The following is a 72,089-nucleotide window of genomic DNA, read 5'->3' as shown; positions in this document are numbered from 1 at the left end:
TTTATTAACTTTATTACATGGATTTTTAAGCCAAGGTTGTTACAGACCTCTCCCCCTTGGGGGAACACTGTCCTCAATGTTATATGACACCTACAACCAGAAAAATAGCTGAAAATAAAAACATACTTCCCATGGAGATTTAAAACCAAGCTCGTTGCAATATTTACAATGAACAACCTTCTCAAAACCAAATCCATCATGACAAACATGAAAACATGCCTACCATACCGCTTATTGCAACTTTATAACTCAACTCATTATGACATTCATAATAATTTCAACCACAAATAATTATGCACATTTTCTTCAATGAGCAAATAACCATACTGTACATGGAGCTTTATAAATCCAAATCGATATAGTATTAACAATGATATACAAATATACTCATATGCACATTTGCTTTAACTAGAAAATAAAAGGATATGATACCTGAATCTATGTTATAGCACCATTTACCACTCTTGGTAGATTTGATGCTCTAGTTATGGCCTAGGGCAACCCTTCCTTTCCAGACTTGGTCCAAAATCTAAAAAACAGTTTTTTATTTCATATACTCTACTTTTCCCTGTGTTAAAAGTGTGTACATGTGGGTCAGTATATACCCAACCTGCGTATATGTGTTAAAACACTTAAAAATAATAAGTCTCCTTAATTTCAGGTGAAGTTTACGGGTTTTACCTATTACTCACCTACTATAGCTCATGGCCCAACAATTTCCTAAATGAAAAAAAAACTAATTTGGAGAAGTATAAATAAAACTTCATGGGAAGGCCTAAGGGGAGAAGAGATGAGATATTGATATTATAGTTGATTGATCCCTGATCGAGTCGGAAGAAATCCCTGTGCTTCCTGCACTCCCCAAGCTTTAGAAAATTCTTGTTTCCTCTTTCGATATATCCTTGACCCCTCTTGTGATATCCTTGTGTATGTTGATGGAGGAAGATTGTTGAGGTCAGGACATGATGGATCCGGAGGATAGTTCCACTTGGACCTAGAGGAAGACTTAGGTTGTAGTTCTCCACCTTTCATTTAGCTTACATCAATAAAGAAATGTTATTTTGTTCCTGATATTTATCGTGTTTATGCATTGATCCATGTTGTGATTTGTTTATAAATCTTATATTAATGTGTAATCGTTCATTTTCTTATATGATTTAACATATATATCATGAATATGATTTCTGTTACTGCTGTTGTATATGCTTTGCTTGAATAATTTACAGGTTTCCATGGCATCAAAAGAAACAAAGGGTTTGAACTTTGCGGGATCTACCCAAATGTAGGACCTCCAGGTAAGGACACTTCTTTCTAGTTCAATAGTTAAAGCATTTAGATTGTTTGTATGTGCATTTCTTGTTGTTGTATGCCCTCCGCTCTGTTGGGGTTTTCAACCCAAGACCCTAGGGTGTTCCCACCCGCAACAGAATTGGTGACTCCATTGGGGAAAACATTCTTGTTTTTCCTAGCTTGGGTTGTTTGTTCTTGATCAGGGTTTGTTTTCTTGATTGCTTGTTTTTATAGTGTTATTTGACTTATTAGCTTCCTAGGCATCAAGTCTGATCTTCTCAATCGGACATTTTTTTTCTTAATTGAGCATTGTATACACTTTTTTCTTGGGATACAGTCACGTATACACGCAAGTTTCCTCAAATAGACTCATGTATATGCGAGTTTCCTTCGTTTTAAACGTGTGTGCATGCCTCTATATCTTTACACAGTCGCATATACATAATTTTGAATTGTTTTTCGAAACCTTTCGCCCAGTTAGGTCTGTTGCTTGGTGAATTCTGTTATTTTCTAGTCATCCACTATCTGTACAACTCTGTTCTCTTGCAAGTTCTCGTTTTCAAATCTCCTTCTCAGTGAAAAGCCTAGTTGGCCTAAGATTGCTTGTTGAGCAAGTTTTTGGTTTGTGTCTTGGGTTCAAGGCTTCTGTCTGAAGTTCTTGGATTTTTTGGTTTTTGAGAACAAGAAATTGGTTTTGATTTTGTTTATAACCCAAATTTCAAATTGCTTTGCTTTGCTTTCCCTTTTAGTTAGCCTTGCTGCTTTTTGAAGGTCTCTTTGGCAATCTTGAGAGTTTTTCTTTCTTGACATTTTGTCAGTTTGTTGAAGTCTTTTACTACTGTTCGGATCATTTTGTGTGAGTTTGTAGTCCTTCTTGTTTCAAGTTTCATTTATTAATGAGTTTTATAACTTGCAAGGTATAAGGACTCCTTGTGCTTGTTTCTTGATCTTTGAAATTTAGTAGTTCTTTTTTAGCTTGAAAATTTCTTTAGTTTACTAAAAAGAAAAAGACAAAAAACATAGCTTTTACTTTTCTTTTTTCCAAGCTTTTGGTTTTTTGTTTTCATTTTTTTTTTTTTTGAGCAATTGTGATATTTTTCAATTTGTTTTGCTTGCTTTTGAGAGAAAATTGTTTTGTAAATTTTTTTCTCTCTTCATTGTTAAGTTGGCTTATTGACCTTATCAAGAAGCACATTTGCTTATGGTATGAGTATTCATAGGATATTGCATCATCATTTAAATTTGCATTAGGTTAGTTTGCATCATAAGCATTCTTTGTCTTTTTAGATTTTGAGTGTGTGTGGAGTGTTTTTGAAAAGAAAAGAAAAGATATATTTTGATCATATAAGTCTTTCGTAGAACCAAGTAGAAATCCCCCTTCATCGAAAGAAAATAACTGCACGCATATAGTTAAGTTTCTATTGGTTTCTTTTGTGTCAAAAACATCATCAGTTTCACTCTCGTTATACCCTTGACTTAAGGAACAACCCTCTAAAATCAAGCGATTTAATAAAAAGAACTAGAACTTTTTAATTTTTCATTAACAAACACCAACAAGTTTAAGTTCTTTAGGGCCCTGGAATAAGTGAGTGGAGAGTTAACTCTCCAAGGCCACTCAAATTATTAAACATAGAAGTTGAATAACAAGCAAAATCTAGTGTCGTTAGAAAGACCAGGAAAGCTCCATGACTGGGAGTTAAGCACGAGGGAGAGTGAAGACAAGGAAGAAAGATACCCCCTCTCCTACTTGTTGGATCCCGCCTCACAACTGTTTCGCCCACCTTTTGATACGAACTGGTGCCCATAGTTTCCTTTCCTAGGGATCACATAGGTGGTTGTGAAGGGGAATCTCGTGGCACCTGAGGCAGACATTGCATCACATTCATCAATACTTCTAAACGGTACTCTTGAGAAGCTTGGGTGCCTACACTGGCAAAGGCTGTTGTCTGGAGGTTAGCGTAACTATTTCTATTACCTTCACTAGTAGGCCCGGGCCATCATCACCCCAAACTATTTTTGGAAGGTCCTTGATTTTAGCTTTCTTGTATTTTGGTCTCCATTCCTCATCACCCAAAGCAGAAATACTTGGAAGTAGTTTGATTGACTGTATCTTTAGGGATTTTTAGAGAGTGCTCTTTGCTCCTAGTTTTCCTAGCTTTACAAATTTTTTGAGTCTTTAATTAGATCTCTTTAAAATAATTAAAAGTAGCTAATCGACCAGCTTGTCGGTCTAGGAGGCTTCATGGGATTTCACCTACGAGTGTTGAGCCTTCTCCTCGAAGGCGTAGGAGAAATTCTGTCAGTGATTTTCAATTAGTGGCAGCAGATGCAGTAGAGATTGATCCTCTAGTTGGAGTTATTGATTTACAAGATAGACCTAGTACAAGTAGAGAGTTGGAGAGGAACACTCCAATTCTTTCTAGAGTCCTTTTTTAGTTGGAAGACATTATTGAGGTTGAAGATCTTCATGAGTCTCTTTTGTCTCCAAATTCTCCTCGTCATCCCGATCACTCGGATGTTTTATTATACGTCGGGACTCCGACCAACAGGCCTTCAAGCCCATGCTTCTTTCAATATTTTCCTTTGATGACCACTGCTGGAAGTATGGAATCCACCAGGAGTGCTACTAGTATGCAAACTTCTGTATCCATACAAGGAGGAGGAATGATTTCCATACCTTCCATTATTCCTAGCACTAATATCTTTGGCTCTACTTCCATTCCATCTTCGAGTGGGTGTGCTCAAGCTTTTGCCTCTAGCATTGGACTTTTCCTTTTTGGAATGCCGATCAACACTATTCCTTCGGTTCCGTTAAGTATTCCATCAGCTACCTCCACGATGACTTCCATGGAAAGTGGGTTAGTTTCTTTTCAGGGTTTCCCTTTTGGGAATGGTCATATACCACATTCCAACCCATCTTTAGGATCAGTACCTTTTCCCTCTATGAGTCAAAGTTAAAATCCTTTTCAAGGTTGGACAAACCCTGCGGTTAGTGGACTTGGAGCTGGGAATCAATCTTACTTTGGCCAACAGGAGAATATGTTGTATTCTTCTGTCAGTTCATTCCATAAATTTTCTCCCTACGCTTATGCATGGAACCCTTACCAAGAGCTCTCTAATCCTTTTAACACCTCTGTAGGGGCAATTTCACTCACTACGAAATTTTTCCAGCAGGAGTTGGTAAAACTACGGTTTTTTCTGGACAACAAGGAGCTCCTTATGGTTCAGGTGGGTCTACAAATTACTTTAGGAAATCTAGTGCCTTCACAAATCCAAGGCATTCTTTTCAAAACGTTGGGAATTCCACCCACACCGGGTGGAATCCTCAAGGTCCACCGTTACTACCTTTTTCGGCAACGTTAAAATTGCCAGATATTTCTAAATTGACTAATGATTCGATTAGATATAACCCAGTTTGGCCTCCGGTCCCAAACAAAATTCCCTCAGATATACCTAAATTTGAAGGGAAGACTAGTGAAGATCCAGGTGACCATGTAACCACTTTTCACTTATGGTGTTCGTCAAATTCCCTGATAGATGATTCAGTCAGGTTGAGATTATTCCAACGTACCCTAACTGGAAATGTGGCTAAGTGGTACATTGAACACGTAGGGGGCGCCTTCGCTTCTTTCGGTGATTTGGCTACAATATTTTTGAACCATTTTCAATTGTCTATCTACTATGATGCTGCAACTGAGCTATTGGCTAATTTTCACCAGGACCAGACAACCCACATTTCGGATCACATCCAGGAATGGAGGAGAAGGAAGAGGCTCATTAAATCTAATATTCCACAAGAATTCCTTCTTGAATGGTTTCTTAAATCTTTACAACCCAAGATCTCTAAGGATGTGTCACTCTCCGGTGTGTTCACCGAAGAACAAGCTATTTTTAGGGCCCAACAGTTAGAACTTATATATTCTCAATCTGGGGTTCTTCAAAAAATTATGCCTGATGCTCCTAGGTCCAAGGTTGATATAGCCAAGCCAAAACCAAGTCCCCATCCTGACGGGCTAGTTAGATCGCTCAATGCTAACATGGCTAACCTGCTAGGTCAATTGCAGCAATTATCTTTACAAACTTCTTCTTCTATGCAGGCATCACCATTAGCATCTATTCCTTCTCAACCTACATCTATAAACGTTGTCCAAAATTATAACCCCAAAGGAAACCAACAATCCTATGGGAAGGGTAATGCAAACAAACCCGACAATGATGCTGGAGGGGGTAGAAAAGAGTCTAAGAAAAAAGTAAAATTTCCATGCAAGTTGTACAATGGAGATCATTTGACTCATCTTTGCCCTAAGATCCAAGATGCTCAGATCTTTTTGGTTCACCAAGGGTCTTCTAGCTCCGAGGCTATCCTAACTAACCCTTTTCCCCAAGGGCAGTAGTTACTTGCTGGCGCGAACTCTATTACTGGTACCCCCACAGGGGGCAACCAAGAAGGGGATAATACATCAGAAGTTTACATGATGAGTTCACATATTGACGTTGTTACACGATCACGTGATTCTGGTGAATTAGAATCATCTAAGGCTAAGTCTGCTTTTGATGCTTCAAAGCCACTCCATATCGAGAGACCCTTTGTTGAGTCTATACCTCGGATGCTGAAAGGCTCCGCAAAACACTCGACCATTAACCGTAATGCTAAGGCATCCCAGAACTACTCGACTGTAGAAGATCTGGCTCAGAGTCCTTGTGCTATTGATCTAGATCTTGGGGGGAGGCCCCCAAGATCTAAAAGATTGAAATGGATTTTGGGGGAGAGGCCCCCAAGATCTAAAAAATTGAAATTCCAGAAGAAAAATAGGAAAATGCCCAATAAACAAAACCACAAATATTTTTCTTATTAAAATGGAGAATAACTGTAAAAGCTACATTGTGGCAGACAAAACCATCCTTTTACAAAATGCGACTTGTTACTTATAGTATTTTTCAGTTACAATACCACAGTTCAATTCCATGGGTGAATGAATACCATGGGTGGATGTCACGTGCAATACCATGGGTGGATGCCACTTACAATACCATTGGTAAATTACATGGGTGGATGAATAACATGGGTGGATGAATAACATGGGTGGATGAATACCATGGGTTGATGCCATTTTCAATTTGGATCATTTCTCCCTCAAGAAGAAATGGTCCCCATTGCGTGAAGTTCCCTCCTACGAAGCCTTTGTTGAATATAAAGAGCCACTGAAGAGAAGGATTTTATGTGGTTAACCCATAACCATGATGAACGAAGATCTAAGGATAGAGATATCTTGTAATTCTTGTGACCGACTATGATACTGATATTCTGCGGCCTAGCAAATGGAATTCGATCAAGTGTAGGTTTGTGGATGACCCATAACCATAATGAATGAAGATCCAAGGATAGAGATAACCTGTAATGCTTGTGACCAGCTGTGATACTGATAGTGTGCAGCCTAGAAAATGGACTTCGATGAAGTGTGGGTTTGTGGATGACCCATAACGATGAAAAACAAAGATCCGAGGAGAGAGATACCCTGTAATGCTTGTAACCAACTGTGATACTAACAGTGTGCAGCCTAGCAAATGGACTTCGATGACAAGGATTTTGTGTGGTTGACCCATAACTGTGATGTTGGTTATTGATGAAGTAGCAAGTGCCTACATAGCCCAGGGTGGGAGGAAACATCTCCAAAGAACCCAAGCCGAATGTTGCTATGCTAAAATTGATGAATGTGAAGTAGGTGCCTACTAAAGCAGGGTGGGAGGGCATGTCTCCAAAGGCAACCTGCTCCGAACATTGCTCCAGAATTAAAATGGACATAACTCGGTCAATATAACTCAGAATATTTATTATAACATGTTTTTGGAAACAGAAGGATCATTTTTCATCTTCCCATGTGTTGGAAATCCTTACCTAGACACCCTAGAATCTCAGATTCACACTGCAACTTTTTCTCCATCACAAAAGTTCTGAAAAAATAGCTAATTTTAAACCAGCGATATGTCCCACATCCGAACTCCGATTTGACCCATTTTTTTTTCAAATTGAGAAATTTTTCGAGAGAATCTAATATTTACAATCACATTTATGAAATTCTCCACTAAAAGTGCAAAAAAAAAAGATAGGAGAGCCTCCATCCACGAATTGTCGTCAGAAACATTTTTGAAATATAACTGATTTTAAATCAGCGATATCTCCCTCATCCGGACTCTAATTCAGTCGATTTGTTTTTTGAATTTGGGTATTTTTTCACAAGGAATCCAGATATGTTATTTTTTTGGTAAACTTTGCACCAAAAATTTCAGATCTGATCTACAAACTCGTCGCCCAAAAACATTCCTACAAAAAAATGAAAAAATAAAAATTCTTTCTGCTTGGCCTAAGAAAATTCTCTGTGGAGGACGTAGCACATGCCTGAAGTTTGCTGAATATTTTTGAAAAATTTGAAACTGAAATATGCATCAAACCCTCATTTCCGTGGAATCATAACCTGCTCTGATACCACTGATCCATATCTTGGGGGGAGGCCCCCAAGATCTAAAAGATTGAAATGGATTTTGGGGGAGAGGCCCCCAATATCTAAAAGATTGAAATGGATTTTGGAGGAGATGCCCCCAAGATTTGAAAAATTGAAATTCCAGAAGAAAAAAAATAGGAGAATGCCCAATAAACAAAACCACAAAGAATTTTTTTATTAAAACAGAGAATAACTGTAAAAGCTACATTGTGGCAGGCAAAGCTGTCCTTTTACAAAATAATACTTGTTACTTATAGTGTTTTTTAGTTACAATACCATGAGTAAATTCCATGGGTGAATGAATACCATGGGTGGATGTCACATACAATACCATGGGTGGATGTCACTTACAATACCATGGGTAAATTCCATGGGTGGATGAATACCATGGGTTGATTCCATTTTCCATAAGGATCAACTATGTCGATGCTAGAGGTACTCCAATTGTGCCCTGTGCAAAGGAGTGCATTACTCACTACAATCAGAGCCGTTGATCCAAAAAATTCTCTTGTGCTTACATTCGATATGTCAAATATAAAGAAGAGACTCACGCATCATATGGCTTTCCAGATAAAGTCTACATATCGAAAGACCAATATCTTTCAAACTGTTATCAATGAGGGAGCTTCCACATGTCTAATGTCCATATCATATTGGAAAGCCATTGGATCACCTCAAGTTGTTCCTTCACCTACTCTATTGACAACATTTCATGGTTATTCTCATAGGCCGCACGATATTATTCCAGACTTGCCCATCTGCGTTGGGGGAAAGGTGGTGAATATTGAAGTAGAAATAGTCGATGTGAATCTGGATTACAACCTCCTTTTAGGGAGGAATTGGATTTATGAGCTGGATTTTATTGTATCATTGTTATTTTGCATCCTTTGTTTTCCTCATGAAGGGAAAATTGTAAAGGTTGATCAGATGGTTTATTCTCTGAGTGACTCCCATGCATCTTTTGAGTCTACTGTTCCATTAGTGGATAATCCCAAGTAGCCTATAGATAATTTATGAGTTATAATGTACTCTTCCTTAATGGGTACCTTTGATCTTCTTGCTCCTTCAGCTAGAATTAATGCTATTTCATCCTCCAAGGCACCTTCTCAAAGAGAGTTCTTTAGAACTCATTATTTTTCAGACCCTTGGCCCTTACCCTCATCTACCACCACATTAGATGAGGGGTAGGTAGGTGGAATGGCATGTCCTATGTCTACAACAAAAATTTCTTATTAGTCTATTGTTAACTCTACAGACTCCGACCCTACTCCTTTTTCACGAGAGGAGATGGATGGATATGTGGCTCCGTCTTGGACTCTCAATTCAACTTTTGCTCAGGATTGCTTAGATAATACCTTTCCATCTAAGGAAGCAATTCTTGAAGCAATGACAGGTGTAGAAATACCATGGAATGATTTGCATCATCGTTCATATTTTCTCCCTCATTTGCGGGAAGTAGAATCAAGTTTTTCCAGTCCTTATACTAGTGATGTTCATGCAGTTTTAAACCCTTTGGCCCCAGCACAGTTTTTTTGCTGAAGGTAACATGTCTATTATCTCACATACTGTACTGGTGAACATCTCTAGGAATCCCAACATTATTAAAAATGTCTTCATTGGAGCTGATTGTTCCCCTTAAGAAATTCAAACTTTTACCGATCTCTTTAAAGAGTTTTGTGATGTGTTCGCTTGGTGTTATGAGGAAATTCCCAGAATAGATCCATCTATAGTCCAGCATGAGATCAATACATACAAAAATACCAAACCTATTTGTCTGACAAAAACTTCGATCGGTAAACCCTAGAAAAGCAACAGCTATCAAAGCTGAAGTCAAGAAGTTTCTTAAGGCGGCTTTCATATACCCCATTCCTTTAACTGAGTGGGTCTCTAATCTAGTCCCGTAGACAAAAAGCAAGGAACAATTTGCGTATGCATTGACTTTAGGGACCTAAATAAGTATTTTCCTAAGGACAATTACCCCATGCCTTTTATTGACCAGATTATTGATGAATGTGCAGGTAATGAGATTTTTTTCATTTATGGATGGATTCTCTGGTTATAGTAAAATTACCATCCATCCAGAAGATCAGCACAAGACAACTTCTATTTGTCCCTGGGGTACATTTGTGTACAAAAAGATTCCTTTTGGCCTCAAAAATGCTAGAGCTACTTTTCAGCGGGCCATGTCATATGCTTTTCATGACATCAAGCACATTATCGAAGCATATCTAGATGATTTAGTTGCTCATTCTCGAAAGAGAAATGATCATCCTAAACATCTTAGATTGATTTTTTAATGATGTCATTTTTATAAAATTTGGTTGAATCCAAATAAGTGTGTTTTCACCATCACATCTGGTCGGTTGTTGGGATTCATCATTTGAACAAATGGGATTCGTGTAGATCCCTTCAAGGTTGAGGCAATACTTCAGTTGCCTCCCCCGTCTTCTATATGTCAACTTCAAAGTCTCCAAGGAAGAGCAAATTTCTTGAGGATTTATGCTGAGATCACAAAAGGATTTATGTGATTGCTTAAGAAAGGGGTCCCATTTTTATGGGATGATTTCGTGCAATGATCTTTTGATGGTTTGAAAAAAGCATTAACCTCTGATCCTTTGTTGAGTCCACCTGATTACAACAGAGATTTCCTCTTGTATCTCGTTGCAACAGAATAAACTATTGGTATGGTTTTGGTTCAGGAAGATGATGCCTTATGTGGGCATGTAATCTATTATCTAAGTAAAAGCTTGGTTGGTCCTGAAATGCGCTATTCTCCCATCAAGAAATTAGCTTTGGCAACTGTTCATATTGTCCAGTGGCTTAGACATTATATTCTACTTTGAAAATTTTTTGTCTTAGCATCTGTCGATCCATTTCAGTTTGTTCTCAGTAGGCGAGTGACTGGGGGCAAATATAATAGATGGATTGTCATTTTACAAGAATTCTATCTCAAATTCATGTCGGCTAAATCTAAAAATTCTTTAATATTTGCAGGGTTGATCTCAGAGCTGCCTTGTGAGGAAGAAATCGTTTATGAGAAACTTTTTCCTAATGAACATCTATTTCTTATTTCCTCACAAGATCCTTGGTATGGAGATATCATTATATATCTCCAAACTTCGAAGTTTTTTCCCGCTTTTTCCAAGGACGAGCGTAGAAAATTGCATCACCTCGCTAAAAATTATATTATTATAGATGACACTTTATATTTTTGTGAGATTGATTCAATCCTTAGACGTTGTTTAACCTTAGAATAAGTTGAGCCAGTGCTTAATAATTGCCACAATGGAGCTTGTGGTGGTCATCTATCTGGGCTTACTACAACCCAAAAAAAATTGTGAGCAAGCTACTTTTGGCCTTCGATATTCAAAGATTGTATTGAGGTGGTCAAGAGATGCCATCCTTGTCAATTTTATACTAGAAAAATGCGTGCACATCCAGCTCTGCTTTTCCCTGTAATCACTGTCAGTCCTTTCACAAAGTGGGGCATTGATTTTACTACTTGTAATCTACCTTCAGTAAGAAATCACAAGTATATCATCGTGGCCGTAGACTACTTTACTAAGTGGGCTATGGATATGCCTACTTTCTAGAATGACAGTGAAACAATGACCTTGTTTCTCTTCAATCAAGTTATTTCCCAGTTCGGTATTCCTAAAGAGATTGTCACGACCGTGGCAATCATTTCCAAAATCAACTGATGTCTGAATTGGCTCTCAATTTGGGTTTCTGGCAGGAGCATTCATCTCTATATTATCCTCAAGCTAATGGGCAGGTCGAAGCCATGAACAAGTCCCTTAAAATCATCCTATAAAGGATGATTAAAAAAGCTAGATCTAAGTGGCACATCATGTTATATCCGACACTTTGGGCATACCAAATGTCAATTAAGATTGCCATTGGTTTTACTCCCTTTCAATTAGTTTACAGGATGGAATCTATTTTTCCTGTAGAATGTGAAATTCCTTCCCTTAAACTGGTTGTTGAACTTCTTCTTGAGGCTTCTAGTGTCGAAGAATGCCTCATTCATTTGGAACATCTTGATAAGAAACATCAAGATGCTGCCAAAATAAACGAAGCTCATATAAAGAGGGTAAAAACTCAATACGATAAAGCTATCCCATCCTACAAATTTTTTTGAAGGTGACCTTGTCTTGGTCTACGATCAAGACAAAGGGGCAGGCAAGTTTAAGTCTATGTGGTACGGTCCCTTCATTGTCAAGTGAGTTTTGAAAAAAGGAGCTTATGAATTGATTTATTTTGAAGGAAACAAGTTGGCGGAGCCCAGAAATGGGCTCTACCTTAAGAAGTACTTTGCTTAGGCTTCGACCAAGCATTTACTTGTTTGTATATATTGTATGATTGTACATATCTATCTATCGGTTTTAGTGATGTCGATATTTTTTTATCTGCTTTGGTAGGTATTGATGGATGATTTGATATATCTAGGGTTCACCGATGGTGCCAGTAGACACACCCAGAACCTTGCTTCCACGGCTTGGGTGATTTATTATCCATCTGGCCAGTTGATGGTTTCAAGAGGAGTATGTATCGATCCCGCTTCAAATAATATTGCCGAATATACTGTTGTTATTAATTTACTATTTGAGGTGATATCTCAACTGAATAACATCTATCAAGTACAAGATACTTATTTGTATCGCCAATTTCTGAGAGTGTGTTTATTGCAAAGATCATTTGTTACATAACATTTGTTCACATTCCATGATCAAAATATTCCTTAGCAGATTCTATTGCTAATCAAGCATTGGATTGGCATATAAATCATTCATCACATTAAAACATCAAAAATAATCAAAGTATCATATGTATATATGATCATCATAAAATCATCTGTATATGGATAGAGTTTTTGTGTCCAAAATAATATACAAAATCAATATAAAATTCCCTACAAAATTTGGGTTTATGCCCATGATCATGTCTAATCACAAAAATATCTGATCATCTATCTAACGATCCTGCTCAAGATGAGAAACTAGGAAGAAAACAACGGCATTAGCCACCTGCCAAAATATTTGCACCTAGTCCTGTGGTACTCCCACCACGCGTCGCTGCATCTCTTCTGGTAAGTCCTCTATGGCCACCATGGGTACTTGGTGAGTCAATCTCACCAAGTTTCTATGGACTGCATGGAGGACTCTCTCAATCTCATTTGTATCCCCTTCGGCATCCCTTCTACGATGCCTATGTCGAGGAAGTCCATCAAGTCTCATTGGTCCCACATCTGAAACATGATCAATAATTTTGTAAGTGTCTTGTCTCATCAAAAATATTTTTAATTCATTTATATTGAAAATACAAAAAATATCAAAATTAAAAAATTAAAAAATCATTTATACCTATGGCACCCCATGCCGCGTCTGGTGTCAATAGTAGATCCAGATCTCATCTGAAATCCATTCTGACATGAGGGTAGTCTTCCACTACAATGACCTACTGTTCCCACCAAAGGAAAAACTCATCATCAAAGGTCATCCTAGGGACCTCACCACCCCCTAGGTGTTTCATCAAGTCAGCCCACCTACCCATCCGTGGATCTCTCAGACAATTGATGGTGGATAGTACCTTGGGGCAAAGCCCAGGTACTCTCTCAAAAAAGAAAGAACATAAGATAGTTTCATATCCAAAATTCTTCATATGACCCTTTTGGATGGAAGTGAGTTGTTTCTTCATGTTGGTTAGCAGAGGTGTACACCAATCGAAGACTGTAGTGAGACAATCCACTGCAAGGCTCATAGAATCACGTAAAGCCTAATGTAGAGCAGCATAACCATTTACCCTAGCTATGGTAAATAGTAGGATTCTCAATGATAAACTCTCTACATACTTGATTGGAATCTGACTTCCAACCTTTTCACGGTTACTAGGACAGTGTATGTGGACGTAGTCTTCTACACTGCCACTACCTCTTGTCTTGCCAGTTGAGTGCACTCTCTCTTCCCTACGGGAAAGACCTGTAATGAAATAAATGTCTTCTATCCCAATCCTCAAGGGCATCTGATCAATCATGAATGCATCTTATTTTGCACTCCAATAGTGAATTAATAGCTCAAGCAATTGAGTATTCACCTTCATGTTTTGCATTTTAAAGAATTTTAACAAATGCATCCTCTCAAGGCATCTAATGCATTTTGATCCTCCATCACTTGGTTATCAATGGCACTATGCTCTCTTTCATGCCAAGTAATTGTCATCCTGCAAAAAAAGATGTTTCATATCATTAAATCCATGTCTAAAATTTTAAACTCACGCACACGCGGGTTTATTTTTTACACAGTCACGTATAGGGCCTTCATATACACGAGTCACCTGTATCCAATCCGCATGTACACAGAGTAAAAAATTTAAAAATAATTTCTTACGGTCAAATTTATGAAAAAACATAAAAAACTGATCAAAAGTATGATTAGAGGGTTACCTGGAAGATTTGAAGCAATTTGAATGGTTAAATTTGACGAAGGAAGTTTGCTTGAGTTTTTCTCCACAGCTCCTTGCTCAAAACATAAATGAGAAAATTGTGAGTCCAAAAGTCCTTATATAGGTTGGAAAATGAAAATTATTTTTTCTAAAGCTGGTTTTTATTTTATGGACTTTTTGACCTTTTGGCTTGGAGTGTTGGTATGGGTTGTTTTTACAGGATATTTTGGAGACTTTTTTGAGAAATTGCTTCGGTCCCATGACCACAGATCCATCATGGTAGGTATCGCTTTCTTACTGGCATATAGGTTAGGGAATATCACTTTCCGCTGCATTTTACATACTAGTCTCCATACTGCGATATTTTTTGCCATAGGGTCAACCCCATCATGTCTTGATTCACAAACCATTTTCACTCTCCAACTTATATAATCATGATGTAATGGTAGAGCCAACCTTTAAATGGGCATCTTAGTTATATCCTCGCTGACATATTTTGCCCATGCTGCTATATTAAGTAGGCTTGGGAGTCCTCTTTTAGTCTTGCCATGACTTGTGCTTTGGAGACTCATTCTCTTTCTTCTTCGCTATTTTTTGGCTTTATACCCTAGAGGCTTCTTTTTGTTGAGTTATATTGTTGCATTGCATGTTGACCATTTGCATGTTTTGGCCTTGAGTCGGCTTCACTTGGACTCGTGTTTAAGCCACCCTTTGACCATGTCTTCTGCAAAATCAACCTTGCAATCACTTAGCCTCTACAACTTGACATACCCTTTTTACCGGTGGAAAGAACATTCCTTTGAGTGTCATTGACCTGTTTCACCACCTTGCATTGAGCATAGGAATGTTCCCCTCCCAGGAACTAGAGCATCTGCGTTTTTGACACTCATTCTTTCCATTGTACTATAACATTCTTTTATTCTTTTTCAAGCTTCATAAATATGAAAAAGACAAAAAAATATATAATATATATCCCAAAAAAGAGAGGGACGGGACATTATTTCCATATATGATGCCAGCTAGAGTCAGTTTTGTCACCCTCGAACAAAACACAAATATATATATATCCCAAAAAAGATAGGGAACGAGACATTATTTCCATATTTGATGCCAGCTAGAGTCAGTTTTGTCACCCTCAAACAAAACACTCAAAAAATAAGTATTTCCTCCATTGGGATGGGCTTTAGTTTGACTTGGGAGAGCCTTAACGTTATTATCGAATCAATACTCCTCCCATTGGTTATCCCTTCCAATCATATGGAGAGTTTTCTTATGCCTCCTACATGACAAACTTATGCAAAGTTATCATATGCTTCCATGTAGTCACACTTGAGTTGTGCTTTTGTTCAAGGGGAGTAAACCTGAGTCGGCCTCTCTGCGGTGTCTCTTGACCTATTTTTCAGTTGGCCATCCCTATTCAGAGTCATGTTCATTATCACATCAACTATTTGGTCCTTTGCTCATGCTGGTTCGAGAAGGTCTCCATTGACTTCTGGCTGGCGGGTCTTGCTCTTATCGACTACAACAAATTGCTTTGAGAGTAGATCTAGAGCTGCACCCTGGCCCTATTTTCAATATTGATAGGTCACATTGTGCTCAAAATCGATCAATATCATGGGTCTTTGACTGAGTGGTTTCCCTTGTGTTCAACATCAGCTTTCATTATGACACATTGGGATTCGTGCAGTGCCTTGGTTTCCATTTGGCCCTATTGGTGGATTCCCCGCCTCTATTTTAGCTTTCATTATTGGTTGGTTCAAAGGGTTTCTATCATGCACTAGTTACATCTTGTGTATGCTGGAAACGTGCTTTGGTTGGGCTACTACATCTTTATTCATCTGATTCCTTCCACATTAATAGCCTAAGGCTTACACTCACGCTAGATTGATGAAGGATGCCTTAATTCCTTCCTTCTAGCAGATATTTTCCCATCGACTTCAACTCATTGCTATGGGAATGAGATCTAGAGTCCATTTGGCAATACCTTAGGGTTTGCAGTCATTAGTGGCAGACTCCTTCACTATCGACAGTGGGAAAACATCATTGTCTCCTGATTGATAGATTCTTCCAAGTGTTTGACTACAACTCATTTATTCGCACTTGTTAGATTGTACTGGGTACCTTGGCTCTCATCATCATTATCGGTGAGTAGTCTCGCGTTTGTTAACGGTATACATCAATGACCGGTAATCAAATGATTTCTCACATGGTCGAATTCAGATCATTTATTCCCATTGTGTAGAAATGTACCACAATGGTCGGTGAAGACCTTGGGTTTGCATCAACATTTCTTGGTTCACTTGTCAGTTTCTCTTGTTTCTGCTAGTTGACACCATCCACCTTATATGTTGCAGTTCCTTACAGCGACATCCTATATGTTGGCACCCGAGTTGTAGTGTAGTACCATTTATTCCACCATTTGACTTGGTACTTTTTGGATCAGCTTTATGACTTCAGTGATCAGCTTCATACTTTAGCATCATTGATCAGTTCTTTATATGTGATATTTAGACATGTACTTACTTGGATATGATTAGATGATCCATTATGTATTTTCAGTTCCTTTATACTTGTATGCATATTGGATCTGCTTTTGTACTTGACATGTGGACATGCTTTACTATGTCTGAGCATGGGTATGCCCGCCTTAGACAACTTTTTCTTTTTGATCTCTTTCATTGGCTTGGCAGGTTGAATTCTGGTGAACCCCTCCTCAATCTCAGCATGATTCCTTCTATACACTTAATACATTTTTTCCATCATGTACCCCTTCTCACCTAATATATTAGGGGGCATCTGTTATAGCACCATTTACCACTCTAGGTATATTTTATGCTCTGGTTATGGCCTAGGGAAACCCTTCCTTTCCAAACTTGGTCCAAAATATAAAAAACAATGTTTTATTTCCTATACACTACTTTTCCCTGTGTTAAAAGAGTGTACACATGGGTCAGTATATACCCAACCCACGTATATGTGTTAAAACACTTAAAAATAATAATTCTCCTTAATTCCAGGTGGAGTTTATGGGTTTTACCTATTACTCACCTACTATAGCCCATGGCTCAACTGTTTCCCAACTGAAAAAACTAATTTGGAGAAGTATAAATAAACCTCCATGGGAAGGCCTAAGGGGAGAAGAGATGAGATATTGCTATTATAGTTGATTGATCCCTGATCAAGTCTGAAGAAATCCCTGTGCCTCTTACACTCCCCAAGCTTTAGGAAACTCTTGTTTCCTCTTTTGAGATATCCTTCACCGCTCTTGTGATATCCTTGTGTATGTTGATGGAGGAGGATTGTTGAGGCCGGGAAAGGATGGATCCAGAGGGCGATTGCACTTGGAGATGGAGGAAGACTCAAGTTGTAGTTTTCCACCTTTCATTTAGCTTACATGATTTGGAATTTATCCAGGACAAAGAATTAAAGGTATTATAGACTCATGTGCATGGATGTGCCTATGTTACTTTATGCAATGGATCGATAATATTACGAAGTACATAGACATTGAAGCAGTTAGAGAAAAAACAACAGGAAAACATGTAAATACAACAGGTTTAATAAGGAGTTCACACAATGCTCCTGGGCTACGTCTCCTGGTCCAGCCTTCAGTGGTGGCCTCTCTATTATGTTTTCTAAGCAGAGTTCTTACAACAGTGAGCTCAATTTGAGTCTCACTTAATAGATATAAATCAGTAGGAATGGAGTACACAGACTCTCCTTACTGAAACTCGACCACTGCTGATCACAATACTATGAGCCCAAACTGAGACTCATACATGGCAAGCCTATGCTAAGGAGTTCGCTTGAACCTCTCAAGCTTTCTCTGGAGTGCACAGACTCTCTCACTCTCTCTAGCTCTGTCTCGATGCTGCCTTTGCTCTACAGGTCAACTCGAATTACTTTCTCTGTTCTCTACTCTTAGCTTTCTTACTGGCTTTTCTCCTTTCTAGTTACTTACTTTGTCTTTGTCAGTTCGTGGCTTTAAAGCCAATCTATTTTCTGACTGTTCATTTCCGCTTCCCGACGTTCTGGTTCTTCTACCTCTGTTCGTTTGAATTCCCTTGTTTTGCATCATCATCACTGTGTAACGCTTCATAGGGAGGTGGCCACCTATTTCATAACGAACTAAGTGTCAGTTCTCTTGGAAATGTTTGAACAATAGTTATTTCCGTTTAACTCCCAGATTGCCCGCAAAACACAAATCTTTTGCCAACTCATCGTCCACATCAGACTTCAAATCCCATGTAATCTTGCTTTATAACCTTGTCAAATCCAGTCATTTATCAGGACGCACTTCTGTTGTTGATCTGGGCCCCCCAAATCCTATGGTTGTTGTTCATATTGGGCACGTAAGTAGCATGATGTTTACCCATTCGATGTGAGTGATTTTCTCTCTCCTCCACTGGACGCGTGTCACTCAGTGTGTGGCATTGGGAGGGACTCGGTTAAAACTGCTTACCGCCTCGAGGCCTTTCAATATCCTGTCAGTTTTGTGGAATCACGCTCTATGGAACTGGATTAATTACTTTTCCACATTTCATAGTCATTTCAGGTCCGGGTGCTCGGGGATGTCCTTCACTAAGGAGGACACCCTGCAATACGCGATTAGCACTTTAGTGCTAATCACATATCAGAAACTACCCCCATTTCTTGAATTAGCCTCTAGTTTTGCCAATTTGCACTAATGTGCGTTACCATGGGTCAACAGTTTGCACGCTTGACCGAGGGTGCTCGTTGCTCCACACTGATCACAAATTGCAACTGTCATCAAGATTCCTTCTGATAGCTTGCTCTTTCTAAGACTTGAATCTTTTGTCATAATTTGAAAGAGTTTTTGAAAACTTAGAGAGTGTTTAGGATCTAATTTGGATCACGACCTTCCCATTGAAGAAGCTTTTAGACCACCAAAAGTTGGTTTTTAAGCATCATTCAAGTGAGGGTATAGATTCCTCACTTGCCCAATTTCTATCCATTTCGCACTACTTGGTTCGAACCTTTAGGTCCAATCCTGAGGTACTCAACATCCCCCTGCACATGGTTCTCACCTTCCTGTCCAGAACTGTATCTTCCTACAACTCATTGAGATATTTAGGTAACAGATCATCAATAGAAGGCAATTGACTCTGCTCTTTGGGATCTTCAATTAATGAAGGTTCAAATAGTCTCAAGCTATCTGCATTAACAACTGAGTAGATGTGCATGTAAGCTGGTAAATCAAGGCGAAAGGCATTCTCACCAATTTTCTCAAGTATTTTGAAAGGTCCATACCTTATTGGTTTCAAATTCTTACCTTCACCTTGCATTCTATCTTTGCTGATATATAGCTAGACTTGATCACCAACTTGGAAACTATACTCATTCATATGCTTATCATGCCTTTCCTTATACTTGGCTTGGATCTTTTCGTGCTATTCCTATACTACCTGGTGAATCTCTTGGATTTGTTCGATGAACTTGGTTTCCTTGTCCACATCACTGTGTCCATCAACTGCTATGTCTTTACCAAAGAAAAAAATTCAAGGGAGACCTTGGTGTGAAACCAAAATAGGTCTCAAAAGGAGATATTTGTGTGGAAGAATGTTTAGCTCGGCTGTAAGCATGCTACAATGTTCATCCCAAAACTTGGGATGCTTGCTACAACAGCCTCTGAGCAATTGGATCACTATCCTGTTGACCACTTTTGTTTGGCCATCTGTTTGTGGATGAAAAATTGTGCTCTTCTTTAGTCTGGTGTCCATCAATTCCCACAAACTTGACCAAAATTTCCCAATAAATTGGGTATCTCGATCAGATATAATGCAAGTGGGTAATCCAAAATGAACCCACACATGCTAAAAGAACAACTTTGTAGTTTGTTCAGCTATAATCTGTTTGTTACAAGGTATTAAAATACACATTTTGCTGAACCTGTCCACAACAACACATAAATAGTCATGACCTTTTCTAGATTTAGGCAGTCCCCCAACGAAGTCCATAGAAACACTTTCCCAAGGATGAGAAGGAACTAGTAGTGGAGTGTACAAGCCTAGTTTTCTATTGTCGGGCTTGCTTTTATCACACATGGTACACCCTCTTACATATCTAGAAACTGTCTCATTCGTTTTTGGCCAATAACAAAATCTTTGCAGCTGTGCAACTGTTTTACTTATACCAAAGTGACCTAATATTAGAGAAGTGTGTGCTTCTCGAATTATCTTTACTCTTTCTGTTTAAGGAATGCATAACTTTCCCAAATGATACAAGAGTTGGTCCTTAACATGATAATCCCATTCTTCTACTTGTTTGCCATGACTTAAAGTTGCATATACATCTTTAAAATCTACATCTTGAGCATACTGTTCAATGTAGCTTTCATGCAATACTGAATTGTGCTTAAGTATAGTGGATGCATTTATGATTGGTCTAGACAACATATCTGCAACTTTATTGTGTATGCCCCTTTTATATCTGATGATAAGATGAAACTGTTGTAGAAAACCCATCCACCTATAGTGTCTTGATTGTTGCAACTTAGTTTGTGAGTGCAAATATTGAAGTGGTTGATGATCAATATGTATAACTGTCTCTTTGCCCATTAGGTAATGTTTCCACTTTTTCACGCTCTGTACTAATGCATACAATTCTTTATCATATGTGGGATAATTAACTACTACAGAATTAAATGTCTCAGAATAATAACATATGGGTTTACCGTGCTGCATCAACACTGCTCCCATGGCATAGTCACTGGCATCCGTTTCAATCTCAAATGGTCTTTGAAGATCAAGCAGTACTAGTACTGGTGCCATACTAATCTTTTCTTTTAAGGTGTCGAAGGCTTTCTGGTGTTTGCCTCCCCACTGAAACACCTTGTTCATTCCTGCTAAAGCATGTAAGGGAGCTGCAATCAGGGAAAAGTTAGAATAAACTTTCTCCAATACTGTGCTTCTCCTAAGAAGTGTCTAACTTCTATAGTAGATTTGGGTTTAGGCCAGTTTACAATGACTGCAACCTTAGAGGGATCTATATTCAATTCACCACCCCTTACAATATGACCCAAATAATTCAAAGATGTTTTGCCAAACTCACATTTTGAGAGCTTAACATCAAGATTCTGTTTTTTCAAAACATCTAGAGTCTGCTTGACATGCTTTAAATGTTCTTCCCATGTTTTACTAAATATAAGAATGTCATCCAAATATACAATGACAAAATCATCAATAAAAGGTCTGAGTACATCATTCATTATTCTCATGAAAGTAGCAGGAGCATTAGTTAAGCCAAAAGGCATAACCAACCACTCATACAATCCCTGCTTTGTTTTGAAAGAAGTCTTCCATGCATCTTGCTCTGCAACTCTGACTTGATGATAACCACTATGCAAGTCCAACTTGGAAAAATAAACAGCTTCTTTCAACTGATCTAATAGATCATCTATGTGAGGAAGGGGATAATGATTTTTTATCATTATCTTATTCAATTCTCGGTAATCAATGAACATTCTCCATGAGCCATCTTTCTTTCTCACCAAGACAATTGGAGACCCGCAATGCGATATGCTAGGTCTTATGAACCCTTTCTCGAGCAGCGCCTGTACCTACTTCTTGATTTCTGCATTCTCTAAAGTGGACAACCTGTACATTCCGATGTTAGGCAATGGAGCATCTTGCTGCAAATTAATATCATGTACCATTTCCTTTTTGGGTGGTAGACCTTTAGGTTCTTGAAATAGTATATCATATTCTGAAACAATTTTTTCTAAATCAACTTGTTATTTAGCATTACAACCCTCAAATACATTGGTTTTATTAGGTTTCTTTTCCTTTACAACCATCAGTAAAAATTGTTTGCATGAATTTACAATTCTTTTCATCTGCCCTAAGTTTATGAGAGTATAATTATTCTTGAGTTTATGAGCCCTTACAATATATTCGATTCCATATTTAATGAGTTGATACTTGTTTTCAGCTCTATAGAAAATAGCTTTTCTATCATACAAGTAAGGACTTCCTAAAACAATTCCACATATATCCAAGGGAACAATATCTAACTCAACCTCATCTACAAATGTTGACCCAAAAGAAAACCTAAGTTTACATTGTCTAGTCACTTGTAGTTGTGCTTTATCACATAACCAACCAAATGGATATGGCTTTTTGTGAGGTGTGGTTAGTAATCCCAACTTCTTTACAATTGCTTCAGAAATTAAATTTACTTATGAGCCATTATCAAACAAGGTATCAATATTTTAATGCTTGGAAACAACTCGAATATGAAAAAGCTCATGTCTTTTCCTCTCATTTTCTTCATTATCAATTGATTGTGCAGAATTACTAGTAGATGCTTCAGAATTTTTACCTTTTATGCCCGTGGCTACAATTGTTGTTTCATCTCCTGATTCTGACCCCAAATCCTTTTGAATAGCTGCAGCAGTCTTCTTCTTCTTGCCATCATACTTCTTGGGTTTCAGCTCTGAATGCAGAATCCAGTAGTGTCCATCATCATGCCCATCCTTCTTAGAGTGAGTGCATGAAGATTTTGTCTTTTGTACAGTGTTTGTCTTCCTCTCTTTCCATTTCTGTTTTCTTTTCTCCTTATTATTGCTTGCAATGGGTTTTGATGATCCCCCAACTTCTAGGTTCACATTCTTGCCTCTAGCCTCTAGACGTGTAGCTTGAACAGATACCTCATCTATGCTAGTAGGATTAAACATGAGAATTGTGTGCCTTAAGTAGCTGTGTAGACCACCTATATACTTCAGCAGAGTTTCAGGTGAGTCTAAAGAAATTCCTAGAATCAAAGCTCTTTTCCTAAATTCTTGAGTGTAACTTTGTACACTTTTCCCTTTTAACTGGTGAAGAGTTTGCTAGCTCATCATGGCTTGCTGCATATAGGCTAGTGGATAGAATTTCTTTTTAATTGTAGAAGCAAATTCACTCCAGACAGAAAGAGTTTTACCATGCTTCTTCATGTCAGCTTGTGTCCTGCCTTCCCACCATACCAAGGCAATGCCTCCAAGGCATAGGCTGGCCAGCTGAATCTTACTACTATCTGAATCAATGCTCTGCACTCTGCAATAAACATCAATCTATCTAATCCAATTATCCAGCTTCTCTGCATTCAACTCTCCATCATATATTGGTAAATCAAATTTAACATCTAATTTAATCCATGATGTCTTCTTTTTGTTTTCAGGGCTACTAGGAGGAGTGGGAAGTTTTTCTTCTTTCCGCTTGCCTTTAGAGTGGTCATGGAGGAGAGATTCTTCTGCTCCTTTATCTCATTTGGAGTTTGATGCATCTTCCTCTCTACCTTTCTTAAATTCTCTATACATTTCCTCTACCATGGCTCTCATGGTCATGAAACTATCCATGAACTGAGGGTCTGATTCCAAGGGACTTTCTTCTGTCATTTTCCTCTCAGGATAGACTCTTCCAATTTCAGGGTTAGTTTCAAACAACAATCCATCTCCTAATTTAAGCTTTGATCTAGTTAGCATTCAACAACAAAATCCAGCACAAGCTTGTCTAACCTTAGTAACCTAGAGCTCTGATACCACTTGATCTGGAATTTATCCAGGACAAAGAATTAAAGGTATTACATACTCATGTGCATGTGCCTATGTTACTTTATGCAATGGATCGATAAGATTGCAAAATACATAGACATTGAAGCAGTTAGACAAAACATAATAGGAAAACATGTAAATACAACAGGTTTAATAAGGAGTTCACCCAATGCTCTTGGGCTATGTCTCCTTGTCCAGCCTTTAGTGGTGGCTTCTCTATTATGTTTTCTAAGCAAAGTTCTTACAACAGTGAGCTCAATTTGAGTCTCACTTAACAGATATAAATCAGTAGGACTAGAGTACACAAACTCTCCTTACTGAAACTTGACCACTGTTGGACACAGTAGTATGAGCCCAAACTGAGACTCATACATGATAGGCCTATGCTGAGGAGTTTTCTTGAACCTCTCAAGCTTTCTCTGGAGTGCACAGACTCTCTGACTCTCTCTGGCTCTGTCTCGATGCTGACTTTGCTCTATAGGTCAGCTCAACTTACTTTCTCTGTTCTCTACTCTTAGCTTTCTTAATTGCTTTTCTCCTTTCTAGCTGCTTACTTTGTCTCTGTCAGTTCGTGGCTTTAAAGCCAATATGTTTTCTGATTGTTCATTTTCGCTTCCAGGATTTCTAGTTCTTCTACCTCTGTCCGTTTGAATTCCCCTGTTCTACGTCATCATCACTGTGTAACGCTTCACAGGGAGGTGGCCACCTATTTCATAACGAACTGAGTGTCAGTTCTCTTGGAAATGTTTGAACGATCATTATTTCTATTTAACTCCCAAATTGCCACGAAACACGAATCTTTTTCTAACTCATCATCCACGTCGGACTTCAAATCCCATGTAATCTTGCTTTATAACCTTGTCAAATCTGGTCATTTATCGGGACACACCTCCGCCGTTGATCTGGGCCCCCCAAATCCTACGATTGTCATTCATATCGGGCAGGTAAGTAGCATGATGTTTACCCATCCGATGTGAGCGGTTTTCTCTCTCCTCCGCCAGACGCATGTCACTCAGTGTGTGGCATTGGGCGGGACTTGGTTGAAACTGCTTACGCCTCGAGGCCTTCCAATATCCTGCTGGTTTTGTGGAATCCCGCTCTATGGAGCCGAATTAATTACTTTTCTACATTTCATAATCATTTCAGGTCTGAGTTCTTGGGGCTTTCCTTCACTGAGGGGGATGCCCTGTGATACATGATTAGCACTTTAACGCTAATCGCGTATCAGAAACTACCCCCATTTCTTGAATTAGCCTCTAGTTTTTCCAATTTGCACTAGCACACGTTACCATGGGCCAACGGTCTGCACACTTGACCGAGGGTCCTCATTGCTCTACGCTGATAAAAAATTGCAACTATCACGAGGATTCCTTCAGATAGCTTGATCTTTCTAAGACTTGAATCTTTTGGCATAATTTGAAAGAGTTTTTGAAAACTTAGAGAGTGTTTAGGATCCAATTCGGATCATGGCCTTCCCACTGAAAAAGCTTTTGGAGCACCAAAAGTTGGTTTTTAAGCATCAATTAAGTGAGGGTATAGATTCCTCGCTTGCCCAATTTCTATCCATTTCGCACTGCTTGGTTTCAAACCTTTGAGTCCAAACCTGAGGTACTCAACATCCCCTCTGTGTGTGGTTCTCACCTTCCTGTCCAGAACTGTATCTTCTTGCAACTCATTGAGATATTCAAGTAACAGAGCATCAATAGAAGGCAATTGACTTTGCTCTTCGGGATCTTCAATTAATGAAGGTTCAAATAGTCTCAAGTTGTCTGCATTAACAACTGAGTAGATGTGCTTCAATGTCTATGTACTTCGCAATCTTATCGATTCGTTGCATAAAGTAACATAGGCACATCCATGCACATGAGTCTATAATACCTTTAATTCTTTGTCCTCAATAAATTCCAGATCATTACATCAATAAAGAAATGTTGTTATGTTCGTGATATTTATCGTGTTTATGAATTGATCCATGTTGTGATTTGTTTATAAATATTATATTAATGTGTAATCGTTCATTTTCTTATATGATCTAACATATATATCATGAATAATTTATAGGTTTCAAAGGCATCAGAAGAAGCAGAGGGTTTGAACCCTGCGGGATCTACCCAAACATAGTACCTGTAGGTAAGGAGACTTATTTCCAGTTCAGTAGTTAAAGCATTTATATTTTTTATCTGTGCATTTCTTGTTGCTATATGCCCTTCACTCTATTGGGGTTTTCAACCCAAGACCCTAGGTTGTTCCCACCTGCAACAATCTACAACAAGGGAATCCTGAGGCTCACACCTCCACCCTCAAAGTAATACCATGATTCACTTGCTTCCCAGGAAGTTCAAAATCCACTGCCAAAGTCAACTTGTATCCAATGGCCAATGCTACCATCCTTGTGCTACTTGTTCCCTGAGTGAACAATTACCAATTCATTATTCCAGGGTACACTCCAAATGTGTGTTTGATTCCATCTGGAAATGCCAATGACCAAAAAAAATCCATCCCTAAACCTTCCCTTCTCTGCTACACAGTCTCCCAGGTAATCTAGTCACCCCCTTTTGTGCAGTCAGTCACCTTCCAAGTTCCCCGACATCCCTTATCCCGAGCAATCTATCTCTTGGAAAGGTTTCTTCACATCATAAGGTCAAAAAACCAAGGCATATCCCTACCTCAAAACAATCATATGTATCATAGCATGCTCATGGAAATCAATGGACACTATTGGGTACCATTGTCCCACAATGGCCCTGCTCCTGAATACTTTACCAACATACTACTACTTTTTCTAATTCCTTTTGTCGCTGTCTTGCAGTCAATTTCAACCAACCACCAAAACCATGCATTTTCAACCATGCCTTCCTGTAACAAGCACATAACTTCCATTAGACTAAAACGGAATTGAAATAAATTCAAATCATACCTCATTGGTGGCCCATCAATAAGGTACACTTGCAATTCTATTTACTTCTTGTCACAATAAGTCAAACTAGTTGTTTGATCAAATCATCATGTATAAATATATCTCATCTGGTTAGCTCAAAACATAACCATCATAAATAATAATCATAGATCAAATGGATAATTACAACCAAAGTAAAATACTGATACTTATCTTCCAAATGGTTCTTTGGTTATGCCTTTGTTCTTTGTCCTTTCGGTACACGCACTGAATCAGTCACCAAACCCATTAAGCACCCAGTTCCTTCTCTTTAAGCAACAAGGGAATCCAGAGACTGAACTACCTCCTCCCTCAATATCAACAACAAGGGTATTCCAAGACCAAACTGGCTCAACCTCCGTAGCAACAAGGGTATCCAAAGGATCAACTTCCCTAACCCTCAATAGTAGCAACAATGGTCTAGACAGTCCCGTACCTTCCTGTCCCGTCACACTATACAACACATACACATACACATTATACAAGACAACACATACACCTACACCCAGTGTACAACACAACACATACACCTACACCCAATGTAAAACACAAAACATACACCTACACTCGTATATAATTCACACATATGCCTACACCCGATGTACAACACAACACATACACCTACACCCGGTGTACGAAACAACACATACACCTAAAACTGGTGTACAATGCCACACATACACCTATACTCGGTGTACAACACAACACATACACCTACACCCATTGTACAACACAACACATACACCTACACCTGGTGTACAACACCACACATACACCTACACCTAGTGTACAACACAACACATATACATACACACAGTAGAATACCATGAATAGACCTGTCATGGTACAATGACTACACAATACCCATAACACCATACCAAATATACACAACACAACATGTACAATGTGTACAGAATGCCACATGTACACAGTGGTGCCTGCACAACGTGTACACAACACCACATGCACGATGTGTACACAATGCCACATGTACACAACATCACATGCATGACATGTACACAACAACACCTGCACACAACACCTCATGTACAACATGTGCAAAACACCATATGCACACAAAACCACATGTACAATCAAGAACACAACACCACATGTACATAGAACCGCATATGCAACATTCACAAAGTAGCATATGTACACAACACTACATATCCAACATGTGCACAACACCATCTATACACAACACTGCATAAACAACATGTATACAACACCATATATACACAACACCAAATGTATACAACATCACAGGTACAATATGTACAACATATACATAATAGTAGTACTACACATCCAGAGACCATAATATATCTACCAGGCAACCTTTCTTCTAGTGCCTTTCCACCATCCATGCTTTCCCCAACATGTCACAGATCAAACTGCTTTCGTTCAGTTGGTGTATCCCTAAACAGTACCTGCATAATATAAAAATAATATAATCACATAATATCAATTCATATCCACATGATACTAACCTCATATATTTGTCATGGCTAATATTCCCACTTGATTCCTCATAAGACTAGGAACCTCTTCATGCCATTCACCTTCATAAGCCATCATTCATTCACAAGCATGATCCTGATGAACCTGTAAGACAAAAACATACGTACATATATATATACATATTGTTGGAAATACTGAGAGGGGGGGTGAATCAATATTTCTTTTTCCAACTGTTATTTTACCAGTTAAAACATTTATATTTCAGAACACAAGATGAACAATAAGTATCAATGCTTTTATTAATATAATCTTTGCAATAAAAAAGATACAATATATAAATGGTTGCAATCAGTTCCCAAGCACCAACTTGGACTTTTGTGAGGCTCCAACCTCCAGAGCTCCAACTCTGTTTTGCCAAGGCAACAATCTTGGACTTAGGAGCACCAACTCCCAAGGACTTCAATCCTTCCAATTCCTGAGACACCAGTCCCAAACACACCTATCCTTCCTACTACTGAGATACCAATCCCAAGGACTCCAATCCTTCTTACTTCTGAGGCATCAACCCCAAGGACTCCAATCCTTTCTTACTTCTGAGGCACCAACCCCAAGGGTTCCGACCCAATTTTGTCAAGGCATGTTTGACAGTAATGTTCTACTCTCAGAACTCTTCTTTACTGAGTTCTGTCTGTTTATAGCTTCACTATAGTCTCCATGCTACAACATCAATGACAACTAGTCTTCTCATGAAGGAGTCTTTACAACTCTTCATACTGTCCACACAAAGTCTCCAATAGATGACCTCTAATAATGTCTCCACACAGCTTTATTGAGTCTTCTCATAGCTGCACTAAGCTCTGCATAAGAACCAACTTTCTATTCAAGCATCTGTTCTTACTCCCACAGTAAATGCTTTAGTATAATTTCTCCTTTGCTGACTATGTCTCCCTTCAAACAATGTTAGATACAACTCTATTCATTACATCACATAATTATTCTCCAGGCTCCATTGTATACCTGATTAATTCTTTCACAGGGTAACACGATTAGCTGAGAAGCTCACCCTTCGAATGCCTTCTGTCCTATTGGTCCTTCGACCCTTTTTTGTTCTGTTGGACCCTACTGTTGCCTCTGTTTCCTCCAACCTTTTCAACAACATTTAACACTGCTTGTTCTTGGTTTTTGTATCTTCCTGATGCCTCTGACCGTTAGTTTCCCCTTTCTGCTGCCCCTTCGGCTTCCTCAACGCTCGCTTCAGCTTCCTTTGCACTGGCTTGTCCTCTTTGGTGCTTTGGTTTCCTCTGCGCTGGCTTGTCCTTCGGCTTCCCAACTTTTCAGCTTCCTCAGTCTCTTCGTGCCCACCAACACTCCTGGGACATGTTGATTCAATGGCGAGGACCAAATAATACACACAGAGAGCATGTTCCATGTTAAAATTGTAACAATACTCCATTTTCACTAATCATACGCATATGCAAGAATTTACAGTTTAACGAAGAGACTGTACCAATCAAGACGGCCCCCTGCCTGCCATGTCACCATCGCAATCGCAATTAACATCATTCAGGCCTCCTGAACTATCGGGAGTGTTTATTAATGCATTTTTTCCTTCAAACCCCACGCAATGAAAATATTCAAATGCACAGGAATATATGAGAAAAACCGGCTGAAATGCTAAAGGGAGGACTTCAAGAAACATTACACCCACATCTATTCCTATATCGGGTCCGCAGTGTAATCGCAATCGACAGTCACAGCTTATCGCGGTCCTGTATAGGTTGGACCCATAACATCGCCGATGGCCGATGGCCCTGCTGGATGCGATATAATATTGAGCTGTGTTACAATCGAACCATCGGGTCTGCGGCATATATCGCAATCGGTGCTTTTGAAGCGGCAAGGCCTTAAGCACTTGCAATGTGTCAGATGCGACATAACAATAAAGTCATATTGTGATGTTTAAGCGGGTCTGCATCATATCACTATTATATATCTATGTGTGTGTGTGTGTGTGTATTTGCAATTCGCAAGTGTTAATGCGGCAAGTCTTAGAGCCTAAATATAACGATATATATGAAATACACTTAACCCCGCTTTGAAGCACTTACCCGGACTTCACCTTTTTATACACCTAGACATATATGTCATTGGGTCCATACATATATATTGCAATCGGGGGTTTTGGGGTGATGGCATATAACTGAACCTGCCGATTACAATATCGCCGACCCGATAGTGTATTCGTCTATATGTACACTATTCTCCGCTCCGATAGTGTATTCAGATACAACTATGATTTCCGCCTCCAATAGTGTAAATGCCTATATATATGTGTTTGCGCCTCCGATACTGTATTTGCATGCATATATGAGTTTTTTGCCTCCGATAGTGTAAATGCATATATATATATATATGAGTCTTCTGCCTCCGATAGTGTATTTTCATATACATATATTATATACAGCTCTGCTCCTTTTAAATATTCTGCATATATGTATTCTCGATAAGACTCTTCCTGAGCTCTGATAGCTCTGTTTGCTCCGCTGTTTTTTCTTCTTTGGCATATATATATGGCTTCTCCTATAGCTCCGATAGCTCTGTTCTGCCTCCTCTGGCATGTTAACTCCTCTTTTGATGACTTTGTCCTCTTAGTTCTTCTTGGGCATGTATTACATGCAATGCTCCTCCGATATGGCTTCTCTTGCTCCAATGTGGCTCCTCTAGCTTGGCAATGTCTTTCAAAGACCTCCTCTGATACCTTCATACCTTGATGGCTTCTACCTTTTCCAATATGGCTCTCTTGCTCTGATATTCTGCAATAGCTTTGATATGCCTCCTTTGTTAACTCCTCTGTTAACAGAGTCTTGCTTATGGCTTGGCTATCCTGATGGCCTTGCTCCTGTCTCTTCATGGATATGCTCTGCTTCCCCTTGGCTTCATATCATCATCTAGTATCTAGAACATTTCCATATTGACATCAATGACAACCTAGGTCAACAATCTCCCCCTTTGTTATTGATGGCAATATTCTTCTTCTCTCCCCCTTTGACATCAATGGCAAAGGAGTGCTCTGGGACTCCCCCTATCAAACTACTTCTGTTCTTCATGAACGGTAGATTTTCATGGGTCTATGACTCCCCCTGTCATAGTGTTCTTCTTTTTCCTCAAGATAGAAGGATTGATGCTTTATCGTCAATTAGTACATTATTCCCTCTTCATGTCTCAAAACTACTTTATCATGGCTACAAAAATGCTTAAAGATGCTCTACTTCAATGCTTTCAATCAGATTGCAAAAATCCATACACCAAGTGTCCAAGTTCAGGTTTTTATGCTTCAATCCAGATTATTGTCTCCATAGTCAGAATTGAGAGGCCATCATAGTCCGAATCAAGAGAAAATGCCACTGAAATTTTCTTTCTTGCCATCTTTCCTTAGAACCAAGTTCCTTTGTGTTTCTGTGCATATCTCTGCATGTTATTTCTACTAGAAAATTTAGATATCCAGTCTGTGACTATCTTTTAAATTCATTTTGCTAATTTCCATCTTCTTGCAATGCTTCAATTTTGTTATATGCTGCCAATTGTTCTTACTTCAAACTCTATTCCAAATGTATATGTCTGTTTGAAGAGTGCCTCTATTAGTGTCCATAATTTATCTATTCTCACATTAAATCCCTCTGAGAAATGATCTTTATCAAAGAATGATTGTTAATATAACTCAACAAGGATTTCATAAGGACCCTTTCACTAATAGCTTTTGCAATTATGATCAATAATCACAGGCTCCCCCCTAACTATATGCATCATCTCTTTTGGAAGAGTCTTCCCATCAAATGCTTATATTGTCAAAATTTAGGCCAGTTACATATGCTGTTGGTTGGAGAGTTCAAGGGACTTTCGGATTGTATTTTCTTCCCTCTCCATACTTGTGTAACTTTCTTCTTTTGCATGGTTCTAGCTTGTGTAAGAGCCCAAGTTAATTTACAGTCATGTGCCATATGACCAATTTTATGACACTTGAAGCATTCTGCATTGTTCATGAATAAAAATTCATGATTTCTTCCAGCAAAATTGTTCCTTGGAGATTATTGGGGACCATAATATCCATCTTTATGATATGATTTACAATATATTGCCATGTGACCAAAGTTTGTACAAGAATAACAATAACCAAAAAATGAACTTTGGTACCTGGGAGATGGAGATTTCCTTGATGTACTTCTGAAGCCTTTCTGCCTTGAGATCCTTTGATGATAACCATTGCCTCTCGCATCTTTTACATCATCTACATTTCTTCTTGGAGCAGGATTTCTTCTATTGTAGCCTTGACTTTTCTCCTTGCCTTTGCTAGAACTGGGAGTATCACCATTTCTTTCTGGCTTCTTCACATCCCTTTGTTTGAAGCATTTTCATTCTTGTTTGAGGATTCACCTACATACCTGAGACCTGATTTATCAAATGGATATCTGTGATAGTTGAGCATGTCATCCAAGGCCCGAGAACTCTTCAAGATTTTTTTCATCCCTTCAATCTTTTTTCCGAGGAAGACAATCTCTTCTTCTAATCTTTCACACTCATTATTCTTCCTAGCAAGTTGTTTCTCAGTTTCTTCCTTGATACAAGTAGCTTCATCTACTTCTATTTTAAGGGAGATGATATCTGACTTCATTTTGAAGATTTATTCATTCTTAGCTTGACTGCTCTCCATTTCTTCCTTGATCCTTGTAGCTTTACATGTTTCAGCCTTGAGAAGCTTGATGTTATATTTTAATTTGAAGATTCCTTCATCCTTTGCTTTTAGTTGACAGATCATGGTGTTTCTTTCCTTTCCTGCTTCATCAACCTGTCCTTCTATGACTTCCAATGCTTCCATGGTCTTTTCAGCTCCTTGTGCTTGTTTCCTTGCTTCTTGTAGTTGAGATTTGAGAGAGGAGACCTCTACCTTGTACTGACCAATCTCTTCTTCAAGTTTGTTCAAGCTCTTGTGCCTTTGTTCAAGTTGACTTGACAAGGTATCTTCCCGTTTCTTTGCTTTATCCAATTGATTTGTCATGGATATGACTTCTTCATGATGCTTTCTTTTGCTTTGATGAAATTCCTTCTTAAGCTTAGCAAGCTCTTCATCCCTTTCTTGTACTTGAAGCTTGACAAGGTCAACTGTATCCCTTGTTTGATCTTGGTCACCAGCTAGTGCTATCTTCTTAAGTTCCTCATTTTCCTTTTTCAAATTGTTAATATCTTCCATGGCAGCCATAAGTTGAGCAAGGAGGTCTTCTACAAAATCTTTTTCATTCTCTTCATCTTCTAGGTCTTCTTTAGCCTTGATGTCATCATTCTCATTTTCAACTTCTATGATGAGTTCTGGATTTCCTTCTTGATTTCCATCATCTTCTTGACTGATGGTCATGGTCAATGCTCCTTTTGAGTGAAGTTCATGAAGTTTGTCCCATATACCCTTTGTTGATGAATATTTTCCTAGATTGTTCTTTATAGAATCAGGTAGCCCATTCAAGATTGCCTTCATTGCTTTTGCATTGTACTCCTTGGATTCTCTACTAGAGCTCCAACTCTATTTCGCCAAGGCAACAATCTTGGACTTAGGAGCACCAACTCCCAAGGACTTCAATCCTTCCAGTTCCTAAGACACCAATCCCAAAGACACCTATCCTTCCTACTACTGAGATACCAATCCCAAGGACTGCAATCCTTCTTACTTCTGAGGCATCAACCCAAAGGACTCCAATCCTTTCTTACTTCTGAGGCACCAACCCCAAGGGTTCCAACCCAATATTGTCAAGGCATGTTTGATAGTAATGTTCTACTCTTAGAACTCTTCTTTATTGAGTTCTGTCTATTTACAGCTTCACTATAGTCTCCATGCTATAGCATCAATGACAACCAGTCTTCCCATGAAGGAGTCTTTACAACTCTTGATACTGTCCACACAGAGTCTCCAATAGATGACCTCTAATAATGTCTCCACATAGCAGTAGTGAGTCTACTCATAGTTGCACTAAGCTCTGCATAAGAACCAACTTTCTGTTCAAGCATCTGTTCTTACTGTCACAGTAAATGCTTCAGTATAACTGCTTCTCTGTTGACTACTTCTCCCTTCAAACAATGTTAGATAAAACTCTATTCATTACATCACAGAATTATTCTTCAGACTGCATTGTATACCTCATTAATACTTTCACAGGGTAACACAATTAGCTGAGAAGCTCACCCTTCAAATGCCTTCTGTCCTATTGGTCCTTTGGCCCTTTTCTATTCTACTAGACCCTACTGCTGCCTATGTTTCCTCCAACCTTTTCAACAACATTCAACACCGCTTTTTCTTGGTTTTTGTATCTTCCTTATGCCTCTGACCGTCGATTTCTCCTTTCCACTACCCCTTCGGCTTCCTTAATGCTCGCTTCAGCTTCCTATGCGCTTGCTTGTCCTTCGGCTTTCCGTCTTTTCAGCTTCCTCAGTCTCTTCATGCTCACCAACACTTCTGGGACACATTGATTCAACAGCGAGGACCAAATAATACACAAAGAGAGCATGTTCCATGTTAAAACTATTAGAACACTCCATTTTCACTAATCATAGGCATACATAGGAATTTACAGTTTAACGGAGAGACTATACCAATCAGGATGGCCCCCTGCCTGCCATGTCACCATCGCAATCGCAATTAGCATCATTCAGGCCTCCTGAACTATCGGGAGTGTTTCTTAATGCATTTTTTCCTTCAAACCCTGCGCAATGAAAATATTCAAATGCACAGGAATATATGAGAAAAACCAATTGAAACGCTAAAGGGTGGACTCCAAAAAACATTACACCTACATCTATTCCTGTATCGGGTCTGCAATGTAATCACATTCGACAGTCACAGCTTATTGCGGTCCTGTATAGGTTGGGCCCATAACATCGCCGATGGCTGATGGCCATGCTGGACGTGATATAATATTGAGTTGTGTTATAATCGAACCATCGGGTCTACAACATATATCGCAATCGATGCTTTTGAAGCGGCAAGGCCTTAAGCACTTGCGTTGTGTTGGATGCGACAAAACAATAAAGTCATATTGTGATGTTTAAGCGGGTCTGCAGCATATCGCTATTATATATGTGTGTGTGTGTGTGTGTGTGTGTGTGTGTGTTACAATTCGCAAGTGTTAATGCGGCAAGGCTTAGAGCCCAAATATAACGATATATATGAAATACACTTAACCTCGCTTTGAAGCACTTACCTGGACTTCACCTGTTTATACACTCGGACATATATGTCGTTGGGTCCGCACATATATATCGCAATCGGGGGTTTTGGGGTGATGGCATATAACTGAACTTGCTGATTACAATATCGCCGATCCAATATTGTATTCTTCTATATGTACACTATTCTCCGCTCCGATAGTGTATTCGGATACAACTATGATTTCTGCCTCTGATAGTGTAAATTCCTATATATATGTGTTTGCGCCTCTGATAATGTATTTGCATGCATATATGAGTTTTCTACCTTCGATAGTGTAAATGCATATATACATGAGTCTTCTGCCTCCGATAGTGTATTTAGCCTATATATATGTGTGTGTGTGTGTTTGCGCCTCCGATAGTGTATTTGCCTATATATATTATATACAGCTCCACTCCTTTTAACTCTTTTGCATATATGTATTCCTGATAAGACTCTTCCTGAGCTCTTATAGCTCTGTTTTCTCCTGTGTTTTTTCTTCTTTGGCATATATATATATTACATATACATATGGCTCCTCCTGTAGCTCCAATAGCTCTGTTTTGCCTCCTCTGGCATGTTAACTCCTCTTTTGATGACTTCATCCTCTTGGTTCTTCTTGGTCATGTATTACATGCAATGCTCCTCCGATATGGCTCCTCTTGCTCCAATGTGGCTCCTCTGTCTTGGAAATGTCTTTCAAATACCTCCTCTGATACCTTCATACCTCGATGGCTTTTGCCTTTTCCAATATGGCTCTCTTGCTCTGATATTCTGCAATAGCTTTGATATGCCTCCTTTGTTAACTCCTCCGTTAACAGACTCTTGATTATGGCTTGGCTATCCTGATGGCCTTGCTCTTGTCTCGTCATGGATCTGCTTTGCTTCCCCTTGGCTTCATATCATCATCTAGTATCTAGAATATTGTCATATTGACATCAATGACAACCTAGGTCAACACATATAAACATTAGCATAAAACAACCATGATCCTTGACGACCCTATCTGAAAATGGCATACATACATACATGTATACATATATAAAGATAAACATAATCATGATCACAACATAATTACCATATTTCATAAGGTCAAGGTTAAGAGAACCCCCTTTATCCATGCACAACATACACAATATTGAGAGAAATAGTTCGCGACTTAGCTAAGACATTTGACGCCTCAGATCCATTTACTTTACCTTTCCGTTACCTTTCTCATGATTGTCCTACCACCTTATATTTACCCCAATGGAACCAACCAATCCAATTGGCACTAGAAGAAAAAAGGACATTGGTTAGGGGCGAAAAATGTCGCCATAAGCTCATTAGTGATAGTCAAAAGAACCATCATCACCAAAAACTAAATGCCACCAAAGGTAGCGTCGCCAAAAGTATAGGTATTGTGGAGACATTCAAAGTACGTCACCAATAATGATTTATAATGACGGATAGCGACCGTCACCATTTCATATGAGCAATGGTGACAGACCATAGCCTCCATCACCAAAAATTGAACATCACCAAAGGTGGCATCACCAAAGGTATAGGTGTTGTAGTGAAATTCAAAGTCTGTCACCAAGAATGATTTATAATGATGGATAATGACTGTCACAATTTCATATGAGAAATGGTGACGGACCATAGCCTCAGTCACCAAAAATTGAACGTCACCAAAGGTGGCGTCACCAAAAGTATAGGTGTTATGGTGACATTCAAGGTCCATCATGATTATTGATTATAATGATGGATAGTGACTGTCACCATTTCATATGAAAAACAATGATTCACTGTGATGAATCTTTCATGGCCGTCACTATTGGTGCATATATATATATATATATGGTGACATTCGTTGACCGTCACCAAAAGGTGCATTGCCAGAAGTATAGGTGTTGTGGTGACATTTAAGGTCCGTCACAAATAATGACCATAATGACGGACAATGACTATCACCATTTCATATCAACAACAATGATTTATGGTTACAGAACTTTGAGGGTCGTCACTATTGATGTGTATATATGGTAGCGTTCGTTGACCGTCACCATTTCATATTTTGCTGAGGGTCAAAAACTTTCACCAATGCTCATTAGTGATGGTCAAAATAGCCTTCATCACCAAAAAATGATTGCCGTCATTCCATATGGATGTTAGGGCACGATAGAATTGAACCACCAACCTCTTGCTTGTAAAGTGAGTGCTCTTCCATTGAGTTATCACCCTTTAAATAATTAGACTTTGAAACTTCATAAATTCTAAATTCTACAGCTTTCAATAAATTAAAGTCTCGACAATATTTTACTAAACAAACAAAGTAGCATCAAAGATGCAGATCCCTACCTAATGGTTATGGAAGTTATGAAAAGTGGGTGGAGGGAAAAATAGTTATGTATAAGAGAATCAATATGTTCAATTGAATACTCAATTAGAAGTGAAACTCTGAAGACATTTATAACCTATAAATGACCTATAACTAGAAAATTCATCAAATATTGCAAAGGAAATGTTAGAAGTGGATAGCATATGGAAGAAGAGCATTGATGAAGACATATACAATATGTTATAGGTTGAGTGAAAGAAAAATCTCAATGTTGTTGTTGTTTGGTATTTAGATATTTGAATGATATCTAAACTTCTGTGCAAATGTAACACAGATCTCCAAAAACAATGAATGACATATGATATAATAATATATATATATATATATATATATATATATATATATATATATATATATATATATATATATATATATATATATATAGATAGATAGATATTTCCCCTTCACATAAACCAACATGCAATTTGGAATTTCACAAGTCTGCACTCAAATCATGATAGTAACCAATAAATAAATAAAAATTGACTTGGACAGAAAGCAATAGCTTCACCTCCATTCTTGAGTTGCTTCTGTTTATTTGAATTTGACTTGTGACATTCTTTATCTAACAAGGAATCAAAATCATCACTAGTCCTTCTTTTATTATATTATCCAGCAAACTGAAGAGATACGACCTACAGCAGATCCACTGTAACTCCCTCTTCGCTCTCAATCTCCTCTCTTTTCCTCACTCAAAATACAGATATACATGGACGCAAGACAATTCCGTCATATATAGTGAGGGGTTGCCTTCTAGGGGAAAAAAACCCTAAATTAAACGTAACTTCTACCACCAGATCATCTGCCTAATGAACGGCCCAGATTGACTAGAAATTACTATACTTTTACAAGGAAATTTTACATCTATTTTTAGCTTCAGGGGCGTTGCCCCCGAACCCGCACCGAGGGACCGCTGGCCCCCGACCCCCCAGCCAGGGGGATTGGCCCCCCCAAACCCTCATGGGGGGGACAAGTCCCCCCCACACCCCCCCCCACGTGGAGGGGTGTATAATCTTCCTAGGGTATACATCCAGCTGAAACCTTTGAATACAAAAGATAATTAGGCTCCACACCCAATAGTATTAAATTCATCCAACACAGACTTTGAAGATCCCACTGACATCTGCATTTTTGTTACTATGCCTGAAAACCATGGAGATCCATGTCAATATTAGAATAAGATGTGTGTCTGCTACTCAAGAACACATTCCTTATTAACCATTTTTACCTAACAAAGACTACGTTGTACAACACTTATGTCTGTTTATCCAGGAAATTATATCATAGCATATGTCACACAGTAGAAATCTACAATACCTAAAGTAAAAAGACAAATTTTCTCAAGCAAATAGATTTAGAAAAGAGCTTTGAAAACTATATGTTTGTCATCAAAGCTTTAATTAGTTTAACAACAAACTAGTTGGAGTTTCAAAGTCAAAATCATTCATAGGGAACGAACGGGACAATGGCCAAAGTCATTATTCATACAAATAAAGCTAGAGTCACTATTTCCATTGCAAATAACTGAAATTTGGGCAGTGGTCTAATAGTTAGAGCTTATTTGCAGGGAAGAATTGTCAATACCATCATTTTTTTTCCACAGTTTGTTGTGTCTCTAGATCCATATCAGATAACTTGCTATTCTCAAGTTCTACCTTTCAAGTACTGATTTTTGGCTCATCCTTTAAAACACAATTCTACCACTCCATTTGATTTTCTTTTGTCAAGAGAATTGGTAGGACCTTCCCATCCTTTGTTTTACATCAATCAATAAGCATCCATCAATGTATAAAGAATAACAGATACACAACAAAGGCCAAAGATGCGCTTGTTGTATACCTATGTTCTAGGACTCATCTGACCTTATTGGTGCAAGGAGCTCACCCTGAAAAAATAACATCCACATGGAATTTACAAAACTTTTTTAAATCAAGCTCTAAGTAAACCAATCAAAATATGAACATCCTTTTAATCAATAAATCTCTGACTTAAAATAAAAGTGGCCTAGAATTGAATGTTATATGAACCATGTCAAGTAACTAACATTGGGTGAGAAATACAAGCCATGCATATTGGATTATTGAAATAATTGATCTGATAAAGCTCAAAATCAAACAGATAACTTACAACTAAGAAACACAAATAAATGACTTACAACTAAGACATGAGGTTTCCCTTTCAACCCTGTTGTTAAATAACTCTTCTTTATGTCATAGACCATTCAAATTTTTCTGATGCCAGGTGGAAGTGGTATTGTAACATTAACCTCTAATAGAGTTTGTGTCCACGACTACTTCTCAAGATCCACTCCATTACCAAAATTTGGGCCTAGATAAGATACATGCAAAAACCATCAACATGAAAATGAAATCTTCATCCTTGTAAAAAAATGGGAGGAAAAAAAAAATCCACAAAATGAAATAGACTGTAGGATAGCTCATTCCTACAACATGATTATCTTGTCATGAACAATAAAAAAAGAAATCAGGATAAATGCAATTTTTTCCACATTTTGACAATCATTTCCTTTTTCATATTCAATGAGCAATTGATGAAAAAAGTCAGCTAAAGTTTGTCAACATCAGGATTATAGTAAAACATATATGAACCGCTTCAACACATATATAATCCTAAACATAAGTATTTATTGAGGACATTGTATTTTGTGAAAATATGGAAGTCAAATCTTTGAAATAACACAATTTATGGTACCACGACCTTACGAAGTCCATTCAATAATTTCTTCAAAGTTCAAAGCTCAAACAGTTAACATGTAACCTAAAAAAACTCAGATTTGAAAAGAAGATAACCCAAAGACATAGAGTATATATCTCACATTTATATATCCTAATTTCCAGACATTGAAATGACACTTTTTAGCATACTATTGTGACTTCAACCCAAAATTATATCAAAAAATATTGATGGTTATTTTTGTTAAAAATACTATTTTGAATTCAGCCCAAAATGCTAGAAAAGAATATTGATGGTTATTTTTGTTAAAAATGGAAACTAGGGCCAAATTCCACTTTGAACAGCTCCTTTGGGGAAGAGAATTATGGCATTGAATTCCTCTTTTCTAGAGGACCAAAATCGATCTAAAGATCATTAAATTTGGATAAGTAGAAGTGGAATTTTGAATTTATGTTTCTCTCATGTAAATTATTTAGGTCGGCCTCAACTATCTGTTGGCTTAAGAAAATCAAAATTCTTGCCCACTCAAATCCACTGAATTATATATATATATATATATATATATATATATATATATATATATATATATATATATATATATATATATATATATATCGGAGAATTCTCTCTCATGTGGGACACATCAATCAAAATAAAAAGATATCTCTGTGGTAGCGAAGATTAATGAGGATAAATTCTAGTTATGGTTGGTACTGTTTTGGTTAGGGCTTGCTCATAACAAGTCTAAGTTTGGAAGCAATGCTTCACTATGGTTAAGGAAAATATTATATATAGGTTGTGACTTATTGCATATGCGACTTCTTCCTATATTTTGGCCGCAGCTAGAATATATTCTCACTGCTTGAACGCAAGCCTTGAATCACTTTCCCAGGAAGCTGAAATAAAACCGAAAGTCGCTGACCTTATATGATAATATTCTCGTGCTTGTTGAGGATGACATGGAAACTGAAACACATGCTAGGGCTACTACAAATAATAGAGCCCTTGTAAGAAGAAAAAGGTTGCACTCTTTGTAGAATTTCAAGGGATGGAGCATCATGCTTCAGAAGCCCTAATCCAGAACCACAAAGATAATATCAATAGTGACCTTAATGTGGTCATTCCTTAAGCCATTGAAATGGAGCATCATGTGAAATAAGGAAGGCCGCAATAGAAAGGAGGATTTTTGGATCAGTCAACTTACAAAGTAGTGGAATGTTATTGCCCTAACCAGATCGATCTTCTAGAACAATATGATTTGTGCTCTATGAACAGACTGCCAAGCTTACAAGATTGAATGGATCTAAGAAAAGTGATGCCTAATCTTCATATTGGCAAGTTATTTTATATCATTGTACTCTCTCTCTTTCTCTATTGAACATTTGATGATAATAGTAAGAAGATTTGATCAAAGGGTTTTCCCCATCTTGGGGTTTTTCCCTGGCTTGAGCCATATTCTCATGTCTTTCTATCGTGGCTTGTCTTATGAATCTATCATTTATGCTCTTTCGTCAGTTATGGTTATATAATGTCTAATGTGATTGGTAAATGGATTAATGGGCATATTGTTGAATGAAGTATCTAACCTAAGAAAAGAACATGTTGTGAATTACTATACTGGATCATATTTGATGGCTAGTTTGACTCTCCCTTTTGATGCCACGACCTTGAAAATGATGGCTTGAACTTCTAAGAAAAAATTGGCGCTCAGCATAAATCTGGGTGAAACTACCCACAAAAAATACCTTCAACTTACTAATTATAACTAGTACGATCTCCTCTAGTGATCCCAAAGTCTGGCAATGAGTGAATCAGCCCTGTTTTTCCTACACGAACTGCAGATGGAAAATATGAACTCCAAAAATCCCACGGTCTCTGGTGGTACCCATGCCCTGGAAATGAGATGAATCTTTAGCAATACATACCAGTGAAATATCTGAGTGGTCTTTCTTTTTTTCTTTTTCTTTTTTCCTGATCAACTAGGGTGGATTTGTTTCACTGCCAAAACTAATTCATTCAAGGGTTTCACCCTTAGCTCTCAAAAGCCACAAGAAATCTCCAAATTCTTATGAGAAAATGATTGTGCATGCTCAAAGAGTGAGCTTCATCTCTCTTTTATCATCAGAAAGAGTGAGATTCATCTCCCTTTTATCATCAACATTCCACTATTCTCTTTTTTATATCTTATTTTTCCCGTAGTGTGATCATTCAGAGAGGAACATTACACTTTCACCAATATTGACTCCTTTGAAAATCACGTTATACATGACACAAGTGGGTTGGCCATAAAAATTGGTGGATGGCTTAACTGTTAAAATTGGAAACTAGGGCCAAATACCATGTGGGTATTCTTATTTATGGCAGATGATATTTTTCTTGGATTCCTCTTGTCGAGAGGTGTAGGATTGATCTAAATATCATCCGATTCCAACATGTATTCATGCAGATATGAATTTATTTGTGTTACTTGACAATTTTTCAAGGTCAGCCAACAATCAAATTACCCCAACTTATCCTCAACGTTTCATTATAAATAGAATAGGTCTTCAAGTTATTTTTCACACGCACTTCTCCTAAGATATCTCTACACTCGTTTGGGTTGGGTGGCTAGAGAGATCAAGAGGGAGAAGCCCTAGACGCAGTGGAGGAAGGGTTCTATACGCAGTTGATGGAGGAAGCCTAGCCACTGTTGAAAAGAGAGATCTAACCATTCCCTAAGGATGTATTGTCGTTGTCTTGGAGGTTCCCTAATGCCCTACCAGCAGGCCTTATTACGCAACAGCAACAGGCCTAATCAACAACCCTAATCCACTATCAAGAGAGACCCATACGTAGTCTTGGGAGGCTCCTATTTGCTACCATGAAAGGGCCTTATACACAACTCTCCTAGCTGTAGTTTGTGAGGCCCTAATCAAAAACATATGAAGGCCTAAAGCCGCAGTTAGAGGAGCCCTTATCACAGCTTGAAAGGGACCCTTAGATGCAACTAGAAGTGTGGACCTAGCCGTAGCAAAAGGAGTACTACAACAGTGTGAAGGTTCTGTGTTAATACCACATTGTTGTAGGTGACAGTGTGGTCTCATTCAAGGTTGTTTAGGCATGATAAGGTTGGTCTTGATCTCGATCTATAGGGCAATAGAAGCTGCTTAAAGGAGAAGCAATAAACTATTGTTTAAGGGATGATTGGGTCACCTTTTGAAGGGATCAAAGTTACAGTCCACTGCTGGGCTAGGCCGCAGGCCATATCCAGTAGTTGGAGACCCTTTTAGGAGATGCGTTCAGAAGGTAAGTAGCTGTATAAGGCAACATATGGTTTGAGGGACTATTGAAGGCTAGCCGCAGTCAATAGGTGGACTGTGGGGTGTGTTTAAGGTGATGTGGCACTTAGAGCTTGTGCCCTAACTAGTGACCAAGTCTGGCATGAAATGCACCAGTCCTTGCAGCATATGAAAGGTGCCATATTAGTAGCCTTGTCATGATTAGTGAAGCAATGAAGGAAGGAGAGTCTTATTGAATGAAAGCCTCAATATTCTGGGTAATTGGTTGAGTTGTTCTATGACTATCATCTGTTGCATATCTTCAGTCCTTGGTATCAAAATTGCAACCTCATTACATAATCGTCGCGGAGAAGATCTTTTATCTCCTATTTGGCAAGTCAAGTATTGACTTCAAATCATTGTAATCTATCTCTTTCTCTCTGTTGAACTATTGAAGAATAGAAGAAGAATTGATCAAGGGTTTCCCCACATTGGGATTTGTCCCTCGCTGATGCCACATCTTGTGTCTTCTATTGTTTATGTTTATGTTCTATCTGCACTTTACTATCATGTTGATGTGATTGCTAATCTGAATATTGACATTGGGCTAATATGAAAAATTGAAGTACATTGCTCCAAGCATAGAACATACCTAAATTTAACATTAACATTTTGTCTATATAGGTGGGGTGTTGAATACAAGCATTGGTTGATGGCTTAGAATTTTATGATTTTATCAATCTCCTGGGTGTGAATCAATGCCCTGATGGTAACATGATAGTTTTTTAGTCATTTATTTGTAGGAAATGGCTACTCTGACTATTAATTGTAGAATGGTCCATTAGTACCCTGGTAGGTTTTTTGGGTCATTTTTTGGTAGGAAATCATACTTGAACTATGAATATTTCAGCATTTTACAATAGTAGGTAATCAATTTTTATGAGCTGCAGGGACAACCATCAGTATTACTAACCATGAGGGCATCAAAAGGCTCAATCTATTTCAAACTTGTTCTAAGTTCTAACTACTAAACAAAAATATCATACCCACTTCTAGCAATAACAAAAATATTCCAGCATCCAAAACATGGGAGTTCCACAAGGACAGGTAAAGTCAACAAACTAGATAGGATTTTGAATAGTTGATTTGGCGTGGCCTCACCGAGGCTTTGGCACTTTGATTAGTGCTACAACTCTGTCTATTGGCTAGGAGTTAAAAGTGGAGTGCATTGAGGCATCTAAAAGTTTGATCTATGAGGTTCATCATTCACATGTTGCTTGCCATACTTTGGGACATATCATATTGCTTTATAGATTAAGAGAAGTTTGGTATGAGAATATAGCAATTTAAATTAAAACTCTGTAAATGTTTCTTTGAATCCTACATATTTTTTATTTTTATGCTTTTAGGTAATTTTGGATAGACCTATATAGTTATGTGATGAGAATTGCACTAAGGTGTATGTCTTAACATTTGATCTACCTAGCCAGTGAGTTTTGAACCAACACCCTATTGGTAACCTATTAGGGTTTTGAATTGGTAATATTCCAGGGACAAACCAAGGATTTTTAATTAGTGCTACACCTCTGGTTAGGTTTGGTTTTGCATAAGGAGTTTAAAAAGTATACAATGAAGTATGTAAAGGTTATATTAATGTGTTATTAACTTATTATCATTCATGGGATTTTGGTCATAGGCACAATTTTTTTCCTTTGTTGTTAAATAGCCCTTTGTTAACTGTTGGCTCTTCCTTTGGCTCAAATTCCATGACCAAGAAGTATATATTTTGTAAAGTCCACAGAAGGCTTGAACTTGGCATCATTAATTGAGATTGTCTACATCCTTAGGCCATCCATGTCACTTTGACTTCTACTGACCATGGATGTAAAAGTTAACTCTGTGGGAAACATTAGTGTGACAACATGTCTTATGGGTTTTGAACCCAGGTCTAAGCACAAAAAGTGCTTTAATCACTTGACCATGTACTCAATAAATTAATATTTGTTTGGTATTGAATATAGAAATTTGTAGTCCATTATTTCAAGGTTTTAAAAGTGAGAAGTAATTAAAATTTGACAGAATCCTGCATTTTTTTTAGATGCATCATATATTACTTCAAGGGACAATGAGTACATCATGGAACAAAGAGAGCTACAATAATATAATGACAAGAATACAAGGGAATTACCATCCTCATTAAGCCAGAAATGCTAGCATATGAGTCTGTGCACCTATAGGAAGGGACTGGAATGGAAAAAGTTGAATTTGTCTTGAACAAGTAAAACCAGTTCTTTTTTAAAATCCTTAATTCCCCAGAGCTAAGAGGCTTCATGGGGATGGTTCTTCATGAAAAGTAGCCTTACACTGATAATTCTAATTTTCCACCAAATTTCTGGAACATGGGGATGTAGGAGTTGGGAAACACACTTGAGAGTCATATGGAGACACACACCCCCCCCCCCCCACACCCACAATTGTAGGGGGGCTCATGGGGGATAGGGGAACGTTGGTGTCCCTAGCATAGGAGACCCCATATCTAAATGACTATAACTAGGAAGGGACTCAAAAGGAAAAAAAATAATTTGGATTTAACAAGTAAAACTAGTTCTTGTTAAAACGATTTAGCTTCCCTGGTCTAAGATGGGGTGCCTCCTCATGAGAAGCAGCCTTACACTGATAATTCCAATGTTCCACTATGCTTTTGAATGTGGGGATGTAGGAGCTGGGAAATGCACTTTGAGGACATGTGGAGACACCCCTCAAATTTTAGGGATCATCATGGGGGATAGGGGGATGTTGGGGTCCCTAGAATAGGGGACCCCATCTTTGAGTGACCATAACCATCTTCTTGGTTGTTAAATGTTGGATTGTAGGTTTCACCTTGGATGTTAAATACTTAAAAAATAAACCCTTGGCTGTCAAATATCATAAATAGAGGTTGTTGACAGTTAAACACAGGCTAGCCCAACAAAATCCAAAATCAAAATGATGAATCTATTTGGTGGCTTGGCTATAGATTTCTAATGCCTCCTCTTGATGGCTCAACTACAAACAACACCTTTTTCCTTGGAAGCTTGACTCTCTTTGCAAATATTTTGAAACAAGCAAGGAACACATTTCTGGATCAAGTATTTTCTAATTTCGTTTTTGGGACAAGGGTTTTCGTTGGGTATCTCTCTTTTATAGGTGTATTCAAGAGCTACGAAGGAGAAAATATTATTTTGCAACCTGTACATATCTATGGACTGAACAATGCATTATTGTAGCCCCAAATGAAGCATTGATATCTGCATCTTACATCTATGGCATGTAAATTCACAAGTCTAATGACCTAATCAACTATTCTAGCTCCCAATCTGAAAAACAACTTGTCACTATACATGACTTAGCACTGGTGATGAGGTGTGACGTCAGATTTGTAGTTTTCTTGCACAAATGTGTTAAAACAAATGACGATCATGCTGAGAATTCAAAAAATTAAACTGAGCAAAACCACAACATAGATTAAAGAGACTATTCACTGAAGCTTTGGCTGGTTGAAATGTGTTGTGTTTTGGGCTCCTGTAGATGGTCGAAAAACTCAAAACCAATGTCACAACTTGCATTTGATTTCTTTGGTGTTCTGACACACTATATTGTGGTTGAGCGTGGTGTATCTAATTTTTAAGAGACTGCAAGCTATCCTAACAAACATGTGCCAAACAATGAAGGAATTAATGCATGAAAATTGATTCATTCTGAGATCATGTCTGGGTGGAAAATTTTTGAAACCCTAACAAGAGGCATTGAGAACCCAATATTTAATGATGTGCTAAATAAATTCTTGAAGTCTGATGTGGCCTTTTGAGCTTGGACACAACTCTACTATTATTGCAAATATGAGGCATTCTTGATTGAGAATAAAGAGAATGCATATGTGAAATTACCTACCGTCTATGAATAAAAGATATCTACAGCTTGAATCTTAGTAGGGAACTATGTGCAAGGTTACTACTATTTGAATGGCTACCAAACCCTTAAATGTCCACAACCTTGCAGTGTTTTTAGGACATATCTTACTAGGTTCACTCAAGTTTGATATGAACTAGGTGGTGTGAGTAAAGTGTATATGATCATGACCATGTCAGTCTTCCCTTACGTGGACTTCGCAAGCCTTAGAAAGTTTTCTAGGATGTTGTTAGTGGGAGAGAGAGAATTTCCTGAATGGGAAAGGTTTTGGACTAATTGCATACAATAAGAGATCCAAAAAGGAACCATAGAAGGAAGATCAGTCAAGAATGAGGATGAGGAGACTTTTTCTCTTGCAGGTAAGGCTAAGGGAAATAAAGGCAAAGGGAAGGGTGAATCTAGTCAAAAAGATGACAAGAAGAAGAAGGATCTAAGCAAGATCAAGTGCTTCCACTACCATGAGTTTGGAAACTATGCTACTAAGTGTCCAAAGTGAAAGAAGAGATCTGATAAAGATCATGTTGATGCATCAACTGAGGTAGATGGGTTTGCCTCTTAGTTTTAGAAATACTTCTCATTGATAGCTTGCATGGAAAGCTCAATATATAATAGAACATGGTATATTTATTTAGAAGTTTCTTTCCATATGACCGGGAACAAGGAGTATTTTAGCTAGTTAGAGGAGAAGGACATGTAGGTTCGTATCAATCTTGGAGATAATGGAAAGTATGAGATCGAAGGAGTTGGTATTATTAGAATTGAGAGGGAGTCTAGGAATTGTCTCCATCTCAGGGATGTTCTCTATGTTCCAAGAATGAAGAAGAACCCGGTTTCATTAGCAACCCTTGAGGACAAAGGATATGATGTCATATTCAGCAGATGTAAGGCGTACCTCAAGCATGTAGCTTCTATATCACTGAAGCAGATATGGGTGAGGATGAATAATCTCTACAAGTTGTAGGTGGAGACTTGCACAACCTTGAGCAGTAAGGCAGGTGGTGAGTAGAATATAGATATTGGAGAACTTTGGTACAGGTCCATGGGACACTTGCATCATGGGGTGTTGAAGATTCTTCAGCAGGTATCCACAAGATTACCAACATGCAACTTTGGCAAGAATGGAGTGTGCAAGGGATGCACGCTTGGAAAGTATGCCAAGACTTCGTTTCATAGACGAGACAGAAAATCCAAAGAGATTTTGGAGTTGGTGCATTCATATGTTTGTGGAACCTTTTCTTTGCCCTCTCTCATGAGACACAAGTATTGTGTTGATGTTTATTCTTGTAAAACTTGGATATATTTTATGAAGAATAAATATGAGGTTTTAAAAAAGTTCTTGGAGTTTAAGGCCTTGGTAGAAAACTAGACAAGGAAGAAGATCAATTTAGTGAGAAGTGACAATGGGGGAGAATATGTCTCCAATTCCTTCAAGGAGTTGCGTGCAAAAGAGGGCATTAGGAAGGAGTTCATTTCACCCCATAAACCTCAGAAGGATGGGGTGGTTGAGAGGAAGAATCGTAGCATTGTTGGAGTAGCTAGGGCCATGTTGCATGATCAAGGATTTCCTATGTTCTTGTGGGAAGAGGCATGTGACACTACAATATTTCTGCAGAATAGGAGTCCACATAGGGTTCTTGGATGAGTTACACCAGAGGGTGATTTCATAGGCAAGAAGCTTGATGTTTCATACTTCCATATCTTTAGCACAAAAGTGTATTGCCATGGGTCCAAAGATAATTGGATCCCACAACAGAAAAGGGTATTTTGTTGGATACAGTGAGAGATCTCAAGCATACAACGTGTATCTACCAAGACTAAAGAAGATCCTTTTTAGGCAAGATGTGATGTTCAAGGAGGGAAGAGCCTTGAGGGAGTCTCTAGATAGAGAGAGACAAAATCTCAGTACCTCAAACGGAGGAGCTACTCGCTCTTAAGGAGGAGCCTCAGGGAGGATCATAAACAAAATCTCAAATAGGTGGAAAGATGCCCGCACAACATGATACATAGCAAGATGATGAGGAGAAGAGACCAGGGTGAGAGAATGAATCTACTCAGATGGAGCCTCCCGACAAAGGGACGAGGAAAGCCAAGCAGGCTAAGAGGTTGATTCAGGAGGCCCTAGAGCATGTTGAATCTCCTAGCACCATGTTCAGGCAGAGAAAACAACCCTAGAGATATCAAAAATGAGTGTGCTATATGTTTCCATACTCTATGGTCTCTCCTTAGCCTCCCCTTCAAAGCATATCCTGACAAAGATCAAACATATATATTTCTCTTACATTTAGAAGAGAAGCAAAGAAGGAATGCCCTTAATTATGTAGGAAGCCATACGTCAACCAATAGATCTAGGAGCTTGGGGAATTAAACATATAGGGACATTTTTTACAACACTAGACACTAAGGAGAATTAAATACTAATTAATAACAAGGGCTTGTGGCAAGCGGTACTCCTCAACAATAAATTGTCCTTACAAGTTTGGCGGAATAGATCAAGGATCCAAACAAGTCTTACCAAGGAGGCTCCAACTTCTAAAACTACAATACAAAAGCAGATCACCTCGTCATAGACACCTTTTTTGGAGCACATAGGAGATGGAATAAAGGTAGAAATGACCCTTAGACAAATGAGAAAACCAATGTTATCAAAACATGATTGGATCTAGCAAAAATGGTCGATTTGACCAGTTCTAGGGCCATACTAGTCCAATTCGAGGAATAGAACCTTTACCACAATAGGGTCCATGTAAATTTGAATATAAAGGTTTTGTTTTTATATTTAAAATTTCCAAAACACAAAAAAAAAAACAAATATCACTATTTTTGTTTAAATTTCATAAGAAAACTCACCTATTTATGAGAGATTTTTCGGCGTAAATCACATGATATTTCATTTGTCGACGTGTTTCGAACCAACCAGTGTGGCTCATAGTCAGGACAAGTTGAAGAATCAAATCTAGCTTTGCAGTTTAATAGTCAGAGCAGAACATCCAACGGCCATAATTCTTGACCAAGTAACAGTTATATTGACTAACAACTAAATTTGACCGAGTAGCCATTTCCCAGTCAAATTTAGCCATTAGTCAATATAGCCGTTACCTGGTCAAGAATTATAGTCGTTGGATGTTCTGCTCTGACTATTAAATTGCAAAGCTAGATCTGATTCTTCAACTTGTCCTGACGATGAACCACACTAGTTGGTTCGAAACGAGTCGAAAAATGAAATATCATGTGATTTACGCCGAAAAATCTCTCATAAACTTGATATGGATCACAGAAGCCTCAATTCAACAAAACTCACCTAGCCAGTTAAAATTTCCATCAAATCTGCCACTACTTGAGCTTAAACAAATTTGAAATTTTTGAATAATTACTGAATGTGATGACTAATATAATTCAATGGATTACTTACAATAAAAAAAATGGAAGCAATTAACCTTCATTTCCAGTAAAATATTAGGAAAAGAATACGAGTGAGTATTTTTTACTTTCTAAAAAAAGTGCTATAAAAGGCCACATCAAAAAGAACCCTACTAGACACATAAACCTAATTTTAATAGAAAGAAAGCCCTTGATATTTGATTTTCACCCTCGAAGATGCAACAAGGAAAGTTTGATCAAAGATGCAGATGCTTTCATGTCATATTTGAAAAATCACTAAGATACATTGCAGGTAAGTCATGCCACTTCAAAATAGTCTTCGAATAGGTGAATAGTATTTCATCCTAAGTTAATGCAATACTTCTATTATCACAAAACCAGACCCTGATAAGCTACTAATCAGGAATACTTTGAGTAACCATTTCAAACCAAACTTTTGGTTGAGGCTTAGCCTCCTCAACCTGAGAGGGCTCTCTCACTAGGTTAAAGATTTTAGTTTAAAGATTAGATGGCTAACTCTATGGAAAAAACAAGTGAAAAAATTATAAATGGTTGAACACAATTAATAAACATCCATTGGGCTATGGAGTCAGAGTATGTTTTTAATACAACAGAAGATTAGCTTACTTGGAAGTCAGGGCATAGAGAGTTTTAATCTATCAGCAAAACAGATACATAATATAGGAAACACAGTTTATAAACACATGAAGGAAGTTAGAGCATTATCAATTAATTATAAGTAACATGTGTTCATACCATTGCAATTGAGCAAATGAGGAAATCCATGAGAAAATCAAACACATAAAACCCTCTATAAATCCTGAGTAGTAAAGCTAAACTTTTGTATTAACATCAAACATACAGTCTTCTACAATAACATAATATGCCTGTTTCTTTGAAAATTGCCAACCTTTGAGGCATTCCACCTCTTGTCTTATATAGAGTTCATTACAATCTTGGATTCCTTCCTCCAACATGAGGGGAATTCGAATTTGCTTAACTTGACACCTATTCATACCTAAACAGGCTATTAATTACAAGTGGTAGTTAACTAACAATGCTAGAGTCCTAATACAATTAGGAGTACAACTCCTTATTATGATAGTAACAACCTATACTATGAAATGAATTCAATCTTTGACAGCTACTTCTCCTTAACTTTGACTTTGGTGATGACTATAACCTCCATGCTAGCCTTCAATCACTCCTCCTTTAATTGTCTTGAAAATTAGGAAAATGTCTCCTGCTATGCAACCTTGGTCTTCAATGGTGTTCCTCGAAACCTCTGCTAGTCGAAATATCCTTTTTCATCATATCACATATGTTGAACTAGCCATGGAAACCTGTCCTTACACTTTTGCAAAATCAAAACTCCTTAAAGTTGCCTGAAGAAAGTCAAACTGGGTGCGCTACGAAATAAACTGTTATTTTTGTAGCGCAAGGCTTATTTCTTGCATATATTCTTCATCCCTTGAATTTTTCTTTACTCGAGATTGAAACCTTTTCAAATGATCTCCTTACACCTCTGCAGCAGCATTCTTCTCCAGAAATAACTCCTTCATCCCTTTGAATATTGACCAAAAAGAACAAAAGTTCACCTACAGCAGTTTCATAGCGCGCTACGAAACCGCTGTGCATTACATGTCACCTACAGCAATTTCGTAGCGCGCTACGAAATTGCTGTGTGAGTCAAATTACACAGTTTTTTCCAAAAACTTTCCTCTTTAGGATTCTTCTTAGTTGTTCCCTTATGCCAATATGCCACATATACTTGAGCTTACCCATCCATAAAACAACTTCAAAAAGTGATGTCCTAGCTTTAATCAAAATTGTGTTAAGGTTTCATCACTTACTGCCTTATTCATTTGTGCTGAGACTGACCTCCAAACTTGTTCAGCTAAATCTCCAGGTCTTCAATTTGTCTTCTCATGACCTTGATATTAGTTCTTAATCTGTCATTGATCCATATGATGTACCTTGCTTCCTTAATTGCAGGGACAGTCCAAGTGAAGTATTGGGCATCTCTGCTAACTACTTCCGGTTTTGAAGCTTCTCTTTCTTCCCATATGGCCTTCATTCTTTTGAAATTGGCTTTTTCAATTGCATGTTTCCTTTCCCTTTTCTTAAGTTGGGAAATCTCCAGATTGGTAAGGTTTAATTTCTTTTTGACTTCCTCATAGTCATTTTATTCTTCTTGAGTATCAGCTGCTCTGTTTCTGTCATCTTTGTGCATGAGTGATGGTTGCACTACTGGAACTACGAGCTCTTCACGGAATCCTGATATCTCCCCTGTCTCACTTACCTCTAGCTCTACCTCCTATAACCTTCTTGACTGCCTAGTCACAGGCCTTTTGGGCTTAAAAACAAATTCTGAAACTTGATCATCAAATTGTAGCTTTTTGGAGGATTTCGTCCTTTTTGACTTGCCCTCACCTAATTCAATGGAGTCTTCTTCGACTAGAGGGGACTCCTCAATGTGATTTGCCTAGAGAAGATCATTCAAATTTCCCTTTGAGGCTGGGTTTCATCAGTGACCATTGTTTCTCTTTTCTTTAGCTATTTGGCTTCTAGTTACCCTTCTCTGGACTGTTTCACCAATGGACTGTTCTTGTGATGCTTCCTTCATTTGAACTTTCTTCTTTTGTGACTGCCGAGGAGTATCTTGAACAATCAATGGTGTCCTTGGCTCCTTAACTTTCTTTCTAGCCTTTAGTTTCACAAACCTGCCAGACTTTTCTTCTGCATGGTGACTAATCATTGGTGACGATATTTCCTTAGCCCTAGGGCTAAGTCCTGTTTCAGCTCTAAAACTAGACATGAAAAGAAATGTAGACCACTCTCTATCTACCTTCTGAAGTTCATGCAAGACCATTAATTTAATTAAGCCATGATGGAACAAGGATGTTGCACATGCCTGTTTCTTCAACTGTATTTTATCAAACATATTGCCTAAACTCCGAAACAGAAAGAAAGGTAAATCTAGAGATATTATGCCAGTGAAATGCAAAATAAGTTTGAAATGGTAAGAATACACCTTTGGTATCTTCCTTCACAGGTGAAATACCTTTGTATGCATGATAGTAAATTGACAAATGCATCTTTGACATAACCCCTTTGCACTGCTTTAGTCAAATCTGTGTCTACAAACTCTGGTTTCAGGAATATCTTACAGGGTGCCATTTCAAACTTGAAATTCTTAAACCATTTTTCCTGACCTCTAGGAATTTATGTGACTAAAGATATCACTTCAGGAGAAACTAGCAATTCTAACACCCCAATCTTTGTATGTAAGCCTATGAAGTTGAGAGAAAATTCCTTAGTCACCTGGCTATGTCCTCCCTGTAGTTTCTCACAAAACCTCCAGCAACCTACTTTTTTGAAGGCTTCTTCAACTGCTTTATCCTTTGTAAGAGCATCTAAGCCTTCAGGCTCAGTTCTCAAACATCGGCCTGACCTGTGATTCTTTCTTTCTTCCGACATATCTCCTTTGAAATCCTTGCAGATAGAACGACCTGGAAGAAAATGTCTTGCTTAATTGAAGAGCTACCTCGCTTGAATTTGATGAAGAGCTGCCTCACTTGAAATTTGCAGAAGAATTCTGGTCTCTACTCACCCTGGGTTTATTTGCTTCAAATTTAAGAACAATAGCAAGTGTCTCATGCATGAATATGAGAAAGACCAACACGAATATGACTAGGATCAACTAACCCTTTCCTTTTTTGAAATTTGAAATGACTGCGGACAAATGACCCCTAACGAATCTAATGATTGATATGAATGGTTGCATGTAAGTGGTAAGGTTCATGGACTGACACCTGATGATGAAAATCTAATGGATTCTGGTGGATTTGACAGTTAGACAAGATTTAACATGAATCCCTGATTTCGTAGTGCATCCAATGCAAATTCAGGGTTTTACACTACGAAAACACCTAACTACGAATCCCTGATTTCATAGCGTAGGTAGTGTAATTTAAGGACTTTGTGCTGCAAAAACGCCTAGAAAGTTTATTAGCGCGTTCAAAGTTTGAAATGGCCAGACACATGAAACTTTAAGCATGACATGGGATTCACAAGGGGCCAAACAAGGTTGTTAAACTTTATTTGATGCTAGAAATGAGACTCTAATCCTATGACTTAGACTCTAAAAACATAAAAATGACTTGACCATGACTGACACAAAAATTTAGAAACCATGTAGGTTGTCCAAATTTTTTAAGGAATTTTTTACAGTGATAAAAACTTCCTCAAATGACTTGATGAGGGAAGATGCAATGAATTGAAGGAGTGAAAGGAACGATTATGAACTATGTTTCTATATTTAGAGCAACAATTCATGGTGAGACCCAATTGGAACCTAACAAAAATATCACATAAAGCATAGATTATGATGCTTGACACGGTACACCTCATCTATAAGCAGAATATTGAGGAAAATATCAAGTCACAACCAATGATGTTGATGAACTATGTTCCTATATCCAATCCAACACTTTTATGGTGTGACCCAATTGCAGCCTGACAAAAATATCATACAAAGAAGGGATCATGATGCTTGACACCACATCCAAAATCAGAACATTAAGGAAAATGTGAAGAGATAGACAATGCTTTCAAGCTCATGAACACCAATTCCAAAATGTGCAAGTAACTCTATTGAAGACTACAATTTCAAATGTGACCTAAAGAGGGGATGCAAGTTTCATGGCATCACATTTTTTTTAGAGATCTCTTTCTTATAGTTAAGGTCAACCCAATTAGCATTAGCGGGTCAAATAACATAGGGGTTGTACAAGTAGATGTGATTTATTTGGAGGGATATTCATTTATTAACTGAAATATTTTATGGTCATCTTCTCAAGCCAACATTATGAAACTTATCTCACTATATTAAGTGGCATCAATGACTAGGTTATGTTTTTAATATTATATAATACACATTGTTAGCAACAAATCAAATATGGGGACATACTTAACCTACAAGAAATGCAGAAAAATGCAATAACTCTTCAAAGTTAAACTTGAACTAAAAGAAGTAGAGCATTGAGGAAAATGTTAGGCAATAGCCAATGTTTTCAAAGCTCACAAACACCAAATCCAAAATTTGGAAGTAGTGTGTTTCCGAATTGCTTTGAGGACATTGTCTCTCCTTTATTGGATCCAATTTTGTTTCCAACTTCAGGTGCAATTACTAGTTTGATTTCATGTTGGAGTGTTTTCTTCTTCCAATAATGTTTAAACTTTAACCAATGTTGGTCCATCAGCGTTTGATTGATGCTGACCCATCAGAGGGGGTTAATCCCAAGTTGTCCTCATCTTGGACTATTTTTTTGCATAGTTTTTCATGTTCTTCATTAGGTAAACCATAAAGGTAAGGAGGCAAAGTTCATTCCCTTAAATCCGCCTCCTCCAAATTCTCAGGCTTAAGGGGCCAGATTAAGGAAATATGTCTCGTATTTAGTTTTTTTTCGACTCATTCATTGAAGGATTGGGTTTAGGCCATATGGGCAGGTATTTTGTGTTACTCTTTCTTCTTTTGGCCCAATGGGATTGATGTTTTCAACAATCCTCTCACCAATTTTGCTCGAATTTAAATGATGTAACTTGATACATTTTTAATAGAATCCCCTACAAGATTTTTTTACTCTAAGGGTTTGTAGAAAGAAAAAGGATGTGATATCAACCTCGAAAAGTAATACATTATTCTCTATGGACAAATCTGATGTAACCATTGTATTCTGCAGTTTTTTCTCAATGAATATTAAAAACCATGACATTTTTATGTGGATAAAAATATTACTCATCAATGGCACCAACATTTTTGTGGTGTTCGAAACGAGGTCTCTTTTCTAAGAAACATATGAGTCGAGGTAGTTCATTTCCATCGATGTCAAGCCTACCACTATGACCTAAAACACCTATGACAAGAGAGACACAAAGAAACCCTACATTTAGAAGGGATAAATGTGAACACAGTTTCAAAATAACCTCACCATTGGTTTCAATTTAAACAATATTTTAACAAAACAATAGTCATAAATACTATGGAATGAAATGGAAAACATGTCAACATATAAATACTAATTGAAGAGAATGAAATACCTGTATCATCCCAAGATGGTCCCGAGTAGTATTTCTAGGCCAAGGTGTTCCATCTCACATAATCCATCCTTCTTAAGGAACCTTATGAGCTTTAGCAACAAGAGAATGAATTCAGACCTTGAATTCTTCATACTCTCTCTAGAAATGATAGAAAAAATGAAATCAAGATACTTATCAAAAGTTTTAAAACCAAAATAAAAGGAATTTAAAAAGCACAAGTAACAAGTAGCCAATTCTTTCACACCTACCTTCCTTCATTGGTCTGCATTCTTTTGCAAAGGAAGGTTTCAATGTATCCTTCGAATAGTCTATCTTTTGAGAAAAATACCACTCTGGAGCCCTAGGTTCAATATCAATTTTTTTAACAAATGGCACCCATTTCCTTGCATATTATGAGGTTTAAGAAAGGGCTTCAAATGTTAGCATTGCAGCTCCGTCATCAGAGACATAAAAACTTTATCAACTTGATATTCCACAGAAGGAATTGACAAAATAGTATTAGTCATGACAAGAGGAGGTTCCTTCATAGGATTAATTGTGCTAACAAAAATATCAACAACAATCAACCAAGATAAATAGTCTGCAAAATTTCTCAATCTTCAGGAGGAGATTTCTCATTATCCCAGATTGTTGACATCATCAATTTTGTCAAGGAGCTAGATCAGGGGCGAGAAGATCTTGGTCCTCAACTAGTGGATTAGCATCCAACATTCTACGTCGAAACTGGTCCCTCAATTTGTTGCTCCTTCCACTCTTGTTTCTTCTAGCATTGGTCTGCAGGATCATGGTAATGGCCTGAGCATCACTATATGCAAGGATTACCCGTTGAGAATAGCTCAATTATAAACCATTCTTCTCATTGTGTCTACACAGGTTCCTTCCACTATCGGATCCCCTTGTCTTTCACGAGGAGTGAAGAGACCTTATTGTAGCTAGCACTGGCCTATTTCGAAATAGAGGTCATGCGAAGGAATGGGGCCAGTCCAGGATCTTACTTTTCCTCATCAGATATAAATAACATAAGATGTCAATGAGATGATCTACACACCACACCACACTCTACACACACAATGCTAGACTATACAACTTCTTCTATTCATTTAATTAGAGTTCCGGTAAGGGAAGGGATAGTCATTGATTTTCCGATGCCGAGAAGGTGAAAAGGTCAGTTTGTCCCCTTCTTCCGGTCACCCTTGCGTGGTCAAGGTGGGGGAGGGCTGATATCATCCCATTACTTCATTCATGCACTATCACACCTTCCCCTCACTTCTCATTGGATCTTTCTTTTTTTGGGTAGAAATAAGGACGGGGGGTTCATACCCGATTGAGGGGGCTTTCCATCTGTAAGTAAGGTTGGAAGTTTAGAATCTAAGTAGCGTGTCTTTTTCTGGAAACAATTCTGCTAATGGTCTGCATGCGTGTGATGATGGATCTCAAAAAAAAAAAATACTGTGAAGAAGACCTGGTAGATGTGACTTTGTTGGCCACTGTTCCTCCCCTCATGTCGATCTCCATAACCCATCCTCCTTCTGGTTATGTAATTTCATTAACCCATCACACTATCTCAGAATTCGATATAGATTGTTTGAATTGAATTCCTAATAGCAATATTTCCTCGCCTTCCACTTTCACCCCATTCTCCTCCCCTTCTCTCGTTAATCCTCCTTTAGTAAACCCTAACTCTTCCTCATTACTGGTCAACCCTATTCTTTGTTTTCGATATTTTTCAATTGAGTTTTCGAACCAGGCTATTTGTACATACACAACCAACCATCTCACTTGTGGCCTTACCCCTCCTCTAATTCGTAATCTCACACCTTTGTTAATTCGAAATCTTCTGCCCTATCAAAAATCCCTCCTTCCCCATCTCTTTTTCCTTATTCAACTATGTAGATTTTAACCCCATACAGAAATTACTTGCATACGAATTCTAAAACACAGAAAATAAACAATGCGAGAGCATAACACATAAAACACATATACATAGAGATTTTCCCCTGGATCCCAAAACCGGGACTACTACCTTGATTTTTCATTATGTTCCTTTCACTGTTACAATACATATTTATACATTCTGAAGCATCCAATACCATGGACCAAAAACCATCACGTCCAAAACCATCTGCGAAAATCATGCACAAAACCATAGGTAGGTCTGCCCAACCTAACATAGGGTCCAAAACCAAAATTTTCTGGGGTGCTACCCCGGACCCCATAGAGTGGGGTTATCTGCACCCCTCAAACACCTTGTGACCCCCCCCCCCCCCCCCCCCCGCTACGTAATCGGCACAACGAAGGGGGGGCTCCGGCCCCCTTCTAACACCCCGGTTAACTACGTGAGCTAGTCGTGGAAAGAATATAACACAACCCAACAAACTATGTCTTATCCTTTTCAAAATGTATCTCCCATCGATAACAATGTTTTGTCTCCCCATCCCCCTTTTGTCGGCCCCCAACCATAATATAAATGATAAGTTAACCTCAGGCCCTTTAATCAATAAAGTAGTTAATTTATCGAGTTAGTAATAATGAAAAAAATGAAGATGACAATACAAGTAGAACAAGTGGCATATGTTATGTTTGAATTTTAATTTAAGTCACCTGTTCTTAGTAATTTGGGGTATAGAAGAAAAACAAAATGAAGGTGGTAATACAACTAGAAAAAGTGCATATGTTATGTTTGAAATTTAGTTCAAGTAGGGGAGTAGGTCTAATTATTTAAATAGGTCCAAAAGGGTTTATCTTGGTGAACAATCCAACTCATGCTATGGTTATGGTAGTTCCAATATCTTTATGAAGGGTGATGGTGATGAAAAACCACATTGGTTTTTATGTGGATTCATATAGAGGGTAAAAAAGATTGTAGTTCTTGAATCTAAGTCGATAAATTTTCTAACCACATTGTAGGAGAAGCTTCTCTAATGGTGCATGAAGTTCATACAAATTGATCCCTGGGCTGTAACTAAGGACTTAAATGAATTAAAGGTGGAATTCATAGCTAAGTTCTAGAGGTTAAACATTGAACAACATTTTTTTACTAAGCTAAAGGAGATTATGAAATTTTTTGGAGAAAGGTCTTGGGAGTGATGAAGAATAACAAAACTCAATCAACAAACTTTCCTATGTTATCCATGAAACTCAACACAAAGAATGATTCAATCTGTAGTGTCCCTTCTTAGTGTGATAGCTTTGATGACACTGAGAGAGGGTGATTTTGATATAATGACATAATATTATGCATGAGAAACTTATGCACATGCTTATATGCTATATACCTGGTTTGGGTTACCTAGTTGTTGTGTGCTTAGGATAATATCTATGGTTGTGTATAAGAATTGATTTTGGCTAAGAGCATATTATCGATGTTTACTCTTTTGGTATCTTAGTTTCACAATAGGTGTATGACATGGATGTTGATTTAGGATTAAGACACATAGATCCATGGATGATCATGGTTATGTGGAACATATGGTCAATTATGATTTATGGATGATACATGATTTATATGATTAATCTTGTAATGAGCAAAATGTGGCAGGCGACATAGTTATTTGCAAACAAGGATGCTCAAATTATAAATGACTGTGGAAGTCACGATACATGATTTTTATGATTTTATATGCTTAAGATTGTATTGAGGAGGATGTGATATGGAATGTGGTTATTTTCAAACAAGGATGTTCAAATTTTAAATGGTTGCAGAAGTCATTTCTCTAGAACCAAAATGGTTGTGGAAGTCATGCACAACCTTTGGTAAAATGTGAATAAGTTAATTATGAAATTCATTGATTCCTTTGATCTATGAGATTGTGATGTGTGTAGGTCTTGGAACAAGGCCTTACCACTGAAACCATCAGATGGGTATGTTAGCTACCTATACCAATAGGTTTCATATTTCATGATTGACAGTGAAAAGGTCCAAATATGCTCTGCTTTGATGATGCAAAGATCACATATTTCCAAGAGAATACAATCTGTGCTTGTAGCTTAATGTAGACTCAATTTTGATGGATGGTCCAACAGTCTGATCTGGATCATTCCATGGTTTAAATTTCCAGTTGTAGAATAGAGAAAGAAGTCTGTCCAAACTGTTTAATCTTGGCAGACAAGTAGTTCAGGTAGAGAAATTAAGGTTCCCAACTGCTTAATCTGGGACCTTGGAAGAAATAAGGGTAGAAGTAGATAGAAAAAACAAGAGAAAAAGCCAGAGAAAAGAAAAGGCAAGTAAGGGTCTGCAAGTCCAAGTGCACCCTCCAAGAAGAAATAAAAAATGCTAGGCAAAGTAGCTGGGTAAGTAGTTGGGGTTGCAGAAAGGTTATCTTTACCATTGCAGGTATGTTAACTTTGTTTACTAAAGCAAAGTCAAAACAATTGAGAAGGTGTTCTTCTTCATCAAGTTGCAGCAAGCAGGAAGCATGTCTGACCTCCCTTCTTCCCCTTTCCACTTCATTACTAACACTCCCTCATCAGCTGAGACTCATGGAAGAAGATTATGGTTTCATGGTGGTTCTTAATCTTTTAGAAGCCACATTTCTTGTCTAAACTCTTTTCATTTTGATCTACTCCCTAAACTAAGTAAGTTTCAAATAAACTTAGTGATTTTCCCCCCTCATTCACATCTCCCCCATATTAACTCTAACTTTACTATGTAAATCCCCTATATTACCTTTCCCCTACTAGTATTAACACCATGGTGTATAAACCCCAAATTTTGTATAAATATCCCCTCCCCTTGGCATTATAGCCAATAAGTTCTATGTTAGGGATCAAATGACACCTGGTCATCTTGATTAACCTAAGCCTAAACTCCTCCCCCTTTCCAAATCCACTTTTTAACTCATTACCCCTCGTTTGCACATAAACTTTGTAAAAACCTTGTTTTACCTATACCCACTTCATTTGCAAAAATAACCCCTAAATACCCACTTGGTTCTCTTATCCAAAGTATTGGGGTTGTATTATTGCGCATTGGAAAAACCTTACAAATCCCCTTTACCCATGAAACCCCTTTGAAACTACCAGAAAACCCAAAAAACCCACTTTCCGCCGTTTAACAAAAGTTGGCGCATATATTTGATTTTTCGGAATATATTGAAAAAAACATTGAAGAACACTATATCTAAACCTTCTCCGCTAAGCACGTATCCCAAAAGAAATACTTGTTTATTCCTCCGCCCGCGTCCGTATCCACCTATTATCTCACCCTCCCGACTACCGTCAGATCGGACCCACGGGATCCGACGGCCCTCACTGATATCGGATTGGGCCCGGCGTCCACCCTTTAGCGCCCGAGAAAGTGACGAAGGGGTACGTCAGGCCTCTGCCACGCGTCCCCTTCTCGTTTTCTCGGGTCAGACTCTAACACAAGCCAGGCCGTATCGTAACCGCCCCGAGAAACTGTAACAGCTAGCGCTTAACCGTAACCGCTAGGGTACCTACCGCCCGGTTTGCTGGCCCCACGTCATGCCCACGACATCTCCGTCCTGCCATCACATCAGCACTTTTGTCCGCTTCTGGGCCAACTCACCTACCACAGCATCATCCCCGTGGACCAATCAGAGCCCGCCACCTCACCTATGACGTCAGCCGGCCCTGACCCCACCTATGACATCATGCTGACGTCACCAGAAAAGCGCGCCAAAAGTCCAAAAAAACAAATATTATGGTGAAATTTCGTGTTTTTTCCCATTTTCTTGCAAAAGACTTTGTTGCGCCTGCATGCGATTTTCACGTCCAAAGTCCACCAACCTGCAGAACCTTACCAGGAGACCGGCGGAGCGCCATTTCCACAGTCATCCGTGACCATTGCCTACTCCCCACCAGGTATTCTCCGCTATAAATCCTTCACGTACCTGCTTTGTCTGTTATTTCCCTCAAAAGAGCTTATAATAGAAAAAATTCTTGAATTCACCGGCAGAAATCCTTGCACCTGGCCCTTTGACAGTTGTGAACTCGAAGAACACTAGCCAAGCCTTGTTTGCCTGCATTTTCATTGAGAAATCAAGCTCTGTTCGCGCAAACGCGACAGAATCATTTTAAACTGAGTTCAACCACTGAGAAGAGGTAGAGTGATGGCCAAGCATTGGTCTTATTTTACACTCTAAACAGTATTTCAATTGCTGTTTATTAGAACTACTCTCTGTTCCTTATAAATTTACCTCCCTGGTAAAGGGACATTCCTCTATACTGCCCTGCTCAATTGAAACCACTTTACACTCAATTCAGAATCCTCTTTTGCCATGGAAACTCCAATTGCACTGAACATCAGGCCTCTCAATGCCCCTCAAAGGGAGTTGGAATGGAAAGCTCTGGGAGATATGGATTATCAAATGTTAGACATTTTCCCAATGCGCTCTAAATACAATATTCAGATGCTAAATGAGTTGAAAGCCCAACACCTTAGTGGAGCTGATATCCTAGGGATTTGGGACTCAAATTTGCCCATCTACAACCTCCCTCAGGTCAATCCTATGCCAGAATTGATCCACAGATGCCAGGAGTGCTATGATCCATGCCAAAGAGCTGTTCTCAGCCCCACAGGCTCAATTCTATTCCATATCACCCCAGAGAGCATAAATGAGATGCTGCATTTCCACACTGCTAAATCATTGACCCCCCTCTACATGCAGAATTTGATAAAGAAGGGGACTAAGTTGTCAAATGATCAAATCATCAAAATTAATCAGCTGTTTATACAACCAGGCTCTGAAGCCATCAGAACTCCTCCTATTGGATATCCATACTTGAATGACTTGGGCAGAATGCTGGTGGACTTGATCAGCTATGTCCTAGGGTTCAGGGGAATTGAGGATGTGGATGATAGTATAATGGCAATGTTGTCTATATTCTCTCCCGGAAAGCCTCCAGTTGTACATTATGACTATGCCACATACATTGCAGACAAGATCCATGAGCAGCTAATGAATCTGCAAAGGGAGAGATTGTTTAGATACTCTTCATACATCTACCATCTACTCTTGTTTTATCAACCAGACAGCTTCCCAATTCCCTTGAAGAAAGTTAATGCCCAGGGGAATCCAAGGTCAGTTGTGTTTTGGACCTCAGTTTTTCATCATACCTCTGTATCACCATACACATACTGTGAGTTCATAGACTTGTTCATTCATCCAGCTTTGACATTATTGTATGGTGTTCCCCTCCAAGGTTAACTGATGACATGAGGAGAGTTCTCCATCTCTCTAAAAAATACAGCATTGGTGATTGGTACTTCTACCAACACCACACAGTAATCAGAATATATGGCTGTGAGTTGAAGCCTTATAGGTTGCCCAGGTATGTCCCTATGAGACTTTTTGCCTTAGAATACTTCAGGCAATTTGGAAACACTGACTGCCACCACTTCCAAAGCAAGAACAAGAAAGTGCAGCTGAAGGTAAGGAGTCAGCTGGGCCCTTTCCTATATAATAAAAGAGAAGAGGGATGGAAAGAGGCAAATGATATCCTAGAGGCTCTCAAATTGCAAACTAGCTTTGAGTGGATACCCTATGACCCCAATCATTTTGTTTCCCTCAGAAGAATAAAATACAAATTGGGTACCTATGCACATATGAGACTGCCAGAGATTGAGCAGTATGCCAATACATTGAGATGGACAGAGGGCACCCTAGAAGAGGAATTTACTGATGAAGAGCTGCTAGAAAGAGAGGCTAGAAATATTCAAAAAGAAGCTGACTTGGAAACTTGTGCACAGGTTCCCCTCTCATATAGAAGGCAACTCGGAGGAGCCACCTCATCGTCAACAACACATCAGCAAGCTGCCGTGAATACTGCACAGACATCCAGCAAAGGCAAAGAAAAGCAGGTGGAACAGCCACCTCCTATGACAGAAGAGCAAGTGGAAACACTAGTGCAGCAGCAAGAAGAACAGCAACAACAGGAAGAACAAAAGCAGGAACAACCTGCCTAGCAAGAAGAAACAGTGGAAACCCCCAAGACCACTGAACAAACTGTGCCTCCAAGGCAAGAAACTCCAGCTGATGCATCAATCCTCCAAACTCCTCAAAGGGAGGATACATTTATTTTTAGAAAAAGGGACAGAGAGACTCCCCTTACAACATCAGCAACTCATGGGGAGAAAAGACAGAGAGTCAACCCCTTCTCAGAAGAAGAGATGCCAATGGGGAAATCTTTTGGTATGGGCCCACCCAGTAGAGAAGTTTCAGCCAGTTCCTGCCAGCAGGAATAGGACAGAACTATGGGAGGAGAGGTCAGCTCCTCCAGCCAGCAAAGGGAAGGAGAAAAGAGCATCAAGCAGCAATTTATAGACATTAAGAGGAGAAATGAGCCCATCAGGATACAGTTGTATAACCATCTGTTAAACATGGCTCCCACCAATCAACAAAGACTCATGTCTGCCTTTGATGTGCAGGAAGGCAAAATGATCATGAGTCATTTTAAGCCAACAGCAGTGCAGCCCCAATCTGCCTCTGACTACTTGAGGACTAACCTGGAAGTCCTTGCCAAAGATATCCACCCAATGGATAAGATAGAACTGCACAAGCAAACAGGTGAAATGGTCTATGCTTCCTTAGCAGACCAAACATTGGATAACTACAGGCTACATAATAGCCTTAATAATACAGCCTCTCAACTAGAATTGGAGAGAGCATCATCTCAGGCAAAGGACAACAGAATAAGGTCCTTAGAGGATATCATCATAGAGATTGGGCATGATCCCATAGATATCAAGGGCATACAAGAGATACTAAAGCTGAGGGATGCAGACATGGCAGCTTTGAGGAGAAAGATTAAACTTCCAGCCACAATTCACCCTCAAACAGATGAAGTGGCTCAGCAGAGACATGAGCGGGATGCCACAGATCTGCTCATATCTCTCTACAAGCAGCTCCTCCAAACACAAGAAAAGCTGGGAGAATCAGAGGCCGCACAAGCAGCATTGCAGACAGCACTGAAACAAAGAGAAGAGGGTCAGACCTCTCAGCCTCCTCCTCAGATCATCAATCTTGAGGAAACTGCTCCTATCACTGCTCCTCCTCCTCAACAGACCGAACAGACAGCAACATCTACTTCAGCAGCGCCAACAACTACAGAGCAGGCCCAAAGCCTGGATATGCAAAAGCTGAAGAATGAAATCCAAATCCTGGAAGCTCAAATGACAGAGTTAAATGAGACCAGGGAAAAGTTAGCCAAGGTAAATGATAGGCATGATAAATCAAAGAGAGAAGTGGTAGAAAAGGGCAGGGAAATCAAAGCCCTTAAAGACAGGATAAAAGAGCTAGAAAATGAGCTCAAATTAGATAAAGTTATAGCTGGGCTTAAGGCAATGCTATGGGCCAACATTGGCCAGTCTATTACTGACCAATGACAGTATATAGAGACAATCCATGAGCAAGAGCACAAGCTGAAATTCACAAGTCAAGGGCTGCTCTAGGCAACATGCCTGAAGTTGCCACCAGGATGATCAATGTGCTGAATTATAAAACAAGTACTCAGTTGGCAAAAATGGGAATTCCCAACAGAACTGAGACCATTCAGTTGATCAAAAGGGTTCTCACATTGAGAAATTTGGTGCAGACATTAGATAGAAGAACCCAGGACATGCAGACAGAGGTGAAGAGGTTCATGGATAAATTCCTGGTGCTGCAAAACAGAGGACTCCCTAGCTTACTGAACAGCGCAGGGAGACTGCTCATTCATGAGCAGTATGCCAAAAGAGTGAATGCATTTGCCACAAACGAAATCAATGAGAAGCCTAGCAACTCAGAAGAAACAGGGCCAGCTACAGGACAGACTATCTACGACAAGGTAGAACATCTATTTTTTATAATGCATGAGATCAATCACCTGTTTGAGGTGGCTCCCGATTTTTTCAAATATACAGAGGCAGAGGAGACTATGGATGCAATTCTCAGGCATCAACTCCCTACGCAAGACTGGTGGACAGATGCAATACAGAGAATTTTATAGACAGTGAGCAGTTCACCAAATTTTGTTTTTGAAAATATAAATTGTTGAGCAAAGGACAGCTTAAAAAGATCAGCATACATTCAAGATTAAAGCTGAGCCAACTCAGCAGAAATTTCGGCCAAAAAAGCAAAGTATAAAGCTACAGGTGTCCAGGCCGAGAAGCTACAGCAGCGAAGCTCCAAAAGCACATTTATCAGCATTAAAGCAAAGTGTTTCAACCGACTCAGTGACCTCCAAAGGTCAAAATATCCTCTGACAGACTTAAAGAGCATTTATGTTGCATTCAAAGCTGTAATAACTTCTTTTCTACTTTCTGAACAAAGTAATGAAGATATTTCTCCCTCAGATGACTCAATGCCTGAGATATTTTGTGTAAGCTTTCCTATAAAGTCCCCTTCGCATGAGTTTGCAAGGGTTGTTGTTGATTTCTCCTGAAGAAGTTCTTATGCTGTAATCCTTTCAGAAGTTTAATAAAGAAAGTGATGGAATTTCTCGGATTTCTGAGGTGTTGAATGCGTTCTGGTTTTTGTTGAAACTGCTGGATTCCTGTGTATCACACAATACAATAAGTCTCCGTAACTCTCTCTGTTATGTATTTTTGATTTGTTTAAATCCATATGTGTTTCTAATTTTGAATATTTAGCAACAAGGAAAAAGAATAACTTTCAGGATTTATTCAATGAATACCCTGAGTTCAATCTGTGTTGTTAATGAATGTTTTCTTCAGCTGTACTCTTGATAAGTGTAAATCTTAATTGCTGCACTTTCAGAATGCATCTTTCACAGTGACCTTCGTCACAGGAATTCAAGTTTGCTCCTGTGCGACGTATTTCACTTTCACCTCACCAGCTTAATAGAAAATTCTTAATTGCTTTCTGTTGGCTGACATGCCTCACCATTCAAGTTAAATTTGTTTGTCTGAGATACACAATCGGCCCTCCAGTTTGAACACCACCAATCCTGCATTTCAAAGCATTTCACAACTCCAGACTCCATTGCCCAATGATATATTACTCTCTAAACATTACATCTTAAGCACTGAAAGAAATCCTTCAACCAAAACATAAACCAAAACCTGAGCATAATACCTAGCCTAAAACACCATCATAACAGAGACAAATCATAAAGAGAGAGCCCTCTCTGATTACAGTTTGGCTAGAAACTGTGATCCAAAGATTGGTTAGTGGTTACCCCGGCCGTATTCCCTTGGGAGTCATAGGGAACAACCTGGGTGTTAACATAATTGGCGACTCCACTGGGGAGTGCTTGAGTTTTTTTTAATTACCATATATTTTCATAGCTACTATCAAGCCTGAAATCAGCCAAGAGGCCTTTAATCTGTTTCTGTATCACATTAACAGCTTTAGGGAGGAGCTTGTTTAGGGAATCTTCATCTTAGCTCTGAGATATATAGCCATTCTAAAATCTTCATCCAGTCCTTTCGGATATAAAAATTTCCTGCAAAATCCTAAAAAACAGTTAGAAACTGGCTCCTAAGAAAAATCCACGGCATACTAGGGCAAATCCTGACCCTAATCCACCCATCATTGTTGATAATCCAAATACCATCCCTAGAAACATTAGGAGGCAGCAAAGGCAGGAGCAACCTGCTGATTTGACTTCAGAGTCAGATCATCCCAGCCTCATCCCTACTCCATGCAAGGTCCTTTTCCGGTCTACCCCTAATTCCCCTAGTTCACCATCCACATCTCAAACTCCTCCTCTCACATCCTCATCCACTGCTCATATCCCCTTGATCAACACTCTAGGTTCACCCTCACTTGTCACCCCTGTAGTACCCGCTGTTCCTATTATCCCAGCTGCCCCTGTTAATCCTCTAAATCCTGTAAATATGGCTAACAGATATGCACCCTTGCAGATACCAGCTAATGCTGCAGCTCTACCTCAAGACTACCAAAGCAAAATCTCATATTTTGACTCCAATGGCCCTCTGACAGCTGTCCAGCATGCGAAGAAGATGCAAGACCATTTTGAGACCTATGAAATAGATGATGACAGTGTCAGAATGAGGATGTTTGTTCAAAGCCTAACCGGGGATGTAAGAACTTGGTTTAGATCCCTGAATGCAAACTCCATTACAACTCCTGATGAACTGTATCAAACCTTTACTACTAGATGGGAAAAGAAGAAAGATCCCCTGCACATACTTGGTGAATATGAAACAATCAAGAGAGGTCCTCAAGAGACCGTTCTGGAGTATTGTGCTAGATTCAACAATGTGTACAATGCAATACCACAAAACCTAAGACCTCCTCCTGATTTGGCCTTGTACAAATTCCCTGACGGATTTGATCCTGACATGGCATATCAGTTGAAGGAGAGAGAACCTGAAACCCTTGAAGACGCTCAAAAGGCTGCTGTCACAGTGGAGGCAAACCTGATTGCCAAAAGAAACAGGGCAAGGTTAGAAAAGAGAAGCATATACAAAGAAGAACCTACAGCCCTTGATCAAAAACTTGATGCAATACTTAATGGTATGAAGAGATTGGGTGATAGGGTAGAATCAGTTGAGAGAAAAGCATCATGGGAAGCACCACAAAACAATCCTCCTAGGAATCCAAATTTTAGGAGAAATCCAAACCCAAACATTGGCAAGGCCAGTGCTGACCAAGACATAAGACCCCCTTTCCAAGAAAATTATGCAGAAACTTCCACATCAACAGAGCCCAATGAAGATCCTGAGATTAATTTAATGGGTCTAGACGGTGAAAGTCAAGTTTTCTTAACACAAGAAGATCACGAGGATGATGAAATCAAACTGTTCCAAACTAAATCAGGTGAATCCTTTGACTTTAAACAAGGCTATGACACTGCTGTTTATGAAGTCCATAAACAATACAAGCTGAGGAGCAGAACTGTGAATGTTAACCAGCCTGAAAAGAAAAAGGATAATCGGCAGCCTGAAGGAGTCACAGGCACAGAACCTAATGACAAAATAAATTCACATACACAAGAAGTGATTGTTGAGGAGATCACCGAACCATTGTCCATAAAACAGCAGCCTATGGTCACCTCCCCTTCTCATCCTTATTCAACTATTTCTCCTCAAGAGATGAGTAAAAAGGATAAGTCCCAAAATCAAGATAAAAATCAAGAAGAAGATTTAATGAATAAGGAGAGGACTGTCACCTATAACCCCAGGACCCAATCTGAAAAATCCTTTGATCTAGAAACTGAAATTGGCAAAATAAAGATAGCTATTCCTCTTTTGGAACTAGCCAAGCATGACATCTATAAGCTACAGATCAAAAAGTCCCTTCAACTCACCAGCAACAAAGATGATGTCAATGTGCTGGATGACACTCCAGAATTGTTATTTGGCCCAGAAGTGGATGGAAAAACAATAGTCACAGGGGTACTACCTTTTTATGTCAGCCTACATATTCATGACAAAATACTACACAATGCAATGTTTGATTCAGGTGCTTCTCACAACCTCATGCCAAAAGCAGTCATGGAAAGACTGAATTTGGACATAACAAGACCATACAAGGACCTGTTTTCCTTTGACTCCAGCCAAGTCAAGTGTCTAGGTCTCATAAAAGATTTATGTGTGTCTTTGGTTCAATACCCAAACAAGACAATCCTAATGGATGTTGTAGTTGCTGACATCCCACCCAAATATGGAATGTTGTTATCAAGATCATGGGGAGCTAAACTCCAAGGTTCCCTACAATTAGACATGTCATATGCCACCATCTCTGTTTTTGGGCAACCAAAAAGACTCTACAGAGAAACACTAATGAAATACATGGTCAGCAGTGAAGAAAAGCCTCAAAACTTTCCTGTATATGCTGTCCATTCAGACATAGACTCATACATTCTCTTCAATGACTCCACAACTCCCTCAAAAGGTGAGGTTGAAACCAAGATATTCATACAAGAAAAAGACTCAAATGAAAGTATCACCACCCATGAAACAGCAGTCAATCAAACACTAGATACTGCTGCTGTTCTAAATTTCAAGCATACCCAATCAAATGATGAAACTGTCCTAGAAGACGAGCTAAAGGAAAAACCACAACTTCTACTCACATTGCCAGCCCATGAAAAGATCATTAAAACTCCTTCCCAACAGGACATTCTATGGTTCCTTGAATTTGATGGCTCAGTCAACAAATTAGGGGCGGGAGCTGGAGTTTGGGTACACAATAAGGAAAACAGTCATGCAGAAGGCAGAGCCTATAGATTAAACTTCAGATGCACCAACAACATGGCTGAATATGAGGCTCTTTTACTAGGTCTCAAGTTAGTAAAATCCCTACAAGCTATAAAAGTGTCAATCCTAGGAGATTCAGACCTAGTGATCCAACAAGTGAAGGGAAATTTTGTCACCAATGATAAAAGATTGAGGTCTTATAGGTCTGCTGTTGCTGATGTACTAAACTCCTTCTTTGAATTCCAAATCACCAAAATTTCTAGGACCCATAATCTGCATGCTCATAGTTTGGCCACATTTGCAAGTACTTGCAAATTGCCATCGGGACCTAACAATTGTTTCACAGCTGAGATAAAACACAAACCATCTGTCCCAAACAATGTCAATGATTGGCAAGTGTTTGATGATGACAAGCAAATAAACAATTTCTTGACTTTGCAGCAAGAATTTTCAGGACTAAATATTGACAATGACAGAGCAAGTCAACCACAAATACTTGACAAAGCAAGTCAATCACAAATACAGTTTCAGAAGATTACTCACCCAATATCACCTAGAACAGCAAAGCAAATACTAAATCCAACTATTTTCAACATAGACAACATTCAGCAAATTCAATCAAACAATTGTGAGGAAGTAGCCAATGCTGAAACTGAAATCATAGAGTTGAAAGACAATTTTCTACCAACAGGCCTAACTCCCCTAGAAGACATCTTTGACTCAAATGATATTCCCAGAAAACCAAAAATGCAGCCCTTAAATGCAGCCATTGAAGAATGCAACATAGGTACAAT

Source organism: Pinus tabuliformis, chromosome 9 (assembly GCF_031772625.1).
Source record: "Pinus tabuliformis cultivar Carrire ecotype Pingquan chromosome 9, CPIR1, whole genome shotgun sequence".
Taxonomy (NCBI): Eukaryota; Viridiplantae; Streptophyta; class Pinopsida; order Pinales; family Pinaceae; genus Pinus; species Pinus tabuliformis.
Note: the sequence above shows the minus strand (reverse complement) of the source record.